This window comes from Sinohyriopsis cumingii, chromosome 6, assembly GCF_028554795.1.
Source record: "Sinohyriopsis cumingii isolate HCF-2022 chromosome 6, ASM2855479v2, whole genome shotgun sequence".
In the NCBI taxonomy this organism is placed as follows: domain Eukaryota; kingdom Metazoa; phylum Mollusca; class Bivalvia; order Unionida; family Unionidae; genus Sinohyriopsis; species Sinohyriopsis cumingii.
The window spans coordinates 123,645,742-123,717,830 of NC_142966.1; the positions used below are offsets into that span (position 1 = coordinate 123,645,742).

General features: G+C 37.0%; 1 protein-coding gene across 1 annotated transcript; it reads left to right on the plus strand.

Annotated features, from left to right (window-relative positions):
• The first annotated feature begins 22,319 nt into the window (after positions 1-22,319).
• LOC149797877 (uncharacterized) lies at positions 22,320-44,903 on the plus strand. The gene is made up of 7 exons (XM_089962901.1): positions 22,320-22,772; positions 26,779-26,858; positions 34,186-34,295; positions 36,563-36,644; positions 38,888-38,958; positions 40,650-40,728; positions 41,454-44,903. The coding sequence occupies exons 1-7, from the start codon at positions 22,480-22,482 to the stop codon at positions 41,672-41,674; spliced, it is 936 nt and encodes a 311-aa protein (XP_089819027.1). The 5' UTR covers positions 22,320-22,479; the 3' UTR covers positions 41,675-44,903.
• Positions 44,904-72,089: the final 27,186 nt, after the last annotated feature.

A 72,089-nucleotide genomic window follows, 5' to 3' on the forward strand; every position in this document is an offset into this window, starting at 1 on the left:
GGAACTCCCTGGGCAAAATATCCCGGAGAAAAGCATCTGCCAGGGTATAATTATTGTGGACCCGGAACGAGGCTCGATATCAGACTCGACGATAATGACCAACCAAAGCAAGGTGAAGATCCGGTAAACGCAATCGATAAAGCTTGTTACTACCACGACCTCGCATATCGCAGCGGAGATTTACAACAAAGACATCTCGCTGATATCAAGCTAATTCACGCATTAGACGCGATTCCTAATAAAAGTTTCAAAGAAAAATTGGCAACTTGGCTGGTAAAAGGCGCGATGAAAGGCAAATTAGTATTCGGTGCTGGTAAATAAATATGGAGCAAATATATTATTCTCCGCGAGGATTTTGGCGAGGAAAATCAGCAATTGCCAAACTTGCCAAAGCCGCTAAAGTAAAACAATCCGTCGCTGAATCGTGGCTATCGAAACAGGCAATCTGGCAAATATATCTCCCTCCGCCCAAGAAAATACCGTACGCGAGTTTCACCGTCAGCGTCCCCAATGAGGTCCATCAAGCGGATCTGATGTTTCTTCCTCACGATACCGTCGACGGAGTCACATATAAATACGTTTTGACCATCGTTGATATCGCTAGTAGGTATAAAGAAGCCGAGCCATTATCGAATAAAACAGCAACGGAGATCGCTAAGGCGTTTAGCGAAATTTATTCCCGATCCCCGTTAACATGGCCGAATCTTCTCCAGGTTGATCCAGGTCGAGAATTTCTTGGCGCGGTTACTTCATTGATGAAAAAAAATAATGTGAAAATCCGTCGCGGTATTGTAGGTGTTCATCACAATCAAGCTATCGTCGAAAGATTCAACAAAACGCTCGCAGAACGATTATTCGGATACCAATACGCGCGTGAATTTATTCAGGATAATCGGTCTCACGATTGGGTATCAAGATTGCCTCATGTGATTAACGCGTTAAATAACGAGACAACTCGAACAATAGCAATGAAACCCGCAACTGCAATTACAAAATCGAATATACCCCTAAAGCGAGATTCCACAGTTCAACCTGTACTAGGTAGCGTCACAGTCAGATATTTATATAAAGAAGGCGAGGCTGAAGGAGGAAGAAAAAGAGCAACCGACCCAACCTGGAGCGTTACAACACACAAAATATCCGCTGTAACAAGATCGTCAGGAAGACCAGCTATTTATATCCTAGATTCGTTAGCGCCTCAACGCGGATTTACCAAGGAAGAATTACAAATAGTACCAGAAGATACTCAACTACCGCCAGCGTCACTAAGATAATTTACTCGAATTCGTCCTAGTTGAGATAATTTTCTTACTCTCGACACGGCTAAATATACCAAATTTGACCAGGAAATTCTATCATCGACGATCCAAACTTGGCCATCTACGGTCAATCCTTGCGACGAGTGTATCGTTGTTGCGTATCCTAGTTTCCACGGTGATTTTTCTGCATTTATCGCGTCATTGACAAGATTAATATCAACAAAGATAATATCATTTAGGACCAAAATTTTTTCCTTTCCGCATGGCAAAATAATATTAATATTTTGTCGCCTAGTATTAGCTGGCCTGTAGCATAACGGTACCTGCAGCGTTGGAAATTTTTCGCAATGCAGCTTAAATAACATTTCCTGAATAATATCACGAATAATTTTCCTACTAGCAACGATCAGATGATCGGGACGCCACAAATTTAGAAAATCGCTCATCGGAGTCTCGTCGATTATTTTTCTCATAACGTCACACTGAATCTTATTCGGTTGTAGTCGAATCAATTTCTTAAATTCGGTCAGTAAAATATCTGTCGATCTATAATCAGCGTCGATTTCCTCGTAATAATCAACGAAGTTTCTGAGCCATTCGTGAGGTGATTCTCCATCTATAGGATCAGGTTGGCCGTGATCGCCGCACATTATCACAGCGGTATTTTTCCCTTCCAGCCAAGCTAATATCGATTTTAATATATCTAAATTCACCGTGCAAATCTCATCAAATATTATGATCTTGTTGATATATTTATCGCCCATGCGTGCCGAGTCCCATGATCCACCGCTGTATTTGAAATAGCTATGGTACGTGCAAGAATTAACACCGCGCTGCTTTATTTCTCGCGTTAATCTATGTGTCGGAGTCAATACGATCATATCGGAGTTCGCAAATAAGTTTATTACTCGCGTTGTTTTACCGCTACCTCCAGGCCCATTTAGGTAAACGAATTTGCTGCGTGAAATTGGGTCAAATGCAGATGCGGCTGCCGATATTTCCAAAATCGAAGATTTTTCAAATTTACCTTGATGAAATTCATCGCGATCTTCAACATCAGCGTCTTCACAATAATCTAGGATATCTTCGTTTTTTATCCTCCATGTTCCCCATGAACTACCATCGGTGATTAAATTTTCCAGCCTACACTGGTATTTTTTATCGATATAAAATGAATCCGTTGCGACTCTTACCGCGATATCAGAAAATTTGTTTATCATCGAGAGTAAATTTATACTTACATAAGCGAGCATCGACGACCGTAAATGCGTATATTGCGCTGATTCTCCGTCAAGATAGCTAATCACGGTACCTAATTTTGCTCCATCAATCATAATATTCTCTCTGTTGCAAAATATTCCTCGTGATACCGTATCGGCGATTATAAAATCCATCTCGGCGTCGTTGATATATAATCTAGCGTGCCGGTGTTTATGATCAACGGATCCGCCTTGAGTAAATTTACCAATTATTTTTCTCCTATATCTTTTGCGTTGTCACAGTCCGTCGGCAACCACACATTAGTTTGTTTTCTGTAGGATATAATCGCCTCGCTCACTGTCAACGATACTAACATCGACGAATCCAGCATATATCTCAACAACACCGTAGGGACCCAACGGCGCTGAGATAAATGCCTTCCGAACCAAATATAGCAGATTTTATGCAAATTTTCAGCAAACTCGAACGACGTTACACAAGCGAATCCGGTCATGACAAAATCAGGCAACGGTCCGTTAATTGCTACCCTTGTCATTTCGCTGGTAGGATGGCCGAATTTAGCAAAATAATCGGCACAATCGCCATATCCAAGGAAACTTCCAGGATAACACGCGCTCATGTCAACGGAGATCATATCTTCGAAATCGTACTTGGTATTCCACAAACCACCATGGCCATACTCGATACAGCTAAGTTGAATATCAGCGAGAAATTCGTTCCTTGTAGGCTTCCACGAGTTTTTCTCTCTAGCGGCATGAGCGGCCACAGACGGAACTGTAAAGCAATTTGTCAGTAACTGATCGGGATTCGACGAATATTTCACCACGAGATTTTTCATCGACTCGTGTAATATTTCATCCCTGTAAATATCACCGCATGGTAGGATAAACTGATCGTATCTTTCCTCGCTCGAGAATAACCATATCGATATTGGATCAGATGCGCTTAATTTTTTGATAAATCTGAACATGGAATCGGAATTATTATTCTTCGCAGAAAATTCCGTAGAATTTTCCGTGGGATAAAATTTGACCACACGATCCCGCGGAAATATCATTACCGATTGCGACCACGCGTGAGAATTGTGATCGACAATCTCGATTGGTGCTCCTCGGGATCTATACGGCGACGAGTATAATATTTCTCCCGATAACGTTTTCACCGTGATAGGAAATTTAAGTTTTTCACTCAACGCAGCTACATCGTCCACCGATGCACCATCAGCGACAGTCTTCGCCCACGCGTTAATTTTATCTAGCCTCAATTGAGTCAAACCAGATCCACGTCGAGCGTTTTTCATATGTTCGATAACACGCTCAGCCACGCAATTTATCATCGGTGATTCTTTCATCGCAGGTGGGTTTTTCACATCCGGGTTGTTATTTAGCCGATAAATTCCATAAACGACTGCACTAGATGGATATGCCCTAGCATAATAAGGACCATCGATTCCAAGTAACAATCCGGGCTTAGAATTCTTATCGAGAATAACGTTTTTCTTACCGCCACGCACTGGATCTCGTTTATCGCGAATAATCCAAGTATTGTCGGGCATTTGTGCGATAAATTTCATTCCAAAGATAAATCGCTCTTCTTTGTGTTCGGTTTTTATGTGCTCGATTATTTTCTTAGCTCGCTCCAGGTTCATCGTGGCATCGATGGAATTTGTTTTCCATGTCGACCAAGTGTGAACGGCTCCGTCATAGAAAAATTCTTTCTTCGCCAGATCAGCCTCAGGTATAATATATTCTGCCTCATCAAGATCAAATACATCCATGATTATATTTTAGACAAATGTTTAAATTATAATGAATCAATGCAAGTGGATATTAATCGGCTCAACAAAATTCTGTGACAAATCCTGCAGAGGCGATTATTGCGGCGCTCATATACATGCGATTCGACGTGGCAGTAAAGGACCACAGCGATGTTTAGTTTGTCAAGTTGGCATGCGAGGAAAAACTCGGTTGTGTTTGGCCTGCGGAGGAAAGAATTATCGGGAATTGCGGCGATATTATGAAAAAAGATCCTCGTCGGTGATAACATGTGAAGAAGATTATATTAATCGATTCAAGGCAAATAACGATTTAGACATATAATTATTATATAATGAACTTGAAATCAGTGATTCCAGAAACAACAATGACATGCGAGTTTAAATCTCATCCAACGATCGAGGGATACGAGGCGTCATCGGATGGTGTTGTCAGACATATCAAAACGAAGAAACATGTTGGTAGAGTTGGCAATTCGGGTTATTTGATATGTACCTTCAGCGGGGGTAGAAAAGGAAGATACACAAATTATACCCTTCATAGATTTGTGTTCGAGTGTTTTCACGGACCCATCAAGAATAATTTGGTAATCGACCATATTGACGGAAATAAACTTAACAACAAACTGTCCAATCTTCGCGCTGTAACTCAGAGTGAAAATTGCATATCCGGCAATACCGGCCGCGGATATCGACCAGCTAAGGCGGTTAAATCAATAAATAAAGAAACAAATGAAGAAATCATATTCACATCGATGAATGCCGCTGCAAGGTACTTTGGTATTCACATGGTCTCGGTGCGACGTGCAACAGAAAAAATAATCAACGCGACATTTTCCTATCGATTTGGTGAATGGATCGAGTTTTCTTATATTCCGATAATTTCAGACTAAAAATAAGGAATCGGAGATTCTTCAGGATTTTCTAAAAATTAATTAAATATTACAAATTTGTATAATGAACGAGAAGAATATAAATAACATCATCGAGGCCATCGAGGATTTAAAAAATAAAAATGTAAATTTATCCTCAGATTTGGACACAGGTAAAATCCGGTCCGAATTTGAGACGATCGTCCAAGGAAAACTCGAATACAGATACACGCTACCGTCAGAATACAAATTTATAAAGAAAATCCAGATTGCGATGTACCAATCTCTTGCGACTGTCAGCGATGATCAAATCGAGGATTTTGTTAAATTATCGACGCTGGTAGAAAAAGTTAGGTCGAGTTTGTCTGACGAATATGAGTCAAGAAAAATTACCAGCTCGCGCGTCAGGCAGCTAAAAAAGCTGGTCGATGAAAGTAAAATTAGCGTCAAAGATTCTTAAAAATCTTTGATTTTCATTCTATCACAAAAAAAAACAAAATTTCAAGAATCTTAAGAATCTTCGATTCTAATTCTAATTTTTATTATTTTTTTTTTATTCATTTTACTGAAATTGTACAATTTTCTTATTTCTGACTACCATTTACCCCAACAGATTTACGAAATTATATAAATTACTCAATTTGACGGGTATTTACCCCAGCAGATTCACGAAATTATATAAATTACACAATTTGACGGGTATTTACCCCATCAAAAACATAAAATTACACAAATTTCTTAATTTCCCTGATTTTTATTATTTTTTTTATTATTTACTAAATTAATTTATTTACTGAAATTGTGCAATTTTCTTAATTTTGACGGGTATTTACCCCATCAAAAACATATAATTATATAAATTACTCAATTTGACGGGTATTTACCCCAACAGATTTACTAAATTATATAAATTATTCAATTTGACGGGTATTTACCCCATCAAAATTAAAAATTTTTACTAATTTTGAAAAATTTCCTGGTTTTTATTTATTTTTCTCTGGCGGGCAGATTTAAGAATCTTAAGAATCTTCGATTCCAATTCTACGATCTCACCAGCAAGTTGATACTCAGCGTTTCTTTGCGTATATCAAGTAAATTTCCGTTTTGATCCGTCAGTTTGAAATTTATCTTCGATAATAATCGATTGTGACATCGCAGATAAAACGGATTTACTGGCTCTTTTATTATCAAAAAAACCCGGAGAGGCGCTAGGTGAAAACGAATATAAGATAAATCCCTGCTGTGCCTGCTCTGACACAGACGAATCCACGTTGTAGCTACCTTCGACGACATCCGCGTGAAGATAAATCGCGATAACTTCCGTTATGTTAACGATACCTGGCGAGATATGTCGTCCCTGCCCGGTTGGATCATTATTATGTTTGAGAATCGATTCTGATTGTATTTTTTTAGTCCACGCGGCATGTAATTTCGGAAATAAATCATCGATGGTATCAACGACGGATTTTCTCATTTTATCAACATCATAATCGGGAAATTTGAAATTTGGTAGCGTTTCCTCGGTTAATCCAAATACTCTCATGAATTTTTGTTTTTCTCCTGAATTTCTGATCAACTCGAATTTGCTAATAGGAAGAACATAATCGGCAATTGATATATCGTCGATTATCGCCCGAATGAACATACCATGATAATATTCAACATCATTCGCGAGTTGATTTAAAATCTTCACGCGTTCGATAATTTCGCTACATGAACCTGATTTATTTAAGATGCATTCATGAAAGGATTCCCGCAATAAATTTAATTGTAATTTATGTTCTTGAATAAATTCGTCGATGGTTTTTCTTACCAAGATACCATCTATGGGAAATATTATCCTGTTAATATTGGTAGCGTCGAAGATTTTCACACCGGGGGGAATTTTAGGAAGAGACAACCACGAGAGAATTCTTTCGTCCCTAAAAGTAAAAGCGAACATTACCAGGTTAAATTTGTGGTTGTTCATGAGATTAATGGCGCTGTGGATTATAGGTTTATGTCTGATATCTCCGTACCATCCTTCGTCGGTGGTAAAATCTGATTTTTTTGGCTCCGGTAGCTCTGGAGGAGCTTCTTCGTGCCAACCTGGAATAATAAAATCAGATTTTTCTGGTTTTTCCAGAGGTGGGTTTTCAGGCCAACCTAGCACTGTCCTAATCGATGATTGGTAAATATCGACGATATATGGCGATTTTACCTCGATTATCGATGACAGCGTTGGTTCGTGTGCTAATATTTTTATTCCTGGATTAGCATCGCCGGTTATATTTGATATCCTGCTGGTACGTTCCTTGTCGATTTGCTCAATTTCGTAACTGCCTGTTGGTATGCCAACGACGTTCCAATCGGGAGTTCCATCGGGACGGTTTTTATTGGCAAAAACAAGCGAATTATTCGATGATAATCTACCAAATGATTTCGACCTAACATTGGGCCAGCTGTTATAGACGCGTAACTGTGACAGCGCAATTTATTTAACCCTAATTGGTGTTGGAAAATCGATACTAAATTCTGGCCTGGTTGAGCTTGCCGATATCAGCGTTGTTATCGGTGGTGTCGTGTTTGTCACGATTTGAGCTAGTTCCGACATTATTGATATTCATTTGTTCAAACTCAGAATAGATATTTACCATCACGGAAAATTCGAGATCGGATATAACGCCGTCGTTGAGACTCTCAGAAAGCAACGACGATAATTTCGAATACGCCTCGTTGACCTGGGATAGTTTACTCGTGTACAAGGACAATTTTTCATTTGTACATGAGGATATTTTTCTTGCGATGATATTGAGAACACCGGCGATTGTTGTTGTCGACGAGATTATTATCGTTGCTACGATTGGCGCGATTGTTGTCACCGCGGATAAGATTATTCCTGCACCGGCGATTATTGCACTTACCGCGTACACAGCAACATCGATGGCAACTAATCTGCGTTGATATTTTTTTATTTTTACCTGATACTCGTCGAGGAGCTTTTTTAGCGAATCCTGCCATAAACGCGCCTGATTGTATCGGTAATCCGATGCAGTCATTTATTAGTTAGGTTATCTAACCAATTGCGTGTATTCCGGATAAATATTCGAAAATTACTTGACAATCGACCATCATCACGGTTCTAGTTGGTGGTTCTAGCCTAAAGGTTTTCGTTTTATTTTTAAATATGGTCATAACAAAAAACCCAGGATAATATTCACGAAAATCATAACCATCGTCTATTGTTACATTGAATTTTGTCATCAAGGAGATAATATATACTCGATATACGCCAGTAATTGGCGAGGTAAAGCTAAATGTGTTATTCTCAGGTTTCCAAGTAAGATCCTGTATTTTTACCACAAATGGTACATTGCAGGGAAGATTTTTTGTTTCTACCTCCGCTGGTATCGAAATACGCGCTAATATTCCAAGATTCATTGACGATATTTTTGTGTTAATATCGCTAATTTTGTAGTTGCGTCAAGAAGTTTCGCACTTAAATCTCGAATTTCTCCGTCATACGACGATACATCAACCTTTTGAGGCGCCAAATCACGCGTCTTGGAAATTTCATCGTTGATTTTAGCAATATCCTCGTTGATTTTTCTCACATTCTCGCTGAGATCGTCGTGTGATGTTTTATCGACCTTTTGACGCGCCAAATCACGTACCACGTTAATTTCCTCGTTGATTTTAGTAATATCCTCGTTAATTTTTTTTGTTTTCTCGCTGAGATCGTCGTGTAATGTTTTATCGCTTTTCTGACTCATTACGATATTTATTTCGGTAATATCGGCGAGAATATTAGTAATATCCTCGTTGATTTTTCTCACTTTATCGTTAAGATCGTCATGCGATGCTTGATCGGTTTTTTTCTTTGCTAGTTCGTTTGCGGCGGAGGAAGTATCGCTGGATGTTTTTATATCATCCTCAAATTTTTTGCTAAATTTAGCTAAGGCATCGTCGAGTTTTTTAAGGTCGTGATTTAGCCTGTTAAGTCTTTTTGTCATTCTGTCCTGAAGATCGTCGTGTAATGTTTTATCGGCCTTCAGAAGCAACGTTGCTGATAGCTCGTTGTCTTTTTTTTCCACATCCGCGATATTAGCCTTCAGGGGTAACTTCGCTATAATATCGGCGATATCAGCGATGGATTTTGATACCGAATCTGACAGGCTAGTAAATTGATTAATGCGATCGTTATATTCGTCTCGCTTGATTATATCAGTTATTTTGACGTTGCTTGTTTGTAATCTCCCTTCGCGGCTCTGAAAAATAGCAACTTCGCTAGGATCCACTTCTGACAGCGATAGAAGATTGTTAATATCATCCCTTGTGGCGAACTTTGATAGATCGACGTCAGTCACTTCTGCTTCCTTCTTCCTGTAGATAAATCTACCGTAAATATCAACCATGATATTTATCTACGGCGTATTTAAATACGATCCTATGATACGGGTCGGATGATTTTGAAATTGCATTAAGGACATTAATTGATTCAGGACCGCATATCGGTGGATCCATTAACGTCTGCGTCGGAAGTGTCGAGTACCAAATTGGAATATTTAACTTTGACACGTAATCGATAAATTCTTTTGGTGGAGCTAGTCCGTACGAGTCAAAATAAACAACTTCGCGAGGATTAATCGCGTAGGCGACCCAATGTGTGCCAGGACCAGTATTTGAATCGAGATTTATTATTCCTGTCTCGGTGGAATTTGGTTTTTCTGGTAGTTGATCCCGCATAAATACGCCTCTGAAAAATTTTATTTTTTTATTTTTTGCTTCGTTGAATAAATCTAAATTTGAATAGGCCGTGCTAATCTTAGGCCGGATCCGTATGGGGGGCGTCTTAGATAAAGGCCGCTTCCCTTTTTTTTACCGTATCGCCCTCCCATTACTTTGTGTACTAGTTTGTCGCCTACAGCTCCGGCCGCACCTAATCCTATCGCTTTTGCAATTGCCGGAAGAGCCCCGGATAATAATCCAGGAATAGCAGCTAGGAAAGGGAAAATTCCGCCCGTTTTGACCATGTCTCTGATGGCACCTATACTAAGATTCACATGAACGCCGGAATTCGCTGATTTGGCTTTGGTGAAACGTTCACGTTGATTCTTAGTTAGCGACAGTTTGTTAGGACCGCCCTGAATTTTATCGTTTTTCAGGGTTAATTTCACACCGCATCGCTTTGCTGTTGCTGTTTGGAGTTTTTTCATCTGACCCGAGGTCAGAGTTACGCTGACGTGTTCGTATGGCATATTAATAATCGTTTAATCTAAATTTAGAAATATTCGATTTTGTTACATTTTCTCGACAGGCGCGTCGATGACTCTCATTCTACCGCTGATGCCTTCCAAGATCATTGTTCTATCGCTGAGAATCACCACAACTGCTTTATATAAATTATTTCCCGTGAGAATTCTGCTTTGAAATGGATATCAACGACAGATTGCTTTACCAGATCGAGATGTTCCAGGGAAAAGTAATAGATAGGATAAAATTTATTAAAATCCAGCTGCGATATTTGCAATCCGGTATCGATATTTTGATCGCGACCCATGAAACTTAGCAAGCGATGATACGCGCGGGCCGTAGAATAGTTGGCAAAATCAATCGATATTTCCTCTGATGGTTCTTGTTGGCCATTTACTCTTAGAGACACATTTGTTGCGTTGATATTATCAAATATCATGTGGCTGCGTATTTGATCATATCTTCGCATGTTCAAAAAAGCGATAAAGATATGCCTAGGCGCAGAGGTACCTTGCTGCGATGCAATACGCCATGTAAAATCACCATCAATATCGGTATTTATGGAATCTGTTGTTGTTGTCAGCCATGACATGATAGATTTACCGCCTTGGTTCATGAACGATAATAATTTTTCTTCTTCGATCATTGATGGGGTTATCGCTGGCATCCACAGGGTAAATTTGAGTAACTTTACCTGACCGCTATTATTCACGGCATCATTGGCATGTCGCAAATTAGTAGCGGGATCAATTTCAAATCCTCGCCAGATAGCATCATCGCTATTCCCCTTTCTGACGAATATAACGGTATGTTTTGCTCCGTAGATAATTTTCCTGAAATGCCTACAAAATCCGAATATATGGGATAACGGAATAGCACAAGAGAATCTTCTGCGGCCTCCTTCTAGCATAAGTTTTCGCGTGGCAAATCCGAGATTATGATTAGGATTAGTATCAATAATCATATCTTCGACGTCAGCGTCAGCATTATTAGCGTGATTTCTCGGTCTCCTGACGATAAACTGCTTATCATCGGGATGATCAGAATTATCTTTGGCAAACATCATACTGGGACCAGCTGATCTGGTAAAATCATCCGAGTATCTAGCTAGGCCTATTATAGTCGTTGCTAAGTCAACATCATCGGTAATTGACTCAATCTCTCTTCCGTCGATCATATAAGTGGCGCTCTTGAATAATGCCATAATGCCGTTGTTAACAAATCCGACCTTAAAATTTGCTCCATAGGCGGTATTATCTGCTTTAATAACTTACCCGACAACTTCGATATATGCCTCAGATGGGAGAAAATATCTTGTTGTATCGTGTACTTGAATTTCCAAGCGATTTCCAGTATTTGGTGTCACTGCGTCGTACGAGAAATATTGGAAATCACGCACGGATGTGTCTCTACCTACAGGCTCGTCCATGTCGAACACTTCGTTTGACACTTGTGCGAACATTTATTAATAAGAATTTCATCTGAAACGAAGACCGCTGCCTGATATGAAACTTGTATTCGCTACTTCCTTTGCTACTTCCTTTGCGAGATTTGTGTTAGCAACTTCCTGCGCTAGCTCATTTATTTTTTTATTTGCTGCGTCGTTTATAGCTTTACTGACCTCGGGGGGCATTTCGCTGGTGCTAGGTAATTTGACGGGCTGTTTTTTTTTACGCACCAAATTTGATATTTTACCTTTGACAAAATCGAAGCCTTTAGTGGCCAAATTACCAATACCAGAAACGACAGTCTCGCCGATCTTTCCTATTGCCTTTGATGCAATTTGTTTGGCTGCGGGTCCTATTTTAGGGACTACTCGCGTAACGAAACTTTTAACGATGTCGCCGAATCCATTGCCGTGAATGTATTTGTATACGGGCAATCGAGAGTTAAATACGGTGACCTGTCTAGGTCTGCGCTGATGTTTGTGAACAATCATGTTATTTCAATTGCGTTATTTTAATCGATGAGTTCGTCAACGAGTTCTTTGTAAATGTGAGAATCAATGACGCCACCGCGAAATAATCGCCGACAAATATCTAAGGCCTCGTTGATTATTTCAGAAGAATTGTTTCCGGCTCGTTTTCCTCCGATTAATATTTCGAGGCGAGATACGTCGTTGACAACGCTGTCAGGGCAAACGGTATATCCGCTTCCTATTTTAGTATCTTGTGGTGGTGGCGTACCTGGGGGGGGGGGGGATCCCCCCCTGGTGTCGCGGTTTTTCCAGGATATTGTGGTGATGATAATGATAATCGTTTCATTTTCCTTTCTTTGTATTCGTCGACCTCCCTTTTAAAATTTGAATATCCGATATCGAGTTTATTCATCGGTTTTCTTAAACTACCAAAATAAATTAACTGCGGCCATGTTCCTGGTCCGAATAAATCAAAGTACCTTTCTTTCAAGAAAAATCTTTTATTTTCTGGAGAATAATCCGCAGCGGCAACTAATCTTGTATATTTATCATTGAGCATATCGATTTTGTCTTTTCTAAAATAAATATCAGCAGATTCACCATAATCAACCTCCCTTCCTGAACGAGATGCAATTTCTTCCTCAGTTAATAATCGAACTCCCTCGTCCGCAGGTTGGTCGCTTGGATGAATTATTAATTCCCGGTCGCTCTCATCTTTTTCCTGAGGTTGACTTCTTACTTTTGGTCTGGCCCCTAATTCCTGTTGTCTGTAATTGACTATCGAATTAACAAATTCGATATATTCAGGATCATCACCTTTGACCATTCTGACATCTTTGTGTATATAATATATCCATCTCACCCATTGGTTAAAAGTTACACCCTCGGCTTGATGAGGTTTCATCAATTCTTTTCGTTTATCTTTCTCATAATTTTCCACAGCAAATTTCATAACATCATCCGGTTCCATTTCTTTTATTCTTCCGATAGTCTCATTGGTAAATTTATCAGGACCTAATCTTATTCTTTCGCCTGTAGGTTTCTCTTGTGCTTGTTGCATTTGTTCTTGCTGTGCTATGTCTTGCTGCAATTGTCCTTGTCGCGCTTGTGTTTGTGCTTGTATTTGTCCCTGGCGAATTTGGTCCAGTCTATCTGGCACTATTCGAGTGTGTTCCTCAATATCTTTCACCATGGGAACAATTCCGCGTTTCCTGATATCCGGATCTTTTGATTCACCATATGCGATTCGCTCGGCTGTTTCGAACTGGCTTTAACAATCTCGACGATAAATCGGTAAGTTCATATTTCGCGTCTTCGTAATCACGAACTTTTTTCTTATATAATTCTTTTGCTGGGATAAGTTTCTTTACTGCCGCTAATTGCTCTCGCGCTATTCTGGCAGAATGAGGCTCTCCAACTGTGCTAGTTTTCGAACTCATATTATTTTCAAGTATATTATTTTAATGCGACGTAAAATTGGCCAAAGCAGCCCCACGTTGCAACAAAAAACAAAAATTATTCCCTTCATTTATTTTTCCTGTCTCGAACGCTATATTTACTAACACACCGGCGCGACCACCCGATGCACTCGGTCTGAAATGCATGAAAATTAGCTTCCGTAGAAGGCTTTATTTCTGCTTTCTGAGGCTTCTACAGAGAAAGTTCTCGTAGGAAGCTTTATTTTGGCTGGACGCACTGGTCTGTTCAACTTCCCTGCTGCTTGAACGGAGAAGTGCTCAAAGGAACGTTTTATTTGCCCGAGTTACAACGTGTCACCAAAAAAGAAGACGACGTGTACGACATCGAAAGCATTCTCGAACGCAGAACCCGTAAAGTGGGCAAACGACGTGTCAAAGAAGTCAAAGTACGTTGGAAAGGATATCCACCCAGTTTCGATTCTTGGATCGACGCTTCGCAAGTCATCGACTATAAAAAGAAGTGACCATCATGCCTTTTCACACAGACGCAGCTACGTCGACCACTCCTCCTTCACCTAGTTCTTCTGTGCAAGATTTACAAAAACAACCCTTGTGGGTGTGGTGTGGAGAACGTGTGCCTAAAACGCAAATCGTCTTTTTCTGCCAAATCTTCGTGGTGTATTGTGTCATCGGGGCAGCCATCGCCAATTTGAGTTTGCAACAAGGAGACCAACAATTGTGGACCATTTTATTGAGCAGTTGCATCGGTTACCTGCTTCCTAATCCCTCCCTGAAATTCACCTCGAACGGGAACCACGGGAACCTTGTGTCCAGTGCCAGTGCCAGTCACCACTTCAACCACAACCAGAACCCCATTTTGGAGACACGCCTCTGACGTCCACTAACCCCTCGGACAGCCACAGAACTCTGGAATTATGAGTCACCAAAACCAATTTTACTTAACTTTACCCAGTGACAGATCCATGGAGGTGTTTCCCAAGAACACGTTGTGCTGTTACACAGCCAAATTACCTCAAGCCATCCAGTTAGATCACGAAGCCCATTGGGAAGTGGCTTTAGTGGAAATGATTCACCCGACCCAAGTCCTCAATGTCCTTCCCAATCAAAATTTTTTTGATGTGGAAGTTCATGACGAGCAAATGCAACAGTGGATGGATAGCAATGTCAAATATGACAAGAAAACCCGTACACAAAATCAAAAGTACACCACCTATCACTTGTTCATTCCCCCAGGCTATTATTTTAGTGGTCAACATTTGGTCAGCACCATAATCTCCAGGTTTAATGTCGTGTTTCTGAAAGCTTTGGAGCATGTCAACAAAAGTGTCACCATGGAGTACCACAAAGCAGCTCGTCGCTTCTTGATGAAATTTGAACGAAGTAAAATCGTGTCCATTTTATTTTGTCCTGAATTGTTTGACATGTTGGGCGGAGACATGGACATGAGAAAGGCCATGATCAAGAAAAACGAATTACCCATCGTTTACGACAACGAGTCTTTTAGCAAGTTATTTCGTGCCCCGGTAGAACTGAACCAAGGACTGAATTTGATGTTTGTGTATTCCGATGTGGTGGAGTACAACATGGTGGGACACACCTCCGTACCGTTACTGTGTGTCATTCCTTTCAAAGTAGATTCTGCCACGAACGCTGACGAGGAAGGTGGAAACACTTACCACGTCCACCGCGAATTTGTCCATCCTCACTATATGCCGGCCATCAAGTCGTATTTGGACACGGTCAACATTGCTATAAAAGGAGATTTGGGACAAAATATTCCATTCACCAAAGGAAAAGTCACGGTGAAACTCCATTTTCGAAAACGGTTTTCTCACGACTCTTAAGTCATGTATCCAGTGTACCGAGGGGTTGCTCGACAGCGAGGACACGGTTTAGGAGATATGTTAAAATCGGCCTTTCGTTCGGTGGCCCCGGTGTTGAAACCAATGGTGACACACGGATTACACGCCTTGAAAGATGCGGCACTGACGCAAGGCAAAGAATTTCTCCAAAATGTCATCATCGACAAACAAAACCCTAAAGAAGCCTTCATGAGGGCAGGCAGAAATGTCTTGCTGCAAACGGGCAAAGACATTTTAGGCCGACGAGACACACCTATAAATGCCCTACACGCTACCGAGTCAGGCATTCAGCAAGGACAAGGCAGAAAGAGACGACGAAGAAAATACCCTTTCACCAGACTTCAAGCTAGAAAGGCCAAGAAAAGAAGAACCGTTCGAGACTTAGACGTTTTCGATTATTAAGAAAGAACAAAAAAATGATGCACCGAGAGTCTTGCGCTTGTTCCAAGTCGGAACTGGATCTGTTTGCCATGCCCCCCACCATGATGACCATGCAAGAATCCCAGTGGGTGGAATTTCACCCCGTCTCCTCTTTGACGGATTCAGCTCCCATCGAGTTTGAAATCAAAGGACAGCCCGAAGATTACATCGATCTGAATAGCAGTTACTTGTACCTGAAAGTCAAAATTCTAGATAAGACTGGAGGTGCTATAGACGATGAAGCAGTAGCTCCCGTCAACAATTTCATGCATTCCTTGTTCAGTGGAGTGGACTTGTACTTGAATAACAAACTGGTCAGTAGCAGCATGGATACTTACCCTTATCGTGCCTACCTGGAAAATCTCTTGACGTACGGAATAGACGCCAAGAACACTCATCTCAGTGCCTGTGTGGTATGGGAAGCTGACGAACCTACCAAGTTTGAAATATTGGAAACTGATGAAAAGAAAGACAACAATGATGGATTTGTAGAACGAAGAAAGAGAATCACGGGAGTCGACACAAGTTTAGAACTGATGGATCGTTTGCATTTGGACATGTGGTTGCAAGAAAAGTATTTGCTGAACGGGGTGGATGTCCGCCTGAGACTGAATCGTAGCAGTACCGCTTTCCATTTATTGGCTGATAGTGACGGTTACAAAACCAAAATCCAAGAAGCCAGACTCTACGTACGCCGTGTGGAAGTGTTACCTAAAGTGGGAAACGACATCAGTCAGACATTGAGCAGAACGACCGCCAAGTATCCCATACGACGCGTGGAAGTGAAAACCTTCACCATTCCCAAGGGACAGCGATCCATGATCGAAGATCATCTGTTCCAAGGACAGTTACCCAAACGTTTGATCGTTGGTATCGTCGAGAATACAGCCTTCAACGGAGCTGCCGAAAAAAATCCTTTCTACTTTCAACACTTTGGCGTGTCCAAAATCGAAGTCAGTCGCGATGGCAAAACCTTGTGTACCCGACCGTTTGAACCTGACTTTACCAAGAAGAATTACTTGAGATCGTACTTGTCCCTGTACGAAGCCACCGGACAGTTAGGAACCAATACCAGTCACGGTATTACGTACGAGGATTATGCAGGAGGCTACGCTTTGTGGGCTTTTGATTTCACTCCAGACCAAGGCAGCGACGAGGGACATTTCCACCCTATAAAATCCGGCCAGATTCGTGTGGAAATTCAGTTTAAAGACCGAGACCCTGATGAAACGGTGAACGTCATCCTGTATGCAGAATTCGATAATACGATAGAAATCAACAGTTTGAGAGAAGTCATCCTAGATTACTAGAAACCATGGAAGACTGTTGTCCCTCTTTACCTAGTGGAGAAACTTTGGACATGAAATGTGAGGAGACTGTGGAAGAAGAAGTGATCATGATGAAGTCGAGATGGCCAGAACAAGAAGCCCATTTAGTCTCCTGTTTTGCCAAACACTTGGTCGAAAAAATGACGGAATTGATCAAGAAAAATTGCTATGGATGTCAAAACGATCATCCCAGTCAAATTCAACACGATAAATGCCTGATGTTAAGTCAAGAAGAAAAATTGGACGAGTATCTGGACGAAGCTTGGAGTCTCATCTCGAACAAAGACGTGTTGCATCAGTGGTATAAAGACTTGCGTGAACATTCTTGTCCACCATTAACCACTCAAGAGATCCATCGTATCGAAGCTCTCCTGAATCAGAGTGAGGAAACAGAACGAATAACCGTTTATTCGTCAGACATTTTCAAGCAAAAAGTCAGGATCGAATTGACGACTTATTATTATCTGTGAAGAAGAAGAAAACAACACAAATGGATACCTGGGAACTTTATTACCTTTTGAACCACAGTTCGTATACGGCTTCTTGGAATCCTGTCGTCTGTGCTAAAGATGAACTCCCTCATCGCAAACCTAAAGACCATCAAGCTTACGTGATCAACACGGACGACAGTCATCTCCCAGGAACCCATTGGGTAGCCGTCTACTTTCCTCAAGAAGGATGTGTGGAATATTTCGATTCGTACGGATTGCCCCCTTTGGAAGACGATATCATTGACTTTATGAGAAGAAATGCTCAAACCACCCGATTCAATAATGTGAAATTACAAGGCACAGATTCCTTGGTGTGTGGACAGTACTGTGTGTATTTTCTGCATCATCGCAGCCTGGGCTATTCCTTAGAACATTTAGTGACTCATTTTGATCCTCGTTCTTCTGCTAGAAACGATGTGAAAGTAGATCGATGGTTTTGTGACCATTATGCTTATCTTTTGTCTCAAGCTAGGAAACGTAGTGTCCATCAATGGCCTAATGATTTCCAACAGTGGAAATCACAATTTCATTCACAACGTTGTCAGCCCTGTTTAAAGTAGATTGCCAATTGAGAAAAAATGTTTGTGATTTGAAAAAAATTGTTTGATGTTATATTGTTGGATTATTGTTAAAAAATGTTAGAGTTGTTGTTTAGTGTTAAGTGATTTTTGAATAAAAAATGTTGTGTTTTGAAAAAAATGCCTTTGTCTTTTGTTTAGCTATAAGAATGTTGGATTGATGCTCTTTCATTTCTTACTATCCCTCTCATGACACTCACTGAACGTTGCGACTCGAAAACCGTGTGGGGGATGTTTTCCTTCACGTCCGCGCTTTGACTTTAAGAATCGGGGTTGTTTCCAGTCTAACCATCCATTGTCGACTCATCCTCCTAAGAAGATGTGCTCCAAACTAGCTAAGCTAAACGAAGCCTACGTGAATTTGCATAGGGTCAGACACAGTCTGATACCGAAGCCAGAAGAAATAGAGAATGTGAGAATGTTAAAAATCACTGAAGACCTGATAGAAGAACTCTTCAGAGAAGAAATGAACAGGGAAAAAGAAGAATGGACAGAGAAGTACAGACTTCAGAGACAGCAGCAACAGCAGCAGCAGCAGCAGCAACCTGAAGCTGACAGAGGCTTTGTCGATTGTCGTATCGACACAAAAGAGTTCTTCTTCTCTTTCCGAAGAAGCAGACCTATCGCCGGAAAGTCTATCCTCAGAGGACATCGCATTCTTAGAAACTAAAAAGATTGCCATAGCAAACAAAAAAACAGCCCTTTTCAGGGCTACCCCAATACTCTAGAAAAGAAATAACGATCCATTTGCCAATGTGTGTAGGTAGAGTAGTGTGAATATAAACACTAACTCTTTTTTAAAAAAATGTGAGGGTATGTGTTTGTGTGTTTGTGTTTGTAAGTGATCACGTACGTTGGTGTGGATAGTAGATTAAAATCATGTTTTTTGGTGTTTGAGGTGTATATTTGGGGTTAGATTGGATTGCTTTGCGTATGTGGATAGTCTATTGAAGTGGTTTATAAAAAATTTTAAAATAGTGATGGGTAGCATAAAAAGTGAGTGAGTGTTTCTTTTAGGTCCGCGCGTTGTTGTTTTGGGTCATGATCTAGGTAAGATCAATTTTATGTTTTTAGGGGGATGTTTTCCATCACGTCCGCGCTTTCACTATAAATTGAAACTCGTTCGGCAGTCTAGCTACCCTTGTTGATTGATCAACACCAAAAATGAACACGAGACTGGAGAAACTGTTGGAACTTCATGTGCATCTGGAATATGCCAGGCGCATATTAAATGAACTGGCCGCGGAAGCCATTGTGGAAGAGGGAAGGATAAAAGAGGAGGAAAGAAGAAACAAAGAAGAGGAGGAGAGAAGATATAAAGAAGAAGAGGAAAGAAAATACAAAGAGGAGGAGAGAAGATACAAAGAAGAGGAGGAGGAAAAGGAGAGAAGAAGAAAAAATTTCAGAATCCCAGAAACCGAAAATTGGGATTCTGAAGCCACATATCCTGCCTCTGCTCTCTCCCCAAAAAAGGTAAAAAGTAACTGGGGGACAAGATGTGTATGTGGCGACAGGCCTGGAAGGTGCCACCATTAACCAGGTGTCCATGAAGTTCCAAAAAAAACAGCCCTTTTCAGGGCTACCCAATACTCTAGAAAAGAAATAACGATCCATTTGCCAATGTGTGTAGGTAGAGTAGTGTGAATTTAAACACTAACTCTTTTTAAAGATAGTGTGAGGGTATGTGTTTGTGTGTTTGTGTTTGTGTTTGTAACAGTTAAAGTAAGTTTGTGTGAATAGTAGATTATGGGTTTCTTTATTGTTTCTTAGCGTATGTGGAAAGTATAGTTAGGGTTATATTATATGAAATGAGAAAGTAGGGGATGTTTTCCTTCACGTCCGCGCGTTGTTTGGTCATGATCTAGGTAAGATCAATTTTATGTTTTTAGGGGGATGTTTTCCATCACGTCCGCGCTTTCACTATAAGAACCCACAAAGTTTGATGTTGGAACCATTCTAAGGAATAACTGAGACAAAAATGACACAAGTATCAGTTCTATTTAATTTATTGAGAGACATCTATTTCTGGATAATGGATGTAGAATATGTTTTAGGAAGAATAGAAGAGGAATGGAGGCATGGAGATATGAAAGACTTTGTAACGAGTCAAGTTCAAGGCCTAACGACAGCAAGAGATATCATAGCAGGGATGATTGAAGAAGAAGTCAATAAGTCAAGAGGCTTCATTAACCCACCTTACTTCAGAGTGGGAAGTTTGAAGGAAGCACTGGATCATGTCATCCAAGTCCGGTGCTTCCTAGAAAAAATATTGTACTGGACAGAGTGGAGAAATGTAAAATGGGGATTGGAAAAGGTGAAGAAAGGGGAAAATCTGATGAGAAAAGTAATGGAGGAAGAAGTAGAGAAGATTAAAGTGAAATGGAGGGAAGAAAGAAAAGATGTGGAAAACAAAAAGAAACAGACAGAGTTTGAGAGGATGAATGAGAATTGGGTCAAAGTCCAGGAAAAGTTTAGAGCCTTGGGCCATCCAGACTGGATGCCAGAGGAGAAAAAGAAGAAGAAAGGAATAATGGAAAAAGTGAGGACTTGGTGGAAGAAGTTAAGGAGTTAGAAGAAGAAGAAGAAGAAGAAACCCAAAGGCCCTTTTCAGGGCCAGCCATATTTCTCGAAAAGAGATAGCCTTTCCATTGCCTACCCCTTTTTTAAATTTAAATTTAAATTTAAATTTAAATTTAAAAAAAAAAAATCCCATATTCAATTCCCCTTGTCCCTAGACAAACCCAAACTCTATTCCCCCATGTTAAATTCCCCCTTGTACGTAGAGTGACCCACGATTTTTCACCATGTTCAATTCCCTTTGTACGTAGAGTGGCCCACGATTTTTCGCCATGTTAAATTTCCATTGTACGTAGAGTGGCCCAGGGGTCCCTGTAATGCTAATTCCCATTGTACGTAGGGTGGCCCCATTTACTACTTTCGGACCATGTGAAATATTATAAGAAAAACAATGGAATACTCATACCTAATTTATTTTAGTAATTATTACTGTTTTCACAAGCATAGTAAGATAATGTAAAAAATTTGATTTTCAGTTTTTTATTTACACCTGATTAACAGAAATCGGAACAAGATAAATATGAGCCATCGTACTTAGATGTGTTAACCTAAATAACATTCCAATGTTTCAGTAAAGAAAATATAAAGTTAACATTTTACAAATTAGACCAGTATCAACACTATCAAACAGTAATGCATATAAATTGACCCAATATATTGAATGATTCCACGTGCCAGTCGCGCTTTCCTCGCATTATATTAAAAAAATAAAACAACCCTCAATCCCCATTCCCCCACAACGAAAACAAGTTTGTATACAGAGTTACTGAGGCGTAAAGTGATAGTATAACTTACTTCGCTGTCATCATTAAAAGTCTATATACCGTTAACGTTGAGTTGTTGTCTTTTGAGTAAAATCTTGAATCAGTAAACCAACCTATTTTCATTATTACCTTTAAAAATTTGAAAGTAAGTATTTATTTTTAAGAACATAATAAATCCATTAAATATTGATTTCTCAATATATATTTTGTACACACACACACACATACACACACACACACACACACTATATATATATATATGTGTGTGTGTGTGTGTGTGTGTGTGTGTGTGTATGTGTGTGTATATATATATATATATATATATATATATATATATATGACAGAATTTAATAATGTTTCACATGGTCTGAATCAGTTCGAATCAGCTCTGAATCTGGGCCTTATCAGCCCTTAATTTGGGCTGAATAAGCCTGGGCCGACTCAGACATGGTCCGAATACGCGATCGGATAAACCCATAAAAGTATCTCACAGTTTCAGGAACCAGACTAATCGGTGCTTGATCATAGTTATAAAGAAGCTACATAAAACATTGTCTAACAATGAGCTTCAAATGAGCAAGAGTGGCAAATTTGATAAAATCCGCATGACGACCGCTTCCTGTGGTTGCTTGGGGAATATAAACAGATGCTCTCTTTATGTCTAATTTGAATACAGTACAACGAGCAAGCAAGGATAAGAAGTATATACTGTAGCTTAGTTTCAGAGTGAAAAATTCGCACAAAATGGCTACGGCGCATATTCTGCCGGGTTATGGAAACCCTGTCTCAAGGCTCAAACGAGCCCATTCGGCCTACCCTTTGGACAAACACAAAATGAGGGAATATATTGAGAAAAATACGGATCCGGAATTTGGGAAAGAACTCGATGCTATCAGAAACAAATCAAGAGAAATGTGGGCGTCAGTGGACCGAGAGCCAACAACATATAATTATTTTCATTCCCCCAAATACTTGGATGAGCCGACTCGTCCTTTGCCCTCAGAACCAGGTCGGAAACATAAGCCACACCCGCCACTGTAGGTTTAATTTGACGCACGAGTCTTTGAATTTCGGTGAACTATCCCCTTTCCCACCCGACTCTCCATTCTCTTATTTTCCCCAGTTTCCGACTTCTCATAAGATCTTCAATGCCCAGGCACATGACTCGTGCATACACAGTTAAGGTGCAGTGACTTGATCTAAACCTATAAATTCAATCTGCTTTGATGACGACTGTCATGGACTCAAAAGCAAGTGCATAGAAACTTATTGGAATTGAATGGTCTTTATAGTTGAAACTTTATTTATGAATTTTTGATTGAACAACAAGGCCTTCAACCTGGGGTTACTAGAAACACCGAAATACACTGAAAAACTGAAATATGCACTGAAATGCACATGTATTTACCTGTTCTTGGTGTATATATAAATGTACACACAGGAATTATAATTTGATTTTGTTTGAATAATGATACAAAGCAAAATAAAATATAATTTATGTAATTTTTATATGAATTTTTTACGTTTTTCCTATTTAAAGTTAAATTCATGTAATGGCTTCACTCTGTCATACTTGATAATAAACAGAATGAAAATGAAAAGAATTAAAAGTATTCACTGACATTATATTATATATTTACTTTAGCTTTTAATGATACAGTTTTTGATAAATAGCATTTAATTTAATTGTTGTTTAAAAGATTTCCAAATACTTGGCAATAGTGAAACATGTACTTATATACTGCTTTTGTTGAAATAACAGTTGATTGTAAGTGTATTAAAAAAGTCTTAATATTACCTCTGTTCTTAAATAGTTTTTATCATACTACCTCCATTTTGGAATGGAACGATCAGCTGTTTATGATATCTTTTCAATAAAGTATGACCAATTGATGAGTGCTATAACATGGAAAAAAGTAAATAGTTTGTATCAAAATCACTCCAGTCATATTTTATTTTGCTCTATATTTACTATTCAGACAAAAGCAATTCATAACTCCTGTGTATTTTCAGTGTGTTTTGGTGTTTCTAGTAGTATTCAACCTGTGTATATCTGCCATTGACAGCTCAGAGGTTCTTGGAGATGGGGAATCCAGATAACCTGGAGAAACCACTGACCTTGGATATGTGACCACTTTCTTACGCAAGTGTAATAACTGGGGCTTTAACCTGGGATCACATGGGTGCAGAGCAAGTGCATTATCACAATGCTGTCTTGTCACTTATAGTCTTTACCCTGATAATATGTCCTAAAATTTATAAGTTATTTTTTTCTTTGTTTTACACAACCCTTTATGGTGTTCTTCAATTTTAATGTTTTTTGTTTGTTCAGAGGTGATCTGACATTACATCTAGCATATAGATTTCATCTGTTTTTGAACATTCTGGTAAAATTCTTGCAAGAACTATTCGATCTGAGTTATCAGACTCATTGGTCATTGCATACATAATAAATGATTATTAGGATTGCTCAGCTGCATATTCATATCACAGGAATTTATGATACAGAAATGATGTAGCAATGGTCTGTAATGAAAATTCTTGCTTTCAAGTGTCTAAAGTTCTTAGGTGTATTGTCAGAGGGGTGAATCTCTCTCTCTCTCACATGTTATGCATGGCATGAAGATTTATTTGCTAGTTTCAAGTAGCATGAAACAATGAACACCCCTTTGATTATGTTGGCAGGGTCAGTTGGCATCTCTGTTTGAATGTTTTTGCCATGGATTAGAAAAAGAAAATTTTCTTTTTGTTATATACCAAACTTACTCCAGAATCGAAGTTTAGAAGATTAAACTTACTCATCTGCACCACATAGTCACCCCTACCCCATTTTCATCAGTTCACTTCGCTTTCATAGCCAGATCATATATATATATATATATATACATGACTTAAGAAAGCAGTAGGATAGGGTTGACCTTACCTGTTTGTTACAGTTTTGGCATTTTGTAAACTGTTTGACTCTATCTGAAAACAATGCAAGTCTGATTCTGCAATGCATTACAGGGTCTTTTTAATTGTTGTCAAGGAAGTCAGGGGAAATATCTACAGAGATATGCAAACAACATTTGGTCAGATTAATTTATTGAAGATTAATTTCATGTCAGAAATGTTAGACAGTTTCTGTTTGCTTGTTCTAATGCACAAAGCACTCATTTTTGTTGATGCTGATACAACATTTATGATGCACCCCCAATCAAGTGTCACATGGCATGATGAGAAATCTTATATTTTCAAATGTGAAAATATAAGGATATATTTTTCACATATCAAAATGTAGGAATGAAAAATAATAGGAAAATTATTTAACCAATAAGTCTCTTTATTTCATGCTTAAGTGTATAATAAATATTGGTATTGCTACTTATCAGTTATTTAACTTGTATGAATGATACATTTGCTAAAGTAAAAGTAACATCATATCCACAAAAAATTTAAAATTTTAGCTGCATCTGTTTAACTTGTTTTGTTTAACTTGGATCATGTATTCAGTAAGATTGTTAAACCAATTAATGGCCCATATGCATATCAATTACACCCAGTAAGATTGCCATACCCAATACATGGCCCATATGCATGACAATTGAACTCTGATTGCTTTACCAATACATATCCCATAAGCATGGCAATTACACTCAGTGAGATTGGTTTACCAATACATGGCCTTTAAGCATGGCAATTGCACTCAGTAATATTGCCGTACCTAATATATGGTTCATATGCATGGCAATTATGCTCAGTAACATTGTCATACCAATTATTGGCACATATGCATGACAATTAAATTCAGTTAAGATTGCTAAACCAATTAATAGCCCATATTGCATGGCAATTACACTCAGGAAGATTGCTATATCAAAACTTTTAATTTTAACAATATGGACACATGAGTATGTTTACAATGTCTGGGCATTGTCAACGAGTAAAGTACAGTGTAGGCTTTTTGTGTTGGAAGAAAACCCTCTAATAATGTCAGATTATCAGGATCATTGCTTTCAGGTTTTGATCTATGTTACCATTCCATTTATGCCGTTTAGTTTTGTAGTATATTAATACAAATAATATTTTTGTTCATAAAATATAATTAATTTTGACTAAAATCAAGATTTTCATATAGTGTTGGAGATTTTTGTTGTAATCCAATTGACATAAAAAGTTTAAAATCATTTGCCAGATTTTAGTGTATGTCTTGGAGCAATACTTCATTGAATCAGTTGTTCTTACTCTGCACAATTATATAAGACTTTCTTGGAATGAATTTTAATGGGAATATCCAGTATAACAGTGTTGTCCAACCTGCAGCCCATGGGCTGATTTTAAATGGCCTGCCAGAGCTCGAGCAGCTATATAGTCATTGCTTTTCAGTTTTCTGCTCCGGCCCTTGGCTTCAGGAAAAACATTTTTCAGTGGCCCATGGTGTCAAAAAGGTTGGACAGCACTGCAGCATAAGATATTATATTTTATGGAAACATCCAGTATAAGATATTATATTTTATGGAAACAATATAATTAAGATTCTTTCTTCAATGTATGAATTTAACTACCAACAAATATGTGCTGTTTTGCAAACTCACAAACACAAGATTTTATAATGACACAGCATCCAGTGGCCTAGTGGTTAGAGCATCCACCTCGGATGCGGGAGGTTGTGGGTTTGGTCCCCAGCTGAGTCATACCAATGACTTACAAAATGGTACTAACACCTGCCTCACATGGTGCTCAGCATTAAGAGGTTAGTGTTAGGACTGGTCGGCCTGGTGTCAGTATAATGTGACTGGGTGTAACATCTTGCTACATGTCTGCGGCATGATGCCCCGGTGCTAGACATCACTATAAACTGCCACATTGCAGACATCGTAGTGATATGACTGAAAAATTGTTAAAGCTACATTAAAAATCCAAATCACATCACAACACATGACACAGTATATAACAACTGTAAAACTCAAACAAATATTAATGAATTAACAGTAGTTGTATTATATATGGCCTACATACCTGTACATGTAATGATTTTAATATTTGCACAATTTTGTTTTTCAGAGTCTTCCTAACCAATCGCCTTCATTATATACCTGGTTTTCGTAATCCTGATGCTGTTGTTGGGAAGGAAGTTTACCAAGGTAACTTCTTGCTGCTTCTGATAAAATAATGTATGTATGTATCTATGTATGTATCTATGTATGCACGTACATACGTATGTATGTATGTATGTATGTATGTATGTACATATTATTACAAGTTTAGGCTCTTATAAAATGTAACAAGAAAAAAGTGAAGACGACAAGCTTTGTAAAATTTAACAAATAATTTATTTCCTAGAAAAACAAGGTAAAAATGAGAAAAAGAACTTACAGTTTTCCAAATCAAATCCAAAAATAATCCAAGAATTAAAAAATAGAAGTCCTGTTATTAAAAAGTCCTAAATGAAACTGAGTTCAAATCCCAATGAAATCCTAAATGGAAGACGATGACATCAATTGTAACTTGTGAAGTGCTGCAGTGTCAACAGTCTCTTGTTGAATCACAGAAAATATTATTCCAGTTTTTGAATTCTGTATCAGTTTTGATTAATGTCCTTGTCCAAAAATTAATTTAGAGCACTAGTTTTTCCAGGGAAAGAATCACTTTTCTTAAAAATAATTTGAAGAAAATAAAATAATTAGCCCAAAACTGGTCACAAATAAAACAGCTTGACTTCTCAAGTGTTAAGGCACAAATGACAATTCCTTCTCAAAACATTAGTAATAAGTCTAACTATAATGCAAAACAAATTCCCAGATGGAGGTAAAGAGTTCGTCCTTCTGGGAAAACCAAAAGTTTGTAACACATGTTATTTGTCATGTATTCCAAGTATATCTCAATTCCACTTTATGAATCTTACTCTGAAAAAGAATTTAAAAAATATAAAAAGATTTGTTTACCAAAAATTATCACTGGTTCTGAATCAAGGTCAGGAACTAGGTCAGCATTAGATACAATATCTCTATAAAGTTGTTTACGTCAAAAATATAAAAAAAATCAGTCAGAACTGAACAATATCAAATCCAGTAAATAAAGTTAGATTACAATAGCATGTAACAGAATTAAACAAAATTTTAAAAGCTAATAAACAAACAATTAAATTAAATCAAATATAAATTAAATCCAATATACATAACACTTCCCCAGCCGAGTAATACCAAAGGCTTACAAAATTGGTACTTACAGCTGCCTTGCTTGGCGCTCAGCATTAAGAGGCTAGTGTTAGGACTGGTCGGCCTGGTGTCAGGATAATGTGACTGGGTGGAACATCATGCTACATGTCTGCAGCATGATGCCTCAGTGCTTGACATCACTATAAACTGCCACACTGCAGACATCATAGCGATATGACTGAAAAATTGTTAAAGCTATGTTAAAAATCCAAGGCACACACACACTCCCCCTATAAAAGGAAAAGAAAGATTTATATAATAAAGCTTTCTTTTTACCATAGATACATGAGGTTTTACAAACATAACATAATAAGAACTCCTATGAATTATACAAAGTGTACATGAAATAATACATTTCTATACATGGGAAAGCACATCTGCTATTAAATTATCTTTTCCCTTGATGTGCCTGATGTCAATATTATATTCCTGTAACAACAAACTCTACCTTAATTATCTCTGATTTTTATTTTTCATCTTGCTAATGAAAGTAAGGGGTTGTGATCACTAAATACAATAATCGGAGAAGGAGCTGAACAAACGTAAACTTCAAAATGTGGTAATGCCATATTAAAGTCAAATGTTCCTTCTTGATTGTTGAATAATTTCTTTGGTGCTTATTTAATTTCTTAGAAAAATAGCACACTGGATGGTCAACACCATTTTTATCTTGTTGAATCAATACTGCTCCAACCCCAACATCATTTGCATCAACAGACAGTTTAAATGATTGACTGAAATTTGGAGCTGTAAGAACTGGTGTGCTCTTAAGTATGGCTTTTAACTTATCAAAGACCTCCTGACTTTTTTCAGTCCAATGAAACTTGGTTTTCTTGCTCAATAAATTTATCAGGATTCAGCAATTATGGAAAAATTGGAACAAAATTTCCGATAGTATCCAGCCATACCTAAAAATCGCATCAGTTGCTTTTTACTAACAGGCACAGGGAATTCAGAGATAGTCTTGACCTTAGCATCTATAGGCTTTACTTGTCCATGTCCCATGATATGTCCTAGAAATGTTACACAAGCACGGCAGAACTCACTTTTGGATAAATTAATTGTCATACTTGCATCAGTGAGTCTGTCAAAGAATTTCCGTATTGTCGATAAATGTTCTTTCCAGGTGTTATTGTAGAATTGTAGATCATGACATCATCAATGTAAACATCACAATTATTTTGACTAGAGGTAATCATATTCATTAGACTTTGAAAAGTACTTGGCGAACCTTTTATCCCAAACGGCATCACCTTATATTGGTTAAGTCCATCTGGAGTCATGAATGCCAAAATTTCCTTTGCTCTTTCCATTAGCGGAATTTGCCAAAATCCTTTCAGAAGGTCTAGTTTGGTGACATACTTGGCATTTCCAATTTTATCAATGTAGTCATCAATTCTTGATAATGGAAATGAATCTGTTTTAGTCACACTGTTCATCTTCCTATAATCAGTGCACACACTTTTAAGTTTTATCTGGTTTTGGAACAAGTGTACATGGTGAACTCCAGTCACATTTACTGGGCTCTATGAATTCATTCTCCAGCAAATACTGAATTTCTTTTTTAAGTATTCCTATTTGAGAGGGTTCATCCTGTAGGGGTGTTGTTTCACAAGTGTGGAATTTACAATTTCATCGTCATCAAAATTTTGTTTGTTTTTGTAAGAACATCTGGAAATAAGTGCTCATATTCAAGCAATAACTGTTTAAGTTCATTCCTTTCTTGCTGTTGCAAATGTAAAAGTTTCTGGTCCAGATTATTCATAATTAATGAATTCTAAAGATTCGTTGCTCCAAAATCAGTAGAGTCCGATGTTATTCCTTTACTTAAATCTTCACTGAGTGGGACAGGTACAACTAAATTAATTGCATGTTTAACCTGGATATCTCTTTCAATATACTGGTACTCCTTTAATTTATTTAGATCCCGGGAGTACTATTATTATAATTTAACTCATTCATTTTCTTCTTAATTTTGTAAGGGCCATAATACCTACTCTGATTTTTGTTTGAAGAATGAGCAAGAGAGACAGAACTCTATTACCAGACTCAAAAGTTCTCTCCATTGTAGTTCTAATAAAACCATAATGTCGCTTTTGACTCGAATTGCTCGATACAGAATTCAAGCATAATTGGCTGGAAAGTTCCAGACCTAAAATTTGACCCTTGATCAGATTGGATAGATTTGGGAAGGCCAAATTGAGTAAAACATTTATCAAAGCTTTTACTATGGTTTTAGTTTTAATATTCCTCAGAGGAATTGCCCCTGGGAACCTTGTTGACGCACACATCGTGGTCAACAAGTAATGGTTACCTGACTTGGTCTTAGGTAAGGGACCAACATAATCTACCATTATTCTGCTAAATGGTTTGTCAAATGCAGGAATAGGTTGCAGATGAGCCTCAGGTATCATCTGATTGGGTTTTCCTACCATTTGACAAGTATGATAAGATCTACAGTATTTACAAATATCACTTTTAATTTGTGGCCAATAGAAGTGATTCAAGATCTTGTGATAAGTCTTATTAATCCCTAAATGACCAGCCAAAGGAGTTTCATGGGCCAGACTAAGAATTTCCCATCTGTACGATTTTTGAACTACAGTTTGATAGTTCACTGACCACTTGTCACCAGCAGGTACCTCAGGAGGTCTCCATTTTCTCATAAGAATCCCATTTTTACTGAAATAACAGACAGGTACTTCAGTGGCTTCAGTTTCACTAATGGCCCTTTGAAACAAACAGGAGATCACAGGATCTTTTTCCTGTTCGACGACAAGTGATAGTCATTTGTCACCCTGATAGAATAAAGAGAATGAGTAGCTAAAGGAGGATCACTGTTATCAATACTTTCTGATTGATCAAACAAGGAGTGAAAGTGACCTTATCAAAAGCCTGACCAATACATGTGTCAGCTAAAGGAATATTTTCCTGATTAACGTCATTCTTAAGAGCTCTCTTTGCCATAGCTCTAGTAAATGCACAAGCTGGGTATAAATCAGGGAATTCTATTTCAGTTGGATTGACTTTTTGATCCAAACAAGGCTTGTCAGTTACAAGTGGATTAACCACAACCTTATCTCCAGCTAGGTCACTGCTTAGTAATAAATGAATGCCCTCAGTGGGTAAAGCAGACACTGTTCTGACTGTCACGGGTCATGAGACTAAGTCTGATGACAAATTTACACAATGGAGAGGAACATTAATGAAGCCACACTCTATTGCCTGAATAAGAACACTCTCATTAGAAGAAGACTTCTCAGAAAAAGGCAGAGTACCTGATAATAAGAGACTCTGAGAAGCTCCTGTGTTCCTTAAAATTTTAATAGGGATGGGATTGGCCAAATCACCCAAGAGTGATACAGAACCCTTCGACATGAATGGTTCATAATTCTCCATAATAAAATCAAACTGGGGTTTATTAGACCCAACAAATGTATTGCTTTCTATACATGACCATGACCTTAACCTCTTAGAAATAAGAGCATTTGGAATAGGTCTGTCTTGATTCTGATGCTTATTTTTCAATTTGTAGCAATCAGAAATAATGCGTCCTTTCTTCTTGCAATAGGTACACGTAGGAAGAAACAAGGATCTTTGATCAAGCTTATCAGAAGCTTGATTTCTAAAAGTTGTGCCAGATTGAAATGTAGAAGGGCTTGTATTAGGCTGAAATACTTTTCTGCCAAAAGACTGCTAAGTGGAAGTCTTATTTACAAAAGAAACTTTATGTGCTAAGAAATACTTGTCAGCAGTATGAGCAGCATTTTCCAAAGTTTTGGCCTTATGCCCATCAAGATAAGTCGTAATGTCACTGTGGACACAGTTCTTGAACTCTTTAATAATACAAATTGTCTGAGATTTTCATAATCTTGATAAACTTTACTGGCTTAGCACCATCAATCAAATAACTGCACTTTTTCTCTTGCAAATTCGACATGAGTTTGTCCAGCTTCTTTTTTATAGTTCTGGATTTTTGCCAATAAGCCTCAGGGACTAACTCATAACCCTTTAAGATGTATTCCTTAACCAGATCATAGTCAGCACTTTGCTGTAGTGACAGTGAATTGTAAATATCACTAGCTTTACCAGTAAAAACACATTGTATTAACTGAGTCTAGTACTCTCTTGGCCACCTCAAAGTTTCATCAATTTTCTCAAAATGTACAAAATACTGATCTACTTCTTTTTCCAGAAAAAGGGGTACTAACTTGATATTTCATAAAACATCAAAAGTAGGGGAGTGTTTTTCCCTTGCCAGCTCAAATTCTTTTAACTGAATTTGAAATTCTCTTCATTTTCTATTTGCATTTGCATTAGTCTATCTTTTTTTCTTTCTCAAATTAATTTGTCTTTCATCTTTCTCTTTCTGAAACTGCATTTGACTTTCCTACCTTTTTCTTTCCAATTTTATCATTTCTGTCTGAAACTGAACCTGTTTTATCTCTAATTCCAACTTTTTTAGCTGTACTTCCATTTTCAAAATTTCCAACCACTCCTGAGTAAAATTAAAAAACTTATCAACTTTTGATGATATTGTAAAAAAGCCTGTTGATTTCACTAAAGATTTTAAAATGTGAAATAATACTTGTGATTTAAAAAATTTCAAAAGCTAGGGGAATTTAAATTTCCCAAAACAAAGTTTTCTGAAATCTTCTAGCCAAAATTCATATATCCAAAGGACAAGCATCCCAGTTTTCTTGTTATGAGTTTAGGCTCTTATAAAATGTAAGAAGAAAATAGTGAAGACAACAAGCTTTGTAAAATTTAATAAATAATTTATTTCCTAGAAAAACAAGGTAAAAATGAGAAAAAGAATTTACAGTTTTCCGAATCAAATACAAAAATAATCAAAGAATTAAAAAGTAGAAATCCTATTATTAAAAAGTCCTAAATGAAACTGAGTTCAAATCCAGATGAAATCCAAATTGGAAGACAATGATGTCAGTTGTAACCTGTGAAGTGCTGCAGTGTTAACAGTCTCTTGTTGGATCACAGAAAATAATCAAATAAATAATTAAAGAAATTATTGCAGTTTTTGATGTCTCTATAAATTTCAATAAATTTCCTTTTCCAAGAATTAATTTTGAGCTCTAGTATTTCCAGTTAAAAGAATCACTTTTCTTAAAAATAATTTGAAGAAAATAAAATAATCAGGAACTAGGTCAGCATTAGATACAATGTCTCTATAAAGTTGTTTACATCAAAAATAATAAAAAATCAGTCAGAATTGAACAATATCAAATCCAGTTAATAAAATTACATTACAATAGCATGTATTAAAATTAATTTAAAAAAACAAACTAACAAACAAACAATTAAATTAAAACAAATATAAATGAAATGTATGTATGTATGTATGTATGTATGTATGTATGTACACCACCATAACATGTTATTTCTTTTTATGTAAAGACCAATATGGCAGATATAAAAATATCTGACTGAGGATTCCTATTTTTACATTTGATTTCATTTCTTACCCAAAACATATGATTGAGATTAATTGCATGGTAAGTCGCCATGGAAACATCTGGGTGATACAGTGTATTTTTGTCATATGCTTTCATTGTGAGCAACTTATTGGTAAACATGGCTGGGTTGTTAGTCCTTGGAACTTATATCACTGAGATGTGTCAATTGATTGTTGATTAAGAATGAGAGAGTGGTAGAAACTGAAATTGTTCCAGATACCTGCATGTATATTTGAATGCTTGTGCATAAGTCTGTCTGTGTATGTGTATATGCATGTTTCCATTCATCTGCTTTCCATTAATATATACTACCTCTATTACAACCATAGTTTTTTCCTTTTTTCTTTTTGTTTTGTTTGCTTTAGTTGAGAAGGAATTATTCTTTATCCAACTATTCAGTTTTTAATTGTTTTTGCTAGGTGGTTATATACATAAGGCTGATAGCTATAATTTTAGTGAAACTTTTAAACAGAATCTCAATTGTGCAGTGATTTTGCATCCAGCAGAGGAGTGAGTTTTATTTAATGCATAATGATTTCTCGTTGTTGTATGGATAGATGGCAGAGAGAGAGTGAGACAAAGAGAGAGTTATTTATTCAGCATTTTACTCTATTATTGGTTTTTCTAACCTATGGTCTCTTTACAAGTGGCTTTTCTTGTCTTGCTAAAGATTAAAACAGATGAGTTAAATAATATGGATGCACTCAAGAACATCGGTATGTCAGCTGTAGTAAAACGATATTAATTTTACGCCATCTTTATTTCCATTTATTATATAGTTGATGCCAGCTTGCCCCATGAAGGCCAGGCCCAGAGGAAAAGCTATGGTCAGAAATATGTATCCCGTCCAAAAACAGCCGCTGTTATGCAGTATGAAGACAGATATCCAGTAAATGAATGGATCAACCATCATTTCTAAAATTCGATAATAAGGGTTATCTGGAATTGTACAATCTACGTATATGCCAATATTAGGAAATATTTTAAATTTTGGCAAACCTTTTAATATCACACACTTAGTAATAGTTATTTATTTATGTCAAACAACATATATATATATATACATATATATATATATATATATATATATATATATATATATATATATATATATATATATATATATATTCATTTTCATTAAATATTCTTAAAATAATTTGCTAAAAAGCCTTCCTTTGGCATGTGACATTGCAGTATTTGCAAGCCATTTGTTACAAAGCCACATCCATTGGAAGCTGGAACTAGCCTAATCATGAGAAAATTTACAAATAGATGCCAACTCTGTAGGGACATTTTGAGATATGGATTTGGAATTTTCTCTGATGGCATTATTGTTCAAAAAGTGAGAAAAAAAGAAAAGACAACTGCAGTTAGATATAAACTTATTTATCCTTGTGTGCAAGCAGGTGGAGATAGAGGCACAGCAAATAAAGATAGACTTAAAACACTTTATGTAGAAAATGTATAATTTGAGTACTGAAGTTCATTGCTTCTTTTCACCTTTTAGATATGTATCAAAATGTTACTTTTACCGATAAAATGCCTCTTACATTGCACCATAAAAGTCATACCATATCCAGTCTCTTAAACACACACTAACAAGGAAAGGGAGAGAGTGATATAATAAACACTTAGGTTAGACAGTAAACATTAAACATTTATCCCAAGTAGGAATTAATCCAACATTTATCACAAGTAGGAATTAGTTCAGTGCTTATCCTAAATAGGAATTGATGAAACATTGATCCTAAATAGGAATTAATCAAACATTGTTCCAAGGTAGGAATTAAGCAAACATTGATCCCAGGTAGGAATTAATCAAACATTTATCCCAAGTAATAATTAATCAAACATTGATCCCATGTAGGAATTAATCAAACATTGATCCCAGGTAAGAATTAATCAAACATTGTTCCCATGTAGGAATTAATCAAACATTGTTCCCATGTAGGAATTAATCAACATTGATCCCAAGTAGGAATTAATCCAACATTGTTCCCATGTAGGAATTAATCAACATTGATCCCAAGTAGGAATTAATCCAACATTGTTCCCATGTAGGAATTAATCAAACATTGATCCCAGGTAAGAATTAATCAAACATTAATCCCACATAAAAATTAATCAAACATTGATCCCAAGCAGGAATTAATCAACATTGATCCCAAGTAGGAATTAATCCAACATTTATTCTAAGTAGGAATTAATCCAACATTTATCCCATGTAGGAATTAATCAAACATTGATCCTAAATAGGAGTTAATCAAACATTCATCCCAAGTAGGAATTAATCAAACGTTCATCCCAAATAGGAATAAATCAAACATTCATCTTGAATAGGAATTAATCAAACATTTATCCCAAGTAATAATTAATCAAACATTTATCCCAAGTTGTAATTAATGAAACATTTATCTTAGGTAGGAATTAGTCGGACATTTATCCCAAGTAAGAATTAATCAAATCCTGAACCATGAGTAATTGCACTAATCATCTATCTATGATTGAACAGCTCCTTTACACACTTAGCTATGGCATACCTCCTCCCTCAATAATTGGGCAGTGTTGAAGGAAAGGGTTCACATACACAGAACCAAATCTGTTTCATTCACCTTGCTATGTAACACCTATTACTTTCATCAGGTTTAAAACTTTTCATCACATTATAAACAAAAACACCTTTTTCTACTTTCATTTCTGTGTAATTAATTAGGTCATTCACTCATTCTTGCATTCTTTTTTTGTACTTTCAGTCTTTTTCCTTTGCAATTTTTTAATTATTTCTCTTCCATACTCAGTAGATGTACTTAAAGGCACCTGACTGTTTTAGGTTATTTTCCTAACAATCTGAATTGGCATGTTATTGATATGACATATTTGTAGCCTTCATTTTAAAAATACAAAAAGGATTTACTCATTGTACTGATTAGCACTTTGCTTAGTACTCTACCTTTTCACTTTTTAAGCTACATTTTATTTTGAATTAGCCAAGAATATGTTCAGGTACATCCCAAGTGTTTCAACACAAATTTGTGAATGTATCAGGTTATAAAATGCACATATTCAGTTGCCAGGGATATATAGGGAAGTATGTTGTTAGTATGTGTTACAAACATCCATAAATTGTTCACAGTATCATCTACCTATACCTTTTAGGAGCTAGGAGAGCTTAAAGAAAGTCTGGATCCAGTAACAGCACAAGGTGCGGAAGCTTGGATGAAATTAGCAGATGATAAAGGTAGCGACCTGATAAGAAGGAGAAATACCTATAATTACAGCCTCTATGTTTAGTTGTTTCTGTATTCATAGTTCTTTTTAAAATATTATATGACTCATATTACATTTAAAGCACTAAAATACATTGATCAGAAACATTATAATATTTAAGTTTATATGTAGTCTATTTTGGCATTATAGTATATGTATTGCAAGGCTATATTTATTACATTGGTACCTGTCAGGTAACATTACTGAAGAAAATTGTTACAGCCTAATTTCCAGAACCTAAGTGACCCATGACAAATAAATGTATCAGCTTGATAAACAAAAGTATATAACAGATTTACTAAGGTAATCAGATGATGAATTCACTGACCATTATGTGTTTGACCTTATGAGGATCTGAATAGTCATGTCATCATAACATCAATAAAAAAAACAGTACAGATCTTTATAATTACTACCATATATACTCACTTATAAGTTGAGTAAAACTGCAAACAACAAAAATCCTGAACTGCTGTTGCATAATGTACCTGCAGATCAGTGTCTATATTCTTTGTTCTACTGATTACTTCCAACAAACTGTACAGACTCAGATCAGCCAGCATATTATGAAATGGCAATCTGGGTCTGTGCAGTTTGCAGTTGAACTCATAAGCGAGTATATACAGTAAAACATTATTTCTTCTGGAAAAAGACAAAGATGTCATTCATCCCAGTCTTGCATCTCCACAGATAAATGCTTTAGGCAGTATCTGTTGTGCTTCATTGAAAACAGGGTGAAAAAGATATTTCATTATGCCATTATTTTTCACAAGAGATATAAATCAATTAACTATGTATATCTGTGACTGCTCCCTTTGTAGAAGGATTAGTTAATTTTAATGGGGATTCACATGACTTTTACAGAAAGTGTCATATACTATAGTCAGGATTGTGGTCTGTAACAACCTTTAGATTTTAGGAAACCTGTAGCTAGACTCATTTTTTTCTTACAAAAACAACTTTACTTTGTCTGCAAAACATAAGTTGTCACTATTACAAAGGATTAATAATGACAGTACCATGTATATGTGTTTTTGCAATATATATATGATGATTCATGGGTTTTGCTGTACATTGTTTTGAATTAACCATGTGCTTTTTGCATCAGTTGGGTAAAGTTTGTTTGGTATCACTCTTCCAGGAACAATTTCAATGATGAGTGATGTTAAAATTTTGTTTAAAAGTTTCTGAAGTTTTTGGAACATACACCTAAGCATAGTTTGGAGGTGAGTCTTGAAAGGAATCTTTCATTTTACAACATTGTGTGCAGCAACATATTTTGGTTTTTATCTACCCTAGGCCAATTCAGAAGTGCCACCCCTGCAAAAAGGTGAGGGGCAACAGGAAGAGAAGGGTTGGAAATCACAAATCGTATTTTTGAAACTATTTATTAGTGTTTTGTTGGTTATGTACTTTTTGTTACCTCGGTGTTTGTTTTGTTTCAAAGGCTGCCAGAAGTTTTCCGCCCCCATGAATTTACTGCCCTAAGACTGTTTCTAGCCCATATATGTGAAAATATGTCATTGTTCCCTGTGCTACGTTTCACTGTCGGACTCTAGTCCAACATACCTATCCAACCTCACCCATGTGTACACACCAGCAAGATACTTACGCTCCTCTTCTGACAATCGCATACTCATTATTCCCACTATGAAAACAAAGTCATATGGACAGCGTTCTTTTGCATACCAGGGCCCAGCAATGTCAAATGAATTGCCCACTGAACTTAGACACAAAGACACAGTGATCACATTCAAGAGGGCTCTCAAAACTCACTTATTTTGACTGCAATAACAAACTTAAAGACCTAATAATGTTTCCTACCTTAAATATTCTCAGCATGTTTTTTAATGTTTTCTAATTTCATGGTGTTTGTTTTTGTAATCATATTATTATATGTATTTTATCTTATAGGTGTTGTCTAATGTTGTAAAGCGCTTAGAGCTTCTAAAGATTAGGCACTATACAAAGTCCTCATTATTATTATTATTATTATTATTACATGGATATGCTTAATCAATTATTACATTGTTTTAGATTAGTTCCTAAAATGTTGTTTCTTAAATTCATGTCTTGAGGGATGTTTAATTAGGACTTAAATACTGTGTCTTGAGGTATGCTTAATTAGGGCTTACATCTTAATAATACTAATCATCTTCAAGTTTAAAAGCAAATAAATGCAAATCAGATCTTAATCTTGCTTTTATTTCACAGACCACCATCTAGTATTCAATGCCATTGACAAATTCCAAGAACAAAGACTGATTGAGGAGTCTCAAGACAACGTAAGAGTTTCATATTTAATGGAAAGATTTAGTATGTAGATTTGCCTGGATCATTATTGATGCCAGACCTCTTCTCATTCCTTTACTGATAGATATAATTTCTTCTAAAAGTTATTCTTTGTTCTCTGTGAATAGATTAATTTGATACTTATATTTAGATAACTGAGTATTGATTGGTTGATTAGTATAAACTCATCAGATGTGTCTTAAACAGCCCTTTACAGTTCTTTAACATTTGTGGCAAAGATTTACAAAAATTAAAGAACCAAATTTCTTTAATATTACTTGGTGCACATTGGAAGTAACCTGACCAAGTTCTTGCCCATAAGTTTAGAGAATGTAATACAGTGGAATATATGGACTGATGTTTGTGAATATTTGTTGTGTGTTCTGTGTTTTGTTTGCATTCTTTTAATATTGGTCCTGATATTCACTTATTTTAAGATGAAACCTGAAGTTAAGAATGTAAGCTTGAATACAGTTTGACTTTGTTCATTCTGAAATATCACTAGATATGCATTAAGATGGCAAATCATGGCCATTTGAAGGAACATGAAACTCCATTATTATACTCAGCTGCACTAATTGGAATGTTTTTAGTGGTAACACTTATGTTTCAGAAATGTAGTGACATAATCATTTGTGTATTTAAGATTTTCAGATGAAACTCTTCATATGAATCAATCAACTTAGATCGACTTATCATGTCCATAAATCCATTGCAAGTTTGTAAGACACAACAGAATTGTCTGAATAATAATTTGTCAAATGTATTCTTTGACTTGTCCATTGTTTTTTTGGACCTGTCCAATGTGTTCTATGATCTGACCAATATACAGTTTGATTTGTCCAATGTATCTTTTGAACTGGCCAATATATTCTTTGACCTGTCCAGTGTATTATATGATCTGTCCAATATATTCTTTGACCTGGCCAATGCATTCTTTGACCCATCCAGTGAATTATTTGACCTGGCCAATGCATCTTTTGACCTGTCCAGTATATAATTTGACCTGTCCAATACATTTTTTGACCTGTGCAATGTATTCTTTGACCTGGTTAATTTATTCTTTGAACTGTCCAATTTATGTTTACAATCATTATTAATCCAAACTCAGACTTCACTGTATAACTTTGATGCACCCATTGATTGCTTCAAAAATATTGGTGTGTATGTTTGTGTGATCTAGATTTTTAATGTAACTTTAACAATTTTAGTCATTTTGCTATGATGTCTGCAGTCTGACAGTTTATAGTGATGTATAGTACCGGGGCATCATGCCACAGACATGTAGCATCATGTCCCACTCTGTCACATTATCCTGACACCAGGCCGACCTGGTGTCCTAACACTTATTTCTTAATGCTGAGTGTCAAGCGAGGCAGCCACTAGTACCATTTTTATAAACCTTTGGTATGAGTTGGATGGGGTTTGAACCCACACCTCTTACATCCTAACCACTTAGGCCACTAGGGCAGTCTTGTGAAATTTCTAATAGTCTACTATGATAAACATATTGTTTGAGATCTGTTCTAAGAATCATAATTGACCATGAAAGATATAAAGTGCACAATAATTGTATTTCAGATGTTGATGCATATATTAAACAACACATTTTTTCACTGCCATATTTTTCTTCTTATATGATGCAGTTTACTAATTCTATCTTCATACATTTTTTATTCTGTAGCTTGTAGCTGGTAAAAGCCCAATAACTCCAACAGTCATGCCCTCTATCCATCGCTGGATGCACTATGCTGGAAAAAGAGGTATTAATCAACCAGTGAAAGATCCATTATACTTCTGCCTATTTTTCTGTCTTGACTGATTTTCCATGTCTTTCAAAGCATCATCCATAATTTAAAATTATAGAGAGTACTTGTTGATGTCTTTAAAAAAATTCAGCTTAATGATTGATTTTGTGTACCTGTAAAACATTTTGCTATGTCTGTGCAAGATAACATCTTCTTTGAGGGAATCCACTAAATTGTAGAGGAGTGTACAGGCTGACATTTTAAATTTAATAGATGACATCTTAAATTGCATACACATAGACATATCATTTCCTAAATATTTGATTAATAAATATTTTCTATACTTCATTTGTTTGAATGCTTGAAATTAGACAGTGTACAGAAGGTTTGAGAAAGAGAGAGAGAGAGAGAGAGAGAGAGAGAACATAATTCTAGTTGGCAGCTACAGATATTTGTATAGCTTTGCTTTAAATTTTCCTGATATCATGGGAATGTCTTTATTCCAAGTAATTCATACAGCTTAGCATTTGCTGTTGATATTGCTTTCAAATTCTAATTGGCAACACCATTTTATTTATATCATACACCTTACCTCTATATAACCCTTTCTTGTATTTTATTCATAGACCTCCACTCCACAAAAGGCTGTCTCTGACAGTGTTACACTAGCTTAGCTTCAGAAAATCTGCAGTTTTTTCATAACATTTTATTATTATTATTATTATTATTATTATTAACAGAAACAAATGATCTTCATCATCATCATGACCTCCCACCCGGCTATTCTTACCATTTGCCCAGCACCATGCACCCTCTCCATTACTCAGCTAGCACAGTTCAACAGAGAAGGGCCCAGGATATAGAAAACATGAAGAAATCACGCTATGTTCACAAGACTGTTCGAGGGGATTTCTTAATCCACCCAGAATGGCCACCTACTTTTCCACACCACAGAGTATAGTAGTCATGGTGCTTCAATTGTAACAATCTGTCAAAATATGTAAATGAATAGTTTTTTGGTAATATTGAAAGGAGGTTATTATTATTGTAGCATTGTAAAAGAGAATTAGAATGTTAGATGTCATCTCATCATTGCTTAATGTGAGCCATATCTGTCTTGAAATTTCCAAATACAGTTGCACACACTGTCATGAAAGAAGCTCCACCTGGTGACCAGTCCCCTACTTCCATATAGACACAAGTTTCTGAGTTAACAGCATTTTGTCTTAATTAGAATATTAAAAAATTACTTGAAGGAATTGCAAGGCCTCTTATGTGAAGTGGCCACATTTTCATGAAGGTTTATTCATAAAAATCTGACATCATATAGAGAAAATTCAAAGTGTCTACACAGTTGGATTAACAGATTGCAGTGCTTCTAAAATGTGTGTTCAGTTTAAAATAAATTAATGAGAGATAATGGAGGGAAATTAAGAAATCCAATGAGAAGTACAAAGATGTTTTATTTATTTATTCCAAGATATCTCTTAAGAATTCATTATACTAGGTGCATTTCTTTTCATCTACAAAGGGATCTTGCCACAGATGGCATTTGTTTGAATATGTATCATTTTTCCATGCAACAGAGATGACGCAAATTTACAGAAAAGAAAAAGAAATTACACGTAGCTGTAAAATCATTGATAGCTAATAGTTTCAACTATTTCATAATATTTCAAACTTCTTTCCACTTCACCAAACATGACAGAAAAGGAAAGCCTCTTTTGATTCATTGAGGATCAAATCTCCTCCTAAAACTAAAAACACTTATGATCTTTTATCCAGACCTCCTTAAGCAAAAACAACATACTCAGATTATCCCAGCATGATTGAAACTATAGTTCATTCAGTGTAGCATCATGAATAATGTTCACATCTGTAGTTTTGTGAATATTCCCTGGAGCATCTTAAAATGTAACTAAAATTACTGACTTTGATTCACACAAATGATTTTTATCCAGAGCAAAACTATTCATATGACACTAAATGAGATAAAATGAAAATATAAAATACTGATAATGTGAAATTAGCTACAAAATCTTTTATGTTGAAAATATTAGCTATAAAATTTGTTGTAAAGCTGATATGGACAAAATACTTGTTATGTCATCACGCTAATGTGTGGTGCCTTGGCTGAATGAAAGTGCCTTATATATATATGTGTGTGTGTGTGTGTGTGTGTGTGTGTTTATTTTGTATTATTTATGCATTTGCAGTATTGATCCTTTTAAAAAGTATAATATTAGTTACACGATCTTCTATTTGGTCTCCAGTGCCCTTGATTAAAAGTACTTAAGATTAAAAGTGCGTAAGATTAACAATGCCTAAGATTAAAGGTGCCTTTTATTAAAAGTGCTTAAGATTAACAATGCCTAAGATTAAAAGTGCTTAAGCTTAAAAGTGCCTAAGATTAACAATGCCTAAGATTAAAAGTTCCTAATATTAAAAATACCTAAGATTAAAAGTGCCTAAGATTAAAAGTGTCTAAGATTAAAAGTGCCTAAGATTAACAATGCCTAAGATTGAAAGTGCCCCAGATTAAAAGTGCCTAAGATTGAGTGCTAAAATTAACAATGCCCAAGATTTAAAGTGCCTAAGATTAAAAGTGCCTAAGCTTAACAGTGCCTAAGATTAAAAATGCCTAAGATTAACAATGTCTATGATTAACAGAGTGGTCAACTTATAATTATTGCTCTAAGGTAATAAGAATTATGTGTCAGAGAATTTTATTGCTGGAAGGTATCATCACCTTAAGATATGTTCTATTGTAAACAGATTTGGCTTCATTCATTGATGAAAGATGATGTTAAAAAAATCATCATATTGGAGTAAAAGAAATGCACTCACCTGCTTACATGTATGGTTATCCACTATTACAGTGCTTTCTCTTATATATTAAACTTCTTGGATTAGGAAACAGTTTTATATATGCAGTTATGTACAAAATTAATTTCTAATAATACTTGAACCATCTTTGCCAAGTCAATAAGATTTAAGATTAAAGTTATTCTTGTTTTTTGAGACTCATATTACTAATATCTCAAAAGGTATATATTGACAGAAAGAACTGCAGAAAAGGCAAGTCACCTCCTCCCTCCCCCATTGTCCTTGCTTTTTACGAGTGAGAAGCATTTGTGAGCTGTCATATCAGAGAACAAAATGCACACCCTCCAGTTTTAATTGCACATCTTTTATTATTTGCAATGAATTTGTAAATAGGAATTAGTCTGTATGAAAAATTCATGATTTCGTTAAGTGACATAATACATAATAATCAGAACTTTAATACCTTTGTTATTGTGAAAGATTTCTTTATTCAATTTTATTATAGAGAAAAATAGATTCCATTTAAGACACTGTTTGAATAATTGTAATAGACCTGATACTGTGCCTGTCAGTGTAATTTGCTTCAACAGAATCGAATAGGTATCAGCAGATACTATACCAGATCCAATTTGACAATGAAATGAAGTTTGGTACCATTATATCACTACAGGTTTAGTTGAGTGACACTCATGAAATGCTTTTGTAATTATTCATCTTAGAAAGAGAGCCTGGGATTATATATTTAAACATGAGTTTAAGGGTCAAATGTCTAGGGTTAATTTTACCCAACCCATATTCACTAAACTGAGTCCAAATTCAGATTCAAGATAAACATATGTGAAATTTAGCACACTAGTAGAGAAACATTTGTTGATAAAATGATGTAAATTATATTATTCCAACTTTATTTCATTCAGAATAGTAGAATAGTAAAGTTATCATATGTTGTGCTTGGTTTTAAGGTTTGTGCTTCAAAGACTTTAAGATTATATAACCAGGAGTTATTTCAGAATCTAGCCCTGTTGGCATGGGTTTAAAACTGATGTTAGCTGCAGGGATATTTTCTTTGTTTCTGTTACCAAGACAGCGAGCAACTGAATTTTATTCGTTTTATCAACAAACACTTGAAAATGATAAAGAATTGCAACTTATTGATTGATTATATTTGTCAAAGGTTTGTTTATGTTGACCAGCATGTTGACATTTCTATCATTTTTGTTTATGTTTTTTAACAATATCTTTTATACTTTGGTAGTATCTTGAAACTTTTCAGTTATTGTTTTAGAATTTAGTAGATAATTTTGATGGAGTGCTTCTTTATGCTAATTAGTAAATGTTTGCCTAATAAAGACTTATTAAATGCATCACTTGTTAATTTTCATTTTTGCCAAAATGTAGCATAAAACAAATTATTTGTTGATGCTTTAAATGTGTTTTTGCTTATTTGAAATAATTTTAAGATACATAATAATTTCTAACCTAATAATATTTTATATTTTGTAATATTAGCATTTCTGTTATTGTAGGTCCTGTGCAATATCAAAGCTATATTTGCTACAAAATTCCTTTTTACTAGAAAATTCTGAGGCTAAGCACTTGAAATGAATATCAGGCTTTTTCATTTTTACAGTAATAAATTTCCATGAAGTGCTGTCCTGGCCTGGACAGTAAAACAAAAAAAATATGGACCTTCATGTGTGATATTTACATCGATGATTGGACCACATGTCTTTGTGGCAAACTCTCTACTGCTAAAGCTTTAGTGCATGATACTTTGATGTCTTAGCTCATATTAACATAAATATAAATTCAATATTTTAGCCCATGTTAACATAAGGGCTGTACCAGTAAAACATATATCCCCCTGGGGACAGCACTTCAAAAAAACTTCTGTAGGAGGTTGTGTTTCAAACTATTTTGATTCTGACAGTGGAAGGTTGGTTAGGAAAATCACTTCTGTTGTGGGTTGTGTTAACTAAATGAGAAATCGCCGGTGGGGTTGTCAGAAGAAAAGAAAAAAAATGAATATATATTTAAAATCACATCTAACCCCCTCCTAGCGGTCTAACATGAATAAAACATTGGGTCAGAAAATGATGCCAGTACACGCAAGTGCATGTAATTTGTACGAATTCATGTACTTTTAAAGCAATGATACGCGTTCAGCAAATTACGCCAATGTCGCGGATATAAAAAATGTGCTTTGTGCAGTATGCAATTTTTATTAAACTTTTAACTTTTAAAGTTCATTTCACGACGTAATTTGCGCTGCCAAAGCTGTCTCACAGCGCTTGCTGCGACATCCAAGATATCTGGATACTTCAGTTCGACATGAATGGCAGTTAAACAAAATTTGATTGGTTCATTCGGCCCTGGAACAAGCATTTTATGGTAGTTTTTGCCTTACTTTCATGATGAAGTTTAGTTTTACAAATGCGTGTTTTGAATAAGGGCCACATAGGAAACCAAAATGGCCGAATCACAACACGGTTTGTCCTCAGACGACGTTTTCAGTCAGCAAATACTTTCTGGTGATAGCTATGATGACAATGAATTTCATGTATATCGGTCTGTTGGACATTGGGAAAATGTCACTGGAAATACCAGTGTGTGATTTTGAGCCCAAAATTGATGTTGAGTGTGAGTCCGATGTACTTGGATGGACAGTATGCCAGTTATATTTATTCAAGATATCCATGTCTGAACAAGCAGACTATGGGAATGTTGGACTTAAAGCACTAATACAGCAATATGGAAGAGAAAAAATGTGGCATAAGAGGCAGCAAAGCACTGATTCAAGGAAGTGAATCTTTGGCAGAGTTCATGTTAGTGAAAACTGACAGATGTCTCGGAAACGCTTATGACCACGTGTATTTGGACGCCAATTTTTTTATTTAGGTGGGCGGTAAAATTCAAAGACTTACCAGTCCTGCTTCAGTCACCTGCATAATGGGAAAATGTGTTGATCAGTTAGCTGTGCTGATATTTACAATGACAGAATTTAGTGGCTGAAAGCCCCCCTCCCCCCAAGTCGTCACCAATCTTAAGAGTACATCAAAAGAACATGCTGCAGTAGCTGAGCATCAAGATCAAAGGCTTTGACTGGCAGCTGGATGGGAAAATCTACTGATATTTACAGTGCTTGAATTCAGAGGCAGAAAGACCCAGAGATGTACATGTGGTCATTTATAACAGTACATCAAATAAACAACTTTAGCTTTCATTATTGTGTTCATTTCCGAGTGTAACGGAATAAGCAGTGCACCTGACCTCGGAATCATGACATGTTGAGACTTAGACTTGAATAAATATTTTGGGGTTAGAGACTTAACAGAGTGGAACAGTAAGAAAGAGTGACAGATATTTAAGTGTTAGGGAGATATTTAACAGTGGCCATTCCTCCCGCCACCACTTCCTCATTGGAGATCACACACACACAAAACTTGGCAGCATCCCAGCAGGGGAGATAACTTGACTATTCAATTGTATTGGTCTCTGGTTTTGGTTATCCCATGGTATTTCTGTTACTTGAACATTATCTAACAGTGTGTCCAGTCAGCATGGTCGAGAAAGGCTTACAACCATTGAGAGTTGTTAAAGGACTCGCATTACTTTCAGATGTGAAAGAATGAGAACCATACTATAAATCAGTGAAGATAAAATAGAATATATGGGTTTGACTGTCCCTGAGTGGATGATAATGAAAGTAAGATTTTAGTAAAAACAATCTTTTGAGAGCTTGTCCTACTTGTAACTAAAAAAGGTGAGGGACATTGTTTTATTAACATAATTTCTGTCCCTTTACAGACCTGAGTTTGGACGACTCGTTACTAAAATCAGCGGCTGACTCTTTGGTACAGTATTGAAAGCACACATTTCAAATTTATATAGATCCAGAAAATGGTGAGGCTGTTATGGTTTTCTTTTCACAAAAGCTGTCGTCATAGATATGTCTATACTGATACAAATTTGATCATGAGCACTCAAAATTTTAAGTTACTGAATTTTAATATCATGGTGTTTGCACAGGTTTACAGTGGGAACTGAATTAGTACAGAGAGTCCTCAACTCTTGAGTTATGTGCAGAAATATGGAATCCAAGCAGAATACATCCAGAAATGTAGAGGTTTTCAATCTCCCCATTGCGTTTCACACTGATATGCATATTCACAGAACATTTGTATAGTAGTAGGAAAAGTAAGTGAGAAATTTAGATACATATCAATGACAAGACAAACAGTATGTGGGGGGGACAAGATCATAGGAACAGGCTGGAATGGAGAAATATAATAAAAACAATAATGAGTAGAAGTGTGCCTCCTTTTTTATGTGTGCAACATTATTTTCTCAGCTTCAGTAAGAAATTTCATCAAAAGGAAGACAATAAAGGGTGTACAGTTAACAAAACCAATATGAATTTAGCTACTTAAAAGATGTATCCAATCAATTTTAACTTGGTCTGTTTCTGTCCACTGAATCAGTATGGTTGAAAAAATATTTGGCAAATTGAAAAATTGAAAAATCTTTTGGCAGATTATGATTATAATAATAATAATAATAATAATGAGGACTTTGTATAGCGCCTAATCTTTAGAAGCGCTAAGCGCTTTACAACATTAGACAACACCTATAAGATAAAAAACATATAATAATATTATTACAAAAACAAACACCATGAAATTAGAAAACATTAAAAAATAAAAAACATGCTGAGAATATTTCAGGTAGGAAACATTATTAGGTCTTTAAGTTTGTTCTTGCAGTCGAAATAAGTGAGTTTTGAGAGCCCTCTTGAATGTGATCACTGTGTCTTTGTGTCTAAGTTCAGAGGGCAATTCATTCCATGTTGCTGGGCCCTGGTATGCAAAAGAACGCTGTCCATATGACTTTGTTTTCATAGTAGGAATAATGAGTATGCGATTGTCAGAAGAGGAGCGTAAGTATCTTGCTGGTGTGTACACATGGGTGAGATCGTATAGGTATGTTGGACTAGAGTCCGACAGTGAAACGTAGCACAGAGAACAAATTTTGTGTTTGATTCTGGATTGAATGGATAGCCAGTGTAGGGTACAGAGCAGCGGGGAGGTGTGCTCTGATCATGGTACTCTAAGTATGATCCGAGCAGCTGTGTTTTGAACTTTTTGAAGTTTCTGGAGATGATATTGAGATGAACCAGACAGAATTGAGTTACAATAGTCCAGTCTTGATAGTACTAATGAACACACAAGTGTTTTAGTGGCATCAACTGAAAGATATTTGCGAATGGAGCTGATGCGTCTCAGCTCAAGATATGCAGCGCTGCATATGTTCATAACATGTTGGTGCAGTGTGAGAGTACTGTCCAGAGTAACACCTAGGTTTCATACAGATTGTGTGAATTTAATGTTGGCGTTGCTGATATTTATTGTTTGAAATAAAGGATGTGAATGAGAAAGTCTTTGTGTTGTGATCAGAATGGCCTCAGTTTTATCATCATTCATCTGCAGCTTGTTACATGTCTCCATGATTTCACATCAGAAATGCACCTCTCTACACCTTGGATGGTAGCATCAACTTCAGTTGGGTGGCTAGATTTGTATATTTGGGTGTCATCAGCGTACAATTGGTGAGACACTGGATGATGATCTATGACACTTGAGAGCGACTGAGTGTACAGAATGGAGAGAACAGGTCCAAGAACAGACCCCTGTGGAACACCACAACATAGATCAACTGGGCTGGAGTGTATTCCATTTGCATATACAATTTGTGTCCTGTTGACCAAGTAGGACTTGAACCACAGTAAGGCTGTATCATGAATGCCAAATACATGCTGGAGACGGTGAAGTAATATATCATGGTCTATTGTGTCAAATGCTGCAGACAAATCAAGGAGGGTGAGGACTGTAATCTTTCCGCTTTCCAATGCAGAGAGAATGTCATTAACTACTTTTAGAAGAGTAGTTTCAGTACTGTGGCAAGGGCGATATGCAGATTGTACATTGCTAAAATAACTGTTTGAATTTAGATGAGATACAAGCTGGGATAGAACAATCTTTTCTAAGATTTTTTATATGAATGGGAGATTAGAAACTGGGCGGTAGTTCTTTAAATCGTTATGGTCTAGTGTTGGTTTCTTCAGCAGCAGCTTTACAATGGCAGTTTTGAAAAATGATGGGAATTCCTCTGGTGAGAGAGAGGTATTAATAACATCAGTTAGTGAAGGCAATACTGGATCTAAGCACTCAAGTGGCAGTGTTGTTGGAATTGGATCAAGTTCACATGACTTTGGTGCACTCTTCGTCAGGATTGTATGTACGAAATCCATAGAGACAGGTTCAAATGCTGCTAATGGTTGCTGCTCAAATTCTGCATCCCAACTGTATGGTGATGACGAGTCAATTGAAATTGTGGTGTCATGCTTATCTCTAATGGTTTGTACTTTGTCATGGAAGAAATTTGCAAACATGTCTGGAAGGTTGACAGGAGAGAAGGTAGTTGGAAGTGGTGTAGATTTGTTCCTTGACATTAGCTTGTTAGTAATCTCGAAGAGCTCTTTGCAGCTGAAACTTTCCATGATCTTAGTAGTGTAATTTGCTGATTTCGCTGCATGGACTATATTTGTGACATTCTTCTTAGCAACTTCATAGATTTGCTTATGAATAGTGTGTCTGGTGGAAAGCCAGAGCCTCTCAGCTTTATGGCGGTCTCTTTTAGCAGTGCGAAGCTGGTCCCTAACACTGCTACACCATGGAGAACACTTTTGAATTGATACTCTGCACTTGGTAGCTGGGGCATGCTTGACAAGCAATGAACGCAGACAGTTATCGAGTTGTTCTGCGGTAGGAGGTAAGCAAGTTGTTAGGTTAGCTTGGATGTCATGCACTATTTCTGCCTGAGAGATGTGAATAATTTTGTTTCTTGGTTTGTTGATTGTGGTTGTTGCTCAATTCAAATGCATCATTGAAAAGTATTGATGCATTCTCATGCTTTGTTACAAATATTTATTACAGATGCATATCTCTAGATATTGGTGAATATAGCTTGAATAAGTTGTAACAGTTCCAGTTGGAACAATGAACATTGTTAGAGAAAATTTAAGTGAGCTAAAATGTAAACTTTTCGGCAGTGTGGTCACAGGATTGCTCAAGACTTTTCCATCTCATATGCTCACCATGAAAAATACATTTGTACGAAATGATGATGACTTTTAGGTAACTGTCAGAAAGGCATAATTGACGATATTCAAAGGTCTACAAAAATTACTCTAGTCAAAAGTTATAAACTCATACAGCTGGGGCAAAAATGATTGACTATTACCTTTGCTGCAGTTGCCACAGTTGATTAGTTAGTTGAGTTAGTTTGGTTTGATTTTTTATTTTTTTATTTTTAACAATATATTAGGTGGAGGAAGAACCCTGAAAGACCACCAACCTAAATTGGTTGATCTGTGACACAAACTCACTCTCTGAGATGTGCAAGTGATGTAAAAGCAAGCACCTTAGTACACTTGGGCACATGGAGCCTCTGTTGATTTGACGTTTATCTCCAACAGCCGAAGTCATTTAGACATGAGATCTCGGGTTTCGATAGATCATTATGGCCTTTACACCATTTTCAGATGAAGAGAATCTTTATCTGGCAGCCAGTTTTACTGCTGAAGAAAATCCAAGTCCTTTTGAGACATCAAACACCACTTATCTAGAACCACTGACTTTACACAAGTAACTGGCAACATTCTCATGTACACATTAGAGGCAAGTAATCACATGACAAGCATCTTGTACCACTGCCATGGAAGCCCCTCAGATATGTATCACAAGACAAGCTTATTATACCACTCTGCCATGAAAGCCCCTCAGGCCATAGGTATAAGTCTCATACGAAAGACTAGAAGTGGGAGATAGAACCTGTGACAATTGGATTGAAAGTGCAGAATGTTACTGCTAGGCCATCAGTGATGATGATGATGCTCTTGACAATACAGTTAACTGCAGTGACATTGATTTTATGAGTACTCTGGGGAAAAAGGATTCCTTGACTTTCATCCATTTTTTAAAATCTAACTTATGATATAAATATGTTTGACTTGCTATATTTTTTATAACTTAATATTAGTCTTGCAACAAGGCAAAAAAATAAGACATCGGTAACTGAAAAAGATGTTCTTACAAGAAATGATATAGTGTAAAAGTAGACAGAAATAATGCAACATCACTTCCATAGGCATCAATGGTTTTTTTTCTGACAAATCTTGTATTATAAGTTTATCAAAACATTTATTGAAAAAAATAATAACAAGGAATCATAGAATCTTACCACACATTTAAAGCAATATAAGATTTAACTATTATTCTAATCAAAAGCAGCATGCCTGAGAACAAAGAAAAATAGCAAGACATAGTGATCACTTTAGTAAACACACAGATTAGTAAGGATACTAATTCATGATTTCTGTATTAGAATAGAAATATCTATTATAAAATCTGTATTCATGGATGCTAAATTAGTAGGTATTAAGGGAATGATCAATGACATCTACAAATAATAAGCCACCATGAAAATTTTTGATTTCACAGTAGCAGAGACATACTTGGCTGACAGACAAACAAACAAAAGGACAAAAGATTGATTATAATGAATGAATACAAATAAAAATATGCAGTAGATTATATGATCTATAAGAATTCAGTAAATTACCTCCAGCCAGCTGTCATTTAAATTGCTTCTGTCCCCAACCCAATATTAAAATCACTTCTACTACCCACTAACCCATAGCTGGATATTATGTTAAAAAAATATGCTTCTGTAGAGGGCAGTGTTTTTTTATTAAAACACATCTAACGGTGGATCGTAATTTTTTTAAATTGCTTCTGTTGTGGGTTGGTTGAATTTGAAAGTGCCTTCCCCCAGGGGGTATGTTTTACTGGAACAGCCCTAAATATAAATTCTGTAGCCCTTGTTAACATATATATAAATATAATATTGTAGCCCATATTAAGATAAAAATGAATTTAATATTTTAGTCGGTATTAACATAAATATAAATTCATAATCATGGCAAATATTAAGATAAATATAAATTTAGTTTAGAGAGAAATGAGCATTCATTCACAACCTGATCTTGTGGATTAATAGAACTTGAGTCTTATCATAGTGTCTGTTAATAGTAATATATACACTGCTAAATCATAGGTGTATGAAGACTTGCCCGTTCATTGAAAGAGTAGAATTAACTGTAACAGAGCTGCAGGGCAGGATCATTTTAATAACTGAAAGGTGAATTATTGGTTTTCTGCTTTTCTTGACAAAACGAAGTAAAAATAAAAAAATTTAACACATCAGAATTTTTTTTTTGGAAATTTTATTTCCTTAATTTGTTAGAAATAAATTTAGCATATTGATGAAACTCAGTTTGTTATATATGTGAAGAAAAATGAAGCAGCAGTGTAGTAATCCATCAAAAGATGTAAATGAATATTTTATTTTTGTAATATCAAAAGGAAGTTATTATTAGAGTGGCATTTTAAGGCAGCAGTCAATATAATATGGCGATGTCTGTGAATTGAAACAATATCTCAGTTTCATAGTACCTGTACTTCATTAAGTACTTTGATTCATATGTATGATAGTTCATTTCACAGGTTTTCAGTAACCTTGGTGTGACAGACTGTCTACCTCAAAAAGCCAGATTTTACTGGTTGGAGGTCACATGCTTTTGATAACCTTGGTGTGACAGACTCCCTACCTCTACAAGTCAGACCTACTGGGTGGAAGTCACAAACTGTGACACACCTTAGTGTGACAGATATCCACTTCTAGAATCTAGATCTGACTGTGTGAAATTCATAGGCTTGGAGTAACCTTGGTATGAAAGCCAGTACGACCATTATTACAAGAATATTTATTGCATCAGTAATAAACTCCTTTAACCACTACAAATGAGGCATCATCATCTTCGCTAGCTAATGTTCTAAATTTTTTCTTGCAGTAATCCACTGCATTGAAGTAAATTATTAGCAACATAAGTCTGCTTTACATACATACCAATTGCTGATTATTACCTTTGCTGTCATAGATATATTCTCCTCTTAATTCATTGTCACATCAAAGTCGTGTACTATTAAACGTTGCAGTACATATTGTTCTATCAAATTTCTTGATATTGTTAAGAAGCCCTTGTCATTCTTGATGTGTTTTGCTGTTATTGATGAGACTTTATGCTTAAACCAAAATAACATGTTTGATGATTCATGTACACATATCAGATTGTTTACTTTAATGTAAGGTCTAAAGTGCTTTAAGGTTTTAAAGAATGAACCAAAAATAATAATTCTTAGCATTGGTTACTTATAAAGGGGTTATTCAATGCAAGCTGCCAACATATTTTAAAGTAATCCAAGTTTATAAAAAAAATAACCACATTATCAGTAGTGTTGCTGATGACATGCTTCTTTTGAAACATTGCAAATAGTGATCAGGCAAATAAGATAATTATTTAAAACTTCTTCTCTTTCAAGTAATTTACTGTGTGCAAAGGAATGTTTTTGGACTTCATATTTAATAATGAAGTTCAATAATAATAATAATAATAATAACAATAATAACTACTTTATTTAAAGAGGGTGGCAATTAGTTTCATGGACCTAATCCTCCTGTTAAAATATATTACATTTTTATACATGGTACATAGCTGCAATCATGCAAAATTACACACACAACTCTTTGTTCTTTATATAGAAAACAGAGAAAGCAATTAAACATCAATACACAACTTCATATGGGGAGAAAAGGTTAAAAATAAGATAAACATAATGAACAGAAATTTTTTAAAGAACATGCTTCATTTTGATTAGTTGTGTAAACATAAAGCAAAACTGAAACAAGAAAGTTGAAGGTTTGACAATTTACTCTTAAGTTGTAATATATTTATCAAGATACACAGGTTCCACGATTCATCCATTGAAATAGATTATAATTAGATGCATTTATATTTGCACTTTCTCGAAATCTTTTTGGGATCCTGTTCCAATTTATTGGCCCCAAAGGTTTTAAAACTGTTTGGGATATAATGGAGCTGTATTGTTAGAAACTTTGTGCTTCAGTTTAGCCATTTCTCCAAAATATTTGTTCACTTACCAGTACTGTGTATATTTTAATATCATTAATTGTATTTGGAATGTATGCAGCATCATCTTGGCTGAGTCTACAAATATTCTTTTCAAAAGCTTTTCCTCAATAAAATTACATTAGTCAAGGTCTGATTGTCTATAGGTAGATATTGCCTTATTATGCTTATAACCACATATATGAATTAGCTTTATGGCATATGACTTGAATATCATAGTTATTCTAATAGAAACCCCACTTCTAATAAATGATCCCCCCCCCATTTGTTTCCACAAAAAGGAAATTCCTGCCTTACTGACGCTTAGAGATCCATATATATTCATTATGGTATGCCCAAATAATTTAAACAGTACAAGAGCAATCCAATGACTGTTAGAAATATTAAAACAACTTAATTTATGAATGTTTTTAGTTGAACAGTGATGTATGGTATTCACCTGCTACCCCTATTCAGAAATTGTACAGCTCCCAGAGCATCTTTTAGAATAACTACTGTGTGTTCATTCCATTGCAAATTGATGTCCACCATCACCCTAATTATTTTGTCATGGGTAACTGTTTATAGACAGATTTCATCAAATTTATGATTCAAATTGCTGTTTTCCAAATTTCCTAACTACTGTCAGGTAGCAATAATTAATACTTTAATCTTGTCTATACTTACAGTCCTGCCATTTTCCTCATACCAAGAATCTTTTCTAAGTAAGGCTTTCTGAAGGGAGACCTTTAGGCCTGATTTAAGCTGCTTGAAATCTGATAGAGTGGTGTCATTGATCTGCATTTTAGATTGGTAGATGAAATACAGTTGATTATATTCTGTGGCAGATCATTTATGAATATGAGATCATTTTAGATTGGTAGATGAAATGCAGTTGATTATATTCTGTGGCAGATCATTTTTGAATATGAGATCATTTTAGATTGGTAGATAAAATACAGTTGATTATATTCTGTGGCAGATCATTTATGAATATGAGATCATTTTAGATTGGTAGACGAAATACAGTTGATTATATTCTGTGGCAGATCATTTATGAATAGGAGATCATTTTAGATTGGTAGATAAAATACAGTTGATTATATTCTGTGGCAGATCATTTATGAATATGAGATCATTTTAGATTGGTAGATGAAATACAGTTGATTATATTCTGTGGCAGATCATTTATGAATAGGAGATCATTTTAGATTGGTAGATAAAATACAGTTGATTATATTCTGTGGCAGATCATTTATGAATATAAGATCATTTAAGAAAATGAGAAACAGGATTTGACCCAAGATGTGGCATGCCACATATAATTGGTTCTTCTTTAGAACAAAAATGCTACTTATTTTGACACACTATTTTATCTTTGTTAGATATGATGTAAACCAATAAACAGTGGAATTGTCACATTCATAAATGTTAAAATTTGGTTAAGAATATCATGATCAAACAAGGTAAAAAGCTTTTCTAAGATCAGCAAGTATGGATCTAACTTATTTCCCTTGATCTAAGGCAGTAATCCATGTGTCTGTCATGAAGACCATCTGGGAATGGTTTTCTCAGTACCATTGAATGGATTTAGTGATTTTAAGATAAAGGTTGATAAATATGTCATAACATGTTTTCTAAGTAGTCTGGACAGAGATAATGAATGAGATAATGGTCCATAGCTATTTACATTTCTTTTGGTGCCTAACTCAAGAATAGGAGAAAATAATATTGCTTTCTTACAGTGTCATAAATGAAGTGTAAATCAGAGTTGAATTACTGATGCTTTTAGTACTTACTTTATGTGTTAATTTGCAATGTCTACTAAGAATGAATTTTATAAGGATTTTTAAAACACATTTTATCATGGCCATATGTTAATTCAGATAAAATTATTTGTTATTGCTTTACACTTGAGAGCAGTGCAGAGCCAAAAGCTGTACAGGGTAGCAAACTGAAAGTTAGACACACTTCCATGCAATGGAAATGTACATGTATCTCTATAGCTGGAATTATTCACCAGAATCCTGAAAGTAGCTCTCCTTGCACTTTAATTGACCATGTCAAAATCACATGCATAGAGAACTAAGTATATCCAGCAGTAGTACTGGGTTGATCAGTGTTGATTAGAGTAATGTGTTCTCAGTGTAAGAATAATAGTAATCAATTTTCATTAATCCTGGTGAGTATGATTTCCTTAGCAAGAGGAAATATGAGGGTAAAAAGATTCAAAATGTTATTAAATGTTGCAGTCATAAGAAAATATAATAAAATGTTTTATATAAGAAAAGTATTGTAATAGAAAGTAATGTTCCTTCTAGAGTTTGGAATAATCTGTTACCTTCGAACACACATTTGTCTGACAGCTGATGTGATAAGTGCTTCCCTGTTCACCTTCATTTTCTCAAAAACACACCACAGAATGCAAAATAGGCCACTGTATCCAAATATGTAAATACACATTACTATAAAGTATATCAGTATTCTTGGCCATTCTGTTTATATAGCCTATATATAAATGATAGATGTTAAAACTCACCTAAATATTTTCTGCATGATTTCTGGTTTCTATTTTACAATTTTGCTGATGAAAACAGTTTTGTTGCATAAGAGAAGCCAAAGATAAAATGCAGTGTTTCTTTTATTAGTAGTTATTCTAATAAAAGAAAGAAAATATATAGAATATAATAGATTTGAGCATGTGTTGTGTATAAAATGAACCAAGGATAAACACATTTTGATTGAGAAAAATATGATATAAAAGCTATAACATGGAATTATTGCATCACTACTGTGAGGTAAAGGATATTGACCGTGATAAACTTCTATTTCAAAAACTATATATATATATATATATATATATATATATATATATATATATATATATATATATATATATATATATATATCTGTGTATGTGTTTGTGTGCTGTTGTGCTGTTGTGTTGTGTGCTGCTTGAAATTCTGTCAGGATCAAAGGTTGGTGTATGTAGCAAAGTTGGTAAGGTACTCTAGAATGACATCATGACAAAATTGCTTCTGAAAATGAATGCATCAAAACTAACAATCACATTCAGGTTATAAAGCAATGGACATTTTTAAAATTTGCTCTGGTTTGATTAGTCTTATGTAATAAGATAAATGAAAGGGCTGACTGATGAATCAGACAAGACTATACAGGAATTTCAGGGTTTTTTTGGTTTTTTTTTTTACTTTAACAGTACTTTTAACACATTACTGGCTGAAAAGTGCCTTTCCAGCAAACATATCTAAGGCAGCCAATCAAGGCTGGCCTGGGTGGGTATCAAACCCATGAACCTTGGATTACAAGTCTTACTCTCTACAAACTAAACTACTGTGTCCCCCTATACAAGAAGAAGTAGAGGAAGAAGAACTTGAAGAAGAAGAAGAAGAAAAAGAACACAGAGAAAAGGAAATGGTTTTTATCACATTTGAAATATAATTTTAAAAAAATATACCGCGAAGATAACCAATTTCAGGAAGTTAGAAAAATTCATGTATTTAAATTTTGGTGAACCTAAAACAAAATATGTACAGTGTTATTGGAAATATAGGAGACTAATTGATAGTGAAAGTTTAGATGCACAGACTTGTATGAGGATAGCAAATAGAAATGTATGTAGGTGAGAAGACCCTCTATAAATTGGGAAAACATCTGGTTCAGTCATATGGCTTACTTTGTAATTTATAGCAATACAATTTGTAAAAACAAAGTTAAAATATGTAAATCATCAATACAATTATCTAATTTATTGTAGACCCAGTTAATTGTTTGTCACTTTAATCATCAGCAAGAGGAATTATGAAGATGAAAAGCTTAAGAATAAAATGTTTGCAGTCATAAGACAATATGATGAAAAGTTATAAATAAAAAAGTATTGTAATAGAAAGTAATGTTCTTACAAAGTCTGGAATAATTTGTTGCCTTCGAACATGCATTTGTCTGACAACTGATATGACTGGCACTTCTCTGTCTGCCTTGACTCTCTCAAGAATACACCACAGGACACAAAATAGGCCACTGTGTCCAGCACTATTTCTATAAAATGTAGATTATACTTATTTTAGTTACTTTTATTAAACAATAATAACTGAACTGTTGTTCTGATTTCATTCACAATTACAAAATATTGAGTAATTCTTAAATAAATGATATCATTGAATGATACCTAATGCATAAACAATTTGAACAACAGGTTGACAACATGCAAAAGGCAGACAGACATGCAGGCTAATTGAGTTGTGTTTTTGGATTTTTAACATAGCTTTAACAGTTTGGGTTATTTTGCTATGACGTCTGCATTGTGGTAGTTTATGATGATGTCTAGCACTGGGACATCATGCCACAGATATGTGGCAGGGGCTATGAGTGGCCGAGTGGTCTAAAGCACTCTCCGTTACAGATCACTGCCATCTCACCTCTGTCTGCATGGGTTCGAGTCTCGGATTCGGCTAATGTGGGTATGTGAGAAAGCTTGCCAGTAGCTTCTTGTGGGTCGGTGGTTCTTTCAGGGCTTTTCCCGGGTTCTTCCTCCACCATTAATACTGGCCGCCATGTATAGCCTCTCGTGTATTGAAAAATGGCATTAAACCCTACAACAACAACAATAACATATGTGGCATCATGTCCTACAAAGGTACATTATCCTGACACCAGGCTGGTCAGAATACTAATTAACACAAACACTAACCTCTTAATACTGAATGCTAGTACCATTTTTATAAATCTTTGGTATGACTTGGACTTTGAATCCAAGACCTGCATCTGAAGTGGAAGCTCTAACCACTTAGGCCTTCAGAGTGGTCAGCAAATTGAGAGTTTGTGAGATCATTTGTTGTTGTTTTTCTTTTAGGTACATGTGTAGGTAGGTTCATAGACAAACTGGTAGATATTAATTGTCACCTCTTACAAAGTGAAACTTATGGATGTCAGTAACAAACTGGATGAGTTAAAATGTGTCTTTTCACTGTAAGCACCTTTTTATGGAGGAATATTGTACAAAAATGTTACTTCAGGGTTTTTCATATTCAAGCCTATGTATTTGTCAATAAAGCCAACACACGGACAAGTTCTACATAACATTCTGTGTGTTCATTCAGTTTACAATTTTATCACTATCTAATCGTCAAGAAGATAAATATACACCTGGATGAATATATTTACAATGAGTTAAAAATGAAGAAGCCAAGCTAGCTAATGTGAGTAGTGAGTGTGGGCACTTAAGCGACAATGGGACTTCCATGTTAAAAAGGTGTCCCGGCACTTTGGCGACAAGCACTATAGTGACAATGGGAATTAGCATTACAGACAGGGTCTCAGCACTTTGGCAACTTGGGGAATTTTAACATGGGGAATTTGAAATGGGTGGGCCTGTCTAGTAAGAAGGGGAATTGAACAGGCGTGATGTCATGGTACTGAACACTGGCAACAAACGCTCCTCTAGAAAATTTAGAACCGCGGCCTACACTTACACAGTGAAGTTTTAAAATTTCAAGTCAAACGTACCGCTGGAGATCGTAGAGGGGTTCATCAACGATTTGTGGGATTCTTTGTTAACCGCACTGAAACGGCAATGTCGAGCCAACGAAGACGGTCGTTTAATACTTTCCACTTATCCCGATAGTTTGAAGTCCCCCGTTTGGATCGAGTTTAGCAGGCCATCAGAACTGATACCTTCCAAAGCCATCGACAAGATTCAACACGTACAGCAGTGAAACCACAAGTTTCACATCACCGATGGAAAAGCAACACTGTACATGGCCCACGTTTCTCTTCCCAAAGGTACCGGATGCAAGAACGTGTTATTGTTGGACGACTTTCGTAACACCAAAAAGAGCCTCGTCCAAATTAACAACCCTCACGACCAGATGTATTTAGCCCGAGTCATCGTGGTGGGAAGAACGTATGCCGACAAGAATGACACGGCAGAATGGAAAAGAGCCTTGAAAACTATTCAACAATCGGACCGAGCCTAACAACAAAGAGAAGCAGAACTATTGTTACATTAAGCAGGCCTATCCAAAGACACACCCTGTGGCATTCCTGAAATGCAAAAATTGCATGATGCCGTGGCTCCACGCTACACATTGAAAGTACACTCTCAAGAAGTACGTGGACCTTTGTTGTTTAGAGGGAAAAAATTCAAAGACGGAAAATACATTCAGGTCTATCATCACGATGAACATTTCGATGCCATTACCAGTATCACCGGATTCCTTGGATACAGTTATTATTCTAAGAAATGTGACTATGGGTATAACAATCGAGGGCAACACAATCATTGTGGATCGAAGTGTCCAGGATGTTTGGCCTCTAAACTCTGCCTTGACGAAGGACAAAAACGAATGCATTGCTCAGCTTGTCAGCGCACTTTTGTCAGCCCTACCTGTTACAAACAACATCTCAAGACGCAAGATTCACAGCAGAAAAGTGCTTGTTAACTCCTGAAATGTTGTTCTGCTTGTGGACAAGTCATACGTACCAATAGTGCCAAAGCACACGAATGTTCAGGAAAGAAACGATGTCACAATAAGAAGGATTAATTTAACGCAAAGTCTTGCCTCCCACAGACTTGTACCATCCCGTTTTACCGCATCATTGCCAGGGAAAACTGATGTTTCCCTTGTGCCGTACTTGTGCCGAAACGTGCAACCAAGACCAACCTTGTCAGCACACCCAGGAAGAACGCGCCTTGACAGGAACGTGGGTCAGCCTGGAAGCATTCATAGTTCTGGACCTGGGATACCAGCTGTTAAACGTGTACGAAATTTACCCCTTTCCCAAGACAGTACAGTACCACAAGGGCGACGAGACTTAAAAGGTATTTTCGCAGACTACGTGGATGCTTTTTTGAAACTGAAACAAGAAGCCAGCGGCTATCCTTCCTGGTGTCACATTCCCGAAGACCAAGAGAAATTCAAAGAGAAATACTTGGAGCAGGAAGGCATCACTTCAGACCACATCGAGAAAAACGAAGTAAGGCGATCGTTTGCTAAAGTGATGATAAATTGTTTGTGGGGCAAAATGGCACAACGACACTATGCAACAAAGACAGAATATTTGACAGAACCTGCCCGCTACTTCCAGATGATTCACGACAAAACCAAATACATGAAACACGTTGACATCCTTGGTGAGTATTTGATCCAAGTCAATTACGAAGAAGAACTGGTCTTTGTACAAGCCGACGAATTTGGAAATGACATCATTGCGGCCTACGTGACAGCCCATGCTCGCTTAAAATTGTACGAAGCTTTAGAACTGTTAGGAGACGGTGTGCTGTATTTTGACAGGTACAGTTGCATCTACATCGATCACCTGGTTCACCGTCATCCTGACATCGAAGGAGAGCGTTTAGGAGCCTGGATGGACGAGCATCTCAACGACAAAATTCTAAGTTTTGCTAGTAGCGGTTCGAAATATTACGGTTACGAATACCGGGACCCCAAGGAGAAATGCACACGGAGTGTAAAGTGGAAGGATTGACTCTCAAGTATCGCACCAGTCAAGTGGTGAACATTGGAATGTTGAAAGAAGCTTTGCAATCTGGAGAGGTTCAACATTTTAAAGTGACCACCTACGAACCTCACAAGAATGTACGTTTAGCCACACACCAAATCGTCATTCGGCCTTTGGAAAAAGTGTATCAAATCGTGTATCAGAAACAAGTACGGATTCCCAATCACTTCACTTTACCGTACGTACACGTCGATATTGGGCAGCATATGAAAAGAGAAAACGCCCAAGACCGATAGTTCATTTTGACTACTATTGCCAAGCGAGAAAGCTGAATCCTTTTAAACAGACACCATTCAAGTTCGGTGAATCTCAAGTGGAATGCGATGCTGTGCCTTGCGATTTCAGCAGGGCATCCGTACGCTGTGATCTCAGCTATTCAGCAGGACGTCATGGGAATTTCGCTATGACTACTACAATACCTATCATGGAAAGTGATTATGTGCATATCAAACCCGACGAATGCGAAAGCGATGCTACTCGTTATCGTGGACTCTTTGCTGGTTTTCATGGCCAATGTCATCCTCAACGTGAAACTACCACCCTATGGATGTCATTCATTTCTGAGCAAACTACTTCGGGTTTGACCGTACTCTAATTGAAATGAACCTATGAAAGAATAATATTCGTTCCCTGCGCGTTTGTCTGAATACTGCAAAATTTGAATATCGATTCCAAACCTTCTAAGGAAAATTGCCTATATATATGGGAGGATCTACCCCCGAAGACTTAGCCAGAGATGGATTTATCTACTTGGCCGAAGGTGATAAAGTCAAGTGCTTCAGTTACGGTGTGTCACTACACCAGTGGGAGCAGAAAGATTCAGCTTACCTGTAACATGCTCGATGGTCTCCGTACTGTCACTACCTACATTTAGTGGGACCCGAGTAATCTCTTGATGGATACTTTACAAGAGAACATTCGTGGTTTGCCTGTGGAGTTGAGAGAACGCATTTACCGAGAGTCGGTCAAAATACAAGTCAAACGCAAAGAACAACTGCATCCGTTACGTCACCGATGTTGCAACCAATGGTACCTGATTGGTATAAGAGGACTGATTCATTTCAAAGTGTTCGAATGGTCCATCGTTGATGAATCACACGAGAATAAGAAAAATTTGGATGCTACTCATTCTTCTTACAAAGTGACCATAGTACACCGAATTCCAGAGGAAGAGTAAGAGGGTTACCAAAAGATTTTACACCAACAGATCTTGGTTCAAGAGGAAATGTCTGTGCGACGTGTGGTGTGTGAGTTAGTGACTAAACAAGTTTGGTACGGTACTGAAAAAAAATCCGCTTCTGTTGAAAAAGTAATTTCATTATCTTCAACAAAAGAGGACATAAAAACTTGCTACCATCCCACGACCTTTATCAGTAGTGATACAACAATTACCGTGGAATGAAATCAACGACAGTATTAAGACTGTGGCGGATTACCAACACTTTTTACTAGAATTGTACCCAATGAATTTGGGTCAGCCTGTGGTGTGTGTCTTAGTGACTTGATTTCTGGGATTTCGTTTACCAGCCGATTCCTTGTGGGCTCTTTACGATCTGAACTGTCATGTAGCACCAAAAACATGAGGGTGGTACCTTTAAACGTACACGAGATTATCATTCTGTTAAAAGCCTTGCGCTTTCATCTCGATACTTCTCGACCTCTACGGGGAAAGAAGATTCGTCAACTTTTAATCACCAAAGATGTTTACGACAATGTGTGTGTAGCTGGTGACTTACACCCTCACTGGCCAGATGTACGTGACTGGAAAAGTTGGGTTTCGAGGCTTGGAGAAAAAAAGAGGAAAATTATGTCCAAGATTTGTGATCATAAACTCAAACCTTCAGTGAAAACAGTAACTTTTAAACCTGTGATAGCTACAGTGCCAGAAGAACCCGACACCAAGGCAAACCACCCCATTCAGAACAGGACCATCATTGACATGGACATCCCCGAAAGACCATTCCGGCAGAACCCCTGTGTGACTGAGACAAGTGTAGAGCCTCTAAGAACATTACAAACTGTCCCTAGGACGCCACACCTTCGTTACCAAAAATGCTGCGCAGTGACTTGTATATATTCCACTTTGATCGTTTTGGTGTGTATTTTATCGATGTACTTAACCATTTGGCTTGTATATATTTTTGTCTTTCGTTTTCAATTTGAAAAAATGTTTTGAAATAAACGTGTTCTGAAAATTGGATAAAACCTATTGTCTTGTCTGTCTTCGTCTCAAAAGCGACATTTCTTGCACTATGGCTGCCTCTGCTGTCTCTGCTCCATCTTCCTCCACTTTCAAAGTTATCGACGAACAATTAGATCGTGCCAGTTGGGAGGCCTTGTATCTTCGTCATCCCTTTAACATGTTAATTGCTGGACCGAGCTGTTCGGGCAAAACCGAATTTGTCAAACGTTTGATCGAACATAAACATCATTTGGTTGATCGTCCAGTATCGTGAGTATCGTGTGTTGTTACAAAGAGTGGCGATCGGCGTACAGTCTCCTGCAAGAAAGTCAAGGCCATTCCATTGTTTGTGGAAGGCATTCCTGGCGAAGACGACGTGATAGTGTCTGACCCCAGTCAAACCCATCTGGTCATCTTCGAAGACAAGTTAGGAGAAGACGAAGAAGAAATTAAACTGTGGTTCACGAGAAAAGGACATCATCGTAATGCTAGTGTCATTTACATCACCCACAATTTATTTCATCAAAGCAAAGCCCATCGCACAATTAGTCTCATTACGTGGTCTTGTTTAAAGGTCCTAGAGATAAATCGCAAGTGCAAGTGTTAGCCAAACAGTTAGGAACTCCTTGGCTAACACATGTGTACGACGATGCCACTTAAACCCCACATGCCTATTTACTCGTGGATTTAAAACCCACTACCCCCGAATATTTGCGATTTCGTACCCATCTGTTTCACCCACTGGTGCCAAGACGGAGGGCCTGTCGTGTACACATCCCCGTCAGATTAACAAATAAAATCTATAAAAAAAAAACCTCAGTCACTTTTGGTCTGTCTCACACATCGTCAACATGAAGTCCCTTCAGTCTCATCTTCCGGTCAAATTGACTCGTGCCTTTTACGTCATCAGTTGCGAAAAATATCCACAAATACATGCTCGTGTCCTAGAAGCCAGGCTCAAAGAAATTTTAAGATGGTTTAAGGTGACAGTACATCAACTACTGCAAGTCATCATTCACATTCCACATGAAACCAAACGCTTTTTTGAAAGAAAAAAATAGCCTTGACGCAAATAGCAGATCCCAGCGTCGACACTCAAACCAAAAAGCAAATCATTTTGAAACATGGAGGTAGCAGTTCTCTAGGAGGTGTCATCATTTGCTCCCTCATAACCCCCGAAAAAAACTCTCCCAGACCCAAACGTACCCAGAAGAAAAAGAGCAATGGTGTCAAGACCAGGTCACAACCCAGTAAAAGAAAAGTCCCGAGAAAATGAAAAAGAAAAGTCCCATGAACATACCCCAGAAAACAGCTTCTTCACACAAGAGAGGCACTACAGTCCGGGCGCAACTGTACATTCCGAAACCACGACCTGCAGCGACGGTTACCGCATCTCCAGTAGCCTCGGGTTCTTCAGCTTCCCCGTTGACAGTGATGCCAGCCAAACCCAATTTGACACCCGTTCTTCCCCATTTGATGAAAGAAATAAAACTCGTGTCTCCAGGAACTTCTCCTCCAGCAGTGACACCCTCCCCCTCTTTAGTCGCAGCGGCAACTGCTAACAAAGTACCTGCCCCCCAAATCAAAGTCCAAGAGAGATCGGGTATGTTACAGAGTTTACTGGATTTATCCAAGCAAGAACTGACACAATTTAGTCCGTTGCGAACTCCTGAACGATGCGTGATGCCTGTCATAAAGTTGATAAGACCTAGAGACAACCAGTGGCGACGCGTTCCACTATAAAAAAATACCTGTGGTAAACAATGTGTATCAGTGATTTTGTGCTCCATAACGCCAAAAGATGTCACCAAAAAGTAGTGCACACCACCACCATCGTCGTTCTTCTGTCCAAAAAAGGAAAAGGAAAAAGAACAGGACAGTCTCGTCGTTTGGCTCGGAATATGAAAAAACGCTTAGCCAAGCATCGACGTCTACCCCAGTAAAGACCCCATCGTCCAAAGAAAGAGGAGCAAACAAAGAGGATTGTTTGGCGATATAAAAAAAGTCGTCACATTTTTGATGAAGCGATAGTCAAAGAGGTCGTCAAAAAGACTGGTTACAAACCCTTCGACCTACTCCAAAAATAAGATAAAAGGATGTGTGATTAGTCATCTATGTTAGTGTAAATGTTTGTGTGTGCTTCTCTTCTCCAAATGTTCCAAAAGAAAATACGCATCCGTCAAAAGAAAAGAAAAAATGTTGATACGACGCGGAGGATTTGTGCACCTGTTGTTAGAACCTTGGTGAAAGGAGTATTGGGAACAATGATTACAGGATTCATGACGGGAGCTGCTTCACAAGGAATATGTCAAATATAGAAAGGATGAAGAAGATAAAAGGGACCTCTGGGGTCAAAAGATCTCCTACGTGACCTTTGAAATGTGATGGAAGGACGAAAACTGACCTTAGTGCCTTACAAACGATGGATGGAATTCCATCGTTGGCAAGAACAACGGATCCCGCATTTACCTCCCATTCCTCTTTGACCGACATGTCCCAGTTACAACATGAACTGCAATCGTTGATGGATCCCAGCGATGTGTCAGAAACGGAACAATCGCAACGGTACGGTCAAGTGTTGCAACGACTTCAACTCTTTCACCAGAAAGCTTTAGACGACACAGCTCGAGCGACTCTGAAAGATTTTAAGACCCTGATGAAAAGTCCATTATCATCATCATCACCACCACCACCCCCAGTGATGAAGACAGAAAAACGAGAAGAAGAATTTAAAACTCCACCAGAAAAGTATGCAACTTAACACCACCAACATCCTGAACTGGTTGGATTGAAAAGCTGAGGAAAGGAAGGTGAAGACAGAAGTTAAACAAGAACTGATTATCCATGTTCAGACATCCTCCTCGACACCTTTTGCTCGTCAGACACGCAAAGAATTACAATCCTAGAAGATACCACACGAAGAAAACCGTATCATCCGTGAAGAGTGGGTGTCTTATTAAAAAAACGTCATAAAGAAGAATTTGTTAGCTGGCATTTACTATGATCCATCCCATCCTGCGCGATACAGAGTTCAGAAATTATATCGTGCTGCTAAAACCCGACTGAAAAGTGTCCGTTTACCTCAAGTGCAAAGATGGTTACAAAAACAAGTCACGTACACCTTACACAAACCCATTCGACAAAATTTTCCAGAAATCGCACCTGAGTAGAGAGCATCGATCATCAATGGCAAGCCGATTTAGCCAGTGTCTCTCATTTGGCCACCTACAATCGTGGCATCAAATATTTGTTTTGTGCAATGAACGTCTTTTCCAAATTTGCCTGGATCGTGCAATTGACTTCCAAATCGAACACTGAGTTAGTGCGAGCCCTACAACTGGTGTTGAATCAAAGCGGTCGTCACCTTTTTTGATGGCAAACCGATAAAGGCACCGAATTTCTGAACCAAGCTTTCCAAAAAAGAATTAAAGGAACGAGACATTCATTTTTCCACCACCGAGAATCCCGAAACCAAAGCTAGCACCTTGAAAGAACGCATGTGTAAATATTTTACTCATCAACACACTCTCAAGTACATCGACGTCTTACCGCACCTGGTCAAAGCGTACAATCAATCTTACCATCGGAGCATCTGATGTGCCCCCCAGAAGTGACGAAGTGATGGTCTTTGAGCACCTGTTTGGTACGTCCCCTACTGTGATTGTGCCCAAGAAAGGAGGAGTGTTGGCGACGAGAGATTGGGTACGCATTATAAAAACCAAACGCACTTTCGACAAAGGTTATTTACCCAACTGGTCCACCGAATTATTTCGTGTCACTGGACGAGTGCATGGCCGTCATCCTGCCGTTTATAAATTAGAAGACATGAACGGGGAAGCGTTAAAAGTAACCTTTTACTTGCCAGAATTACAATGAGTGACCAAAAAAAGACGATGTGTACGACATTGAAAGCATTCTCGATCGAAGAACCCGTAAAATGGGAAAACGACGTGAGGACGAAGTCAAAGTACGTTGAAGAGGATATTCTCTCAGTTTTGACACTTGGATCGACGCTTCGCAAGTCATAGACTATAAAAGAAATGACCATCATGTCCTTCAATACAGCCTCAACCACCACAGTGACCGCTTCTTCTCCGAGTTCTTCTCTGCAAGATCTACAAAAGCAACCCTTGTGGTTGTGGTGCGTAGAACCTTTGCCTATAACGCAAATCGTCTTTTTCTGCCAAATCTTTGAGGTGTATCGTGTCACTGAGCAGTTTCATCGGTTACCTTCTCCCTAATCCTTCACTGAAATACACTAACGGTAACAACGAGAGTGTTTCGTCCAATGTCAATCACCATCCCAACAGTCACCACCAAAACAACAACAACCATACTCTTTTAGACACTTCTCTGACCTCCAGTGATGCCTCGGATAACAGAACTCTGGAATTATGAAGAACCAATTTTACTTAACTTTACCCAGTGTCAGTTTCATGGATGTGTTTCCCCACAATACTTTGTGCTGTTTCACGGCCAAATTACCTCAGGCCATCCAACTGGATCACGAAGCCCATTGGGAAGTGACTTTGGTCGAAATGATTCATTCACCCTACACAAATCATAAACATCACTGAAAATCAAAACACTTTTGAGGTCGAAGTTTTGAACGACCATGTTGAATGGAAACAAAAATGTAGATGCTCTAAGAAACAAGTGTCCCCCGATACTCCACGGTACATTTATCTGATGTAACTTCACGCAGGCTATTATGTTAGCGGTCAACATCTGGTGGACACGATTGCTTCCGAATTCAATGCGCTGTTTGGCAATGCCTTGGAGAAAACGAAACAAAGTGTCACCCTCGAGTACCATACAGTGGCTGGTCGCCTACTGATGAAATTTTCGGATGCCAAAATGTTGGCCATTACATTTTGTCCTGAATTATTTGACATTTTGGGTGGAGACCTCAAGATCATCAAGGGTAACAACATACCACCCATCACCAACAACTTGAATTTAGCGAAGTTTTTTTGATTCCCTGTAGAACTGAACCAAGGACTAAATTTGATCATTGATCTTTGTGTACTCTGATGTGGTGGAGTACAACATAGGCGAATTTGTACATGCTCACTATTTATCCGTCAGTAAGTCGTATTTCGACACCGTCAACATTGCTATAAAAGGAGATCTGGGACAAAATATTCCATTCAACAAAGGGAAAGTCACAGAGAAACTCCATTTTCGAAAACGATTCTCTAACGACTTGTAAGTAATGTATCCTGTGTACCGCGGAGTCGCTCGACAGCGAGGACATGGTTTAGGAGATATGTTGAAATCGGCGTTTCGTTCGGTGGCCCCGTTTTTGAAACCGATGGTGATACGAGGCAAAGAATTTCTCTAAAATGTCATGATCGACAAACAAAATCCCAAAGAAGCTTTCTTGAGAGCAGGCAAAAATGACTTGCTTCAAACTGGCAAAGACATTTGGGGCGACGAGAAACTCATAAATGGCTTGGACGCTGCCCAGTTAGGTATTCCTGCTTCCCTTACACCACAGCAAGGACAAGGCAGAAAGAGACGACAAAGACACACCTCCAGACGATTTCACATACATAGAGCTAGAAAGACCAATAAAAGAAAAACCGTCCGAGAATTAGACGTTTTTGATTATTAAATAACAGAGAGAAACAACGATGCACCGAGAGTCTTGCGAATGTTCTAAGTCGGAACTTGATCTTTTTGCCATGATTTCATTCCAGACCAAGGCAGCACGAGTGACTTTTTCAACTTCGTTTGGAACATCAGTTTGCTACAGCTCTACCCGAGACGGTGAACGTCATTTTATATGCCGAATTCGACAAAACTATAGAAATTAACATTTTGAGAGAACTCATTCTAGACTAATAGAAGCTATGGAAGACTCTTATCCCTCTTTGAATGGTAGAGAATCGTTGGAATTGGAAAGGAATGATATCGTGGAAGCAGAACCACCCACCAAAAAAGACAAAGACGAAGAGGCGATGGTCATGTCCAGATGGCCAGAACAAGAACAAAATTTAGTCTCCCGTTTTGCCAAACACCTGGCAGAAACAATTACAGGACTGACCAAGAAAGATTGATAAGGATGTCAAAACGATCATCCCAGTCAAATTCAACACGATAAATGTATGATGAGTCAAGAAGAAAAATTGGACGAGCATCTGGATGACGCTTGGGATCTCATCTCGGAAAAAGTAGTGTTGCATCATTGGTATAAGGACTTGCATGATCATTCTTTCCTTCTATTGACTGCTCTAGAGATCCATCGCATCGAATCTCTCTTGACCAGAGTACAGAGACGAAGCAAAGAGACGATTACATGACAGAGATTTTCAAGCAGAAGGTCTGGATTGAATTGATAACTTGTCATTACCTGTGAAACAAGAAAAAAAATCGACACCTGGGAACTTAATTACCTTTTGAAAAAAAAGTAGTTCGTACACCGCTTTTTGGAACCCTGTCGTGTGCTCTAAGCCTAATGACCATCAAGCTTATGTCATCAACACGGACGACAGCCATCTCACAGGAATCCACTGGGTAGCCGTATACTTCCCCAAAGATGGTTGGGTGGAGTATTTTGATTCGTATGGATTACCACATTTGGAAGACGACATCATCGACTTTATGAGAAGAAATGCCCCGAGGACACGATTCAATAATGTGAAATTACAAGGACAGGTTCCATGGTGCGTGGACAATATTGTGATTATTTTCTTCATCAACGCAGTCTTGGATATCCATTAGAACATTTAGTGACTTATTTTGTTCGTGACTCTTCTAGAAACGATGAAAAAGTAGATAGATGGTTTTGTGACCATTATGGATCTCTCTTGTCTTTAGCTAGGGAACGTAGTGTACATCAATGGCCAAATGACCTCCATCAATGGAAGCCTGAATTGACTTCACAACGTTGTCAACCCTGTCAAAAATGTGTTATTTGAAAAAAATGTGTTGATGTTATATTATGTGTCGGTTAATTGTTGGTTGAATAAAAATGTTATTTTTTGAAAACAATGTTAGTGGTTTGCTTTAGTTTTTTTTTAGCACCATACATGCTCTTTGACTTCTCTCTATCACTCACTATGAGATGAGCTATAGAGTTCCTACCCAAATATTTTTAGGAATGTTTTCTATCGCGTCCGCGCTTGAGTCATTTAAAGCGGGGTGGTCTCAAGTCTTACCATCCATTGCTGAATCGTCAACCTATGAAGACGCATTCAAGACTATCAAAGCTGAACGAAACCCACGTGACTTTACATCGTTTCAGGCAAAACCTGATACCCAAGCCAGAAGAGACAGAGAATGCTGAAAGAGGCAAAAGACTTGATAAAAGAGGTCTTTAAAGACGAAATCAACAAGAAGCAAGAAAAATGGACCGAGAAGTACAGACTTCAGAAACAGTAGAGAGTAGAGCAACAGCAGCAACAACAGCAGGAGCCAGGCAGAGGTTTTGTGGACTGCCGTGTGGACACGAAAAAGTTCACCTTCTCCTTCTGAAGAGGAGGACCCTATTCTGTGGGAAAGACTGAAGTCAGACGGGAACGCAATCTTCGACGATAAGAAATGCCATAACCCCAAACATAAGAGCCCTTTTTAGGGCTACCCCAAACAATCTAGAAAAGAGATAGTAGTCAAATTGCCAAAATTTGTCTGTCTTTGTGTGTTGGTAGGTTAAAAAATTAGAAGTGTGCCTATAAACACTTTGTTTATTTGGTTTATAAAATAGTGTGAGTGTCTTTGTAAAAAAAATAGAAGTGTGCC

What these genes read in the sequence shown, in the direction of transcription:
- LOC149797877 (XM_089962901.1), top strand. Translation starts at nt 22,480, where the DNA reads ATGGCTACGGCGCATATTCTGCCGGGTTATGGAAACCCTGTCTCAAGG. An exon ending in AGTATGAAGACAGATATCCA is followed by an intron (nt 34,296 to 36,562) that starts GTAAATGAATGG and finishes TATACCTTTTAG; the next exon opens with GAGCTAGGAGAGCTTAAAGA. An exon ending in TTGAGGAGTCTCAAGACAAC is followed by an intron (nt 38,959 to 40,649) that starts GTAAGAGTTTCA and finishes TTTATTCTGTAG; the next exon opens with CTTGTAGCTGGTAAAAGCCC.